This window comes from Apodemus sylvaticus, chromosome 21 (assembly GCF_947179515.1).
Source record: "Apodemus sylvaticus chromosome 21, mApoSyl1.1, whole genome shotgun sequence".
Taxonomy (NCBI): domain Eukaryota; kingdom Metazoa; phylum Chordata; class Mammalia; order Rodentia; family Muridae; genus Apodemus; species Apodemus sylvaticus.
In genome coordinates this window covers 54,240,810-54,312,898 of record NC_067492.1, presented here as the reverse complement: position 1 = coordinate 54,312,898, position 72,089 = coordinate 54,240,810, and positions in this window count along the sequence as shown.

Here is a 72,089-nt window from a genome sequence, read left to right as displayed (position 1 = left end):
TCTATAATCTAGCAGATATAAATTCAAATTATAAATCTGAGACACAAGCTGGCTATGCCCCAAACATTTTAATTTGTAAATTAGTAACCATTCTATCTCTTTCTTGGCAATCTGTTAAGACAAGCTATACTTCCATACCTAAGATCCTAAGAGATTTCATAATACATAATCATCTGTCCTTTATAATTGCATGCTCTTAGTCACACTTCTTAAATTTATACTAAGCATGCAAAGTTGTACTCTTAGTAACTTAAAAACTATGTTGTATGACACAGCACAGAAATGCAGAGGGAAACCTGTACAACCCTTAATACAGTATAAATGCTGCTTTACTGAGGACAACAAGGACTATGGAATAGAAGCATCAACGTGATCATCAGATATCAACAAGGAGCAAAGGACTTCAAATATGAAGAGAATAGTAAGGGTCAACAACATTTCACAGCTCTGAACTCAAGCAAGACCTGGTAGGACCCTCTGTTTTAGAATATCAGACTACTTTTCTTTATCTATTCTCTAAAACTTACAAACCTCACATTTCTAGTGGCCTTTCACCAGTGCTTACCTCCAAAGTTTTATTCATGTACATTGACCAGGATGAAAATTTCCCCTTGACTCTTATTAAAAACTAAATCATATTGTGTACATAGAGATGCTGTAGTTTTTATGTAAATATATAGGCAGAATGAAGAGTCAAACCTCTACTTCATTTGAATAAGAGAATATCATCCTAAGTGAGGTAACCCAATCACAAAAGAACACACATGGAATTCAGTCACTGATAAGTGGATATTAGCTCAGAAGCTCTGACTACCCAAGACACAATTCACATAAAATCATTCCCAAGAAGGAAGGAGAGGGCCCTGGTACTGGGAAGGCTTGATGCATCATTGTAGGGGATTACCAAGATAGAGAAGTAGGAGGAGGGTGATTGAAGAACAGCAGAGGGAAGGGGCTTATGGGACTTACGGGGAGGGGTGAACCAGGAAAGGGAAAATCATCTGGAATGTAAACAAAGAATATAGAAAATTAAAAAAAGAGAATATATGCTTTTATTTCCCTTATCAAACCATCAGAGAAGATCAAAGATTTCTGATTTAAATGTAAATGGTTTAAAAATAAATGCTGGCCATATGTAACTAACTTTGGTCATATCTTTTGTAAACATCTGGCATCTATCCATATAGGTTCTCAACTAACAAATAGATTTGACAGCTACCTAAAATGTCAACTGCTGTTTGGAAGGGCAATTCATGACATAATCTAGTAAGTGTGGACTATCTAAATATACTTTATGTAATTTTAGCTCTTAATAATTTTTAAACAAACATATTCCAGAGTTTATTCTTCTTATGCATAGAGTTTTTTCTTTAGAAATGTATATGCTATAGCCCTAGCCATAAGTACCTAAGTATGCGACCTTCTATAGATATAGCATTGTTGCAGAGGGAATAGATTACACAGTACAGGTTCTTAATCCAGTATGATCAGTGTCCTTATAAAAAGAAGATTTGAAACAGATATTAAACACAGAAGAATACCATATGAAGAGAGAAGTGGGATCAGATGATACATCAGAAACCAAGGAATATCACATTCTTACAAGGTAACTAAAACTTGGAGAGATGACTGGATCATTTTCCCTCACAGGTATTAGATGGAAGTAGCCAAAAAAATACATGTTGATCTTGGACTTCTCTTCTCCAGAGCTATGAAGCAATGAACTGCTATTGTTGTTGTTAACTATTCAGTTTGTGCTAGTTTGTTACCATAACCCCAAAGAGAGAAGAGGACCTAGGCCAAAATCAATGACTCTCCAACTTCCTGTGAAATCCAGCTCTGACTATGAGACTGCCAGGATCTGGGCTGTCACTGGATGGATTGTACCTTCTGCTGTGAAGGAATGTGGCTCATGGATGACTCTAGCAGGTGCTAGAACATAGATTATGCTTAGAGCTAAGCCAGAGTTTATTGTGAATCTAGAAAGACAACAGCATTGAGAAAGCTGCTACCACTAAGATCTATGTCATCTGATAACATAGTTAAACCAGCACAGGGCGGGCCTTTGTTAGGATCTCCATAGAAACCATAACCATGGCCAATCCATAAGGAAACGGATGACTGAATCTCATTCATCTCTTCCAGAGGTGTAGACATTGCCGTCAGCACAGGTCAGACTTGACCAGGTCTAGTAGTAGTAAATTTGTTCTCGGTCCATTCTCACTCCACACCCTCTTTCCTTATCTTTTCACTTCGGAGAAAGTTTCTGAACAGAACACCAGTAGCGTATGCTCTAAGAGCAAGAATTGACAAATGGGACCTCATAAGGTTACAGAGTTTCTGTAAGGCAAAGGACACCATCAAGAGGACAGATCGGCAACCAACAAATTGGGAAAAGATCTTCACCAATCCTACATCAGATAGAGGGCTAATATCCAATATATATAAAGAACTCAAGAAGTTAGACTCCAGAAAACCGAACAACCCTATTAAAAAATGGGGTATAGAGTTAAACAAAGAATTCTCACCTGAAGAACTTCAGATGGCGGAGAAGCATCTTAAAAAATGCTCAACTTCATTAGTCATTAGGGAAATGCAAATCAAAACAACCCTGAGATTTCATCTTACACCAGTCAGAATGGCTAAGATTAAAAATTCAGGAGACAGCAGGTGTTGGAGAGGGTGTGGAGAAAGACGAACACTCCTCCACTGCTGGTGGGGTTGCAAATTGGTACAACCACTCTGGAAAGCAGTCTGGCGGTTCCTCCGAAAACTGGGCACCTCACTTCCAGAAGATCCTGCTATACCACTCCTGGGCATATACCCAGAGGATTCCCCACCATGTAATAAGGATACATGCTCTACTATGTTCATAGCAGCCCTATTTATAATTGCCAGATGCTGGAAAGAACCCAGGTATCCCTCGACAAAAGAGTGGATGCAAAAAATGTGGTATATCTACACAATGGAGTACTATTCAGCCATTAGAAACAATGAATTCATGAAATTCTTAGGCAAATGGATGGAGCTAGAGAACATCATACTAAGTGAGGTAACCCAGACTCAAAAGGTGAATCATGGTATGCACTCACTAATAAGTGGTTATTAACCTAGAAAACTGGAATACCCAAAACATAATCCACACATCAAATGAGATAAAAGAAGAAAGGAGGAGTGGTCCCTGGTTCTGGAAAGACTCAGTGAAACAGTATTCGGCAAAACCAGAACGGGGAACTGGGAAGGGGTGGGAGGGAGGACAGGGGAAGAGAAGGGGGCTTACGGGACTTTCGGGGAGTCGGGGGGGGCTAGAAAAGGGGAAATCATTTGAAATGTAAATAAATTATATCGAATAAAAAAAAATTAAAAAAAAAGAAAGAAAATATCCAAGATCTCTGAAGAGAACAGTGACTTCTCTAACTCAATGAAAAATAGCAATAAACAGTCCAAAGAGGAAATATATATTGGCTTAATTATGGAGTCATGTGACTAAAATCAATCCTAGCAGATTCTCAGATCCATTCCTCTAATTCTAGGCCTTTTCTAAAAGAATTTAGAGAAAAGGGTATGCATTTTTTTCCCTTTCTTGACTTCTTGCTACTTGGAATTATAAAGGAAAAATGGAAGAGGGAAAGAATATAGAAATGCATCAGTACTATTAAAATGCACATCTATATTTGCCCCAAATGTTATATAGTGGCTTTTTGTATCTATATGCTATATATACCATACTAGTGGTCTTTGCAGAAACCCTTGAATTCAGATCTTCCATTCACAAATTAATAACATTAAGTCACTCTCCCCCCCTTAATTCTGACACTCAGAAGGAACTGGATGAAATTCATGCCTTTAGTAATTAACTGATGAAGCTTATATTCAAATAATGTATAATTTGCACCAGGATGTGCCGAAGAGAGACACTAGAAAATAAGGGGAAGGAATAAAAATGAGAGAAATAGAAGAAGGTGGGTATTGAGCACTCTGTCCTAATGGAATACCTTAGGAAAGCAACTTAGAAAAAGGGAGCTTGATTTGGCTCCTGGTCTAAGAGGTTTAGTCCATGTCCAGTGGCCAAGTTGCTATGTAGCCTGTCCTAACTGCTCTTGGCCTCACCAGGCCATCTGGACATAAAAATGGCCAGGCTAGTCACTGGCCTTCAGGTCTTCTTATTTTATTTTATTTTTTCTGGGACAGGTTCTCACTATGCAGCCAAGTTGACCAAAAGCAAGCTGTTCTCTCCTGCCTTTGCCTCCTGCATAGCAAGATTTTTTTTTTTTTTTTTGTATTATCTTGCCTTCCACCTCACCTCTCCAGGACTCTTACATAGTTTCCATCCAGGTTTCCTTCCACGTTGCTTCACAGTGGCACTCCCAAGCGTCTCTCCTGCCTCATCTCTCCTTAGCGGAGATTCCTGGATTCTCCAATGCCCTGTCTTTACTTGCCCTCTGAAGCCAGAACTAGATGAAGTGTTCTAGTTCAATTTCAACTTTCTCTTTATCCAGTGTATCTATGGTGATGTACTTGGTAACAAATGAGTCTATCAAAAATTACAACATCATTTAATTCACTTCATCAGTTTTAAAGCAAACTATCTTTGCATGACAAGATGTACTCCTTAGGGCCAGTGTTTGATTGAACTGGTTCTTCGTTTGGCTGCTTTTCCCTTCACTAAAACCACCTGATAATTAGATAGTGGAAGACAAATATAAATGCCATTGATTCTAAGCAATACTATATGTGTGCACATTTTCAGGGTGGCTTCTCTTGCAGGCTTACCATTTTTTAGTTCAGGAAACACTGACTCCTGGGAAACGTTCAGTCAACACTTTCCATCAGTTGTTGATGGAAAGAAATACCTATTTACTTCTGATTACTAACACCCATCTATATTCAACAAGATGATGGATCATTCAACTGCATCTCTTGTGTTTAGACATTCTGTCCACTTACCCCATTGATTTCCATAATCTTAGAGTTTAGATGTTGTATCTTTAGTAGTGGGCAAGAGTGATGTGAATGAAAAATCAAATGGTGTGGCTTATATAACATCTGTGTAACCTGAAGCTCTTAGCTACTACCTTATGGTGCTAGAATAGTACCTATGACTTCCAACACCAATAGAAATAAGTGTCATAAAGAAAGGTGAAGAATACACTATATAGACATTTTTAAAATAAATAAATTTAACTTTACAAGTGACAGTTGGTTAGAAAAAAGAAATTCCTTCTTTATTAACAGAAATTTGAGAAGAAATTTTCTGTTTTGTTATTGTTTTCAGCTTGTTTTTCCCTTTCTTAAAAAATTTGTATTATTTTTGTGCTTTGTGAACTATGTAGTTATGTGTTCCAGTCCGGCCCAGAACATCCTGCCTCTACCTCCTGAAAGCTAGCATTAAAAGCAGATGTCGCCATGCCCAGTTAATAGGGATCTCTGGATATCTGACCACTGTACCAAATTAGCAGACTTCTGATCATGCTTCTGCCATGACTTTCACAAGCAGCAGAGCTGAGACTCATGTCTCAGCTGTTACCCTGGCTATGCTATCTACAGTTCCTAAAGGATAAATCAATCCAGGCCCATAATTAACAGACAAGCGTGACAGCAAACTGATTGGACCATGGCTAATCTCATTCTTTCCTGAGAATAGTAACTGACTTGGTCTGCCATGTAGCTAAACTTCTTGCTTCTTAGGGTACCTAGAATATAGCATGTGGTACTCTAGTTATTTCTATAACATAACCATGACCTTCAAATTCCTCTTTCTCAAAAAGAAATCCTTGAATAAAACCAAATACAACATATTTATTTAATTGTTTTCATTAATACATTTTACAGAACTTGGATTTTTCTAACCAGAATATATACATATTTTACCTTTTAGTTACAACTTTGAAGAATGTTCAACAATAAAAAAGCTAACTACAAAGGTAACTTCTTTGCATACTAGAATGCTTTGAATTAATGAATAACTAATACTATTGGCTGCCATCGTTAACTAAAAGTTAATAGGGCCTTAATGTTAATTTAGAAAAATACATATCCAAAATTTATTTTTATTAAGATATTTATAGCCTCTATTGCAATTATCCAGCCATCACAGTTTCTGCTGAAATAACACTATTTTATCAAAAAACAACTAAAAAAAAATAAGTGGTCCTGTGACTAACAAAATGACTGAGTTTTGAGAAAAAAACCACTAGTTTACTTTTGGGAAAGCTGGATTATAATAATCCTTCAGTTCATCTGACATTCACTTATCTCACAGAATTCTAAGTCATGGGGAAATGAAGTTCTTTATTCTAAACTAAAGAGAACAGAAAGCATAGTGTTCATTGTCATAGGTTTGGATTCCTCTTCTGATACTGCAATTTGGATCGGGCATATCCTCTAAGATCCATATGTTAAAAGTCTTGGTCCCAAGAGTGGACATATTAAGATGCTATAGAACCATTAAGAGGTGGGGCCCAAAGAGGTGTGGGGGTTCACAAGCAGCAGCAGGTGGGTATCTGAATTCTAGGCCAACTTGGTCTACATAGAGAGTTTCAGAACAGCTCCTTGAAAAATCCACCTCCTCTATGACCTCTGCAACCCAGAAAACTGACAATACAGCTCCCCCAGTAATAATATCCCATGTTATATCATCTAATAACTCTGTCTGATAGTATGTTCTAAATTTTCTTACAGACTTATTGAAGCACACTTTAAGTGGTCACACCCTCCTAGAGACTAGAAACCGTCTTTTATCTTCCTTCCACATCCCCCACAGAATCTAGTTCTGTTGCCAAGCATCTACACAGGACTTCAAGAATGCAAACTATCAAATGAATAAACTATAGGAAAAGTAGAAATGTTCTTATTACTATTTCTCAAAACAAAACTGCCCCAGTATTTCCATCTGGATTCTCTGAGTGCTTATTATATAAAGAGATTTACGTTTCAACAATAGAGAGTTTTAGCTGGCTTGGCAACTTCCCAAACTTCTGCCCAGATTCAAGCAGGAAGAAGAAACATAATAAGAAACCACAACACAATATTATTTCTCAATGATTTTTCTAATTCTACTCATAACACAGATATTTTTACAATAATGGTTGTATTTCAAGATCAGATCTCTTTAGTGTTTCTGGTCTTCCCTACAGCTTTCAGTTTTCTCATCTCCAGCACTAATTACTCTCCTGGCTTTCAAATTTAATTTTATATTAGCCATGACATTTGAGAGGCTGGTTTTTAAGGCCTCCCAAGTAGAAAACCCTATAACCTTCTACAGTAATCGATCCTTCTCAGCCAATATGCCTCTATTTTTTTTTTTAATCTAAATCCTGCACACTGTAGTTGGCCACAGTTCCTCTCATATTAACCCCTATTGTAAATAAAGAATGGCTGATTTTCATCCATTACAACTAAGTAATTTTTTTAACATAAGCATATTAAATAAATTGTGCCTTTCTGCCTGAGTTGAAATTATCAGTTATTTTAACCCTTGCTCATGGATCTCAAGTTTTTATTTCTTAGTCTCTCTAAATACTTTTATATTGAATCACACCTTTATTTCTTTAATATTTTTGCTTTTGTTCTTTTTTCTTTACTTTCTCTTTTACCTCATACCCCTGTCTTTCTTTTTTTGTTTTGTTTTGTTTTGCTTGTTGTTTGTTTGTTTTTGCTTTTTGTTTTTGAGGGTTTTTTTTTTTCTGAGACAGGGTCTAATGTAGCCCAGGTTGGATCCCCCTCACTGGGCAGTAAAGGATAGCTTTGACCTCTTGACCTGATACCATTTCCCCTGCCTCCACCTTTGGGAAGTTAGGGCCATAAGTGGAAATGACTTCACAGTCTTGAGTCCTATTCCTGTTCTCACTATGCAGCTTTCCATCTCCCCCTACAGAGCCACATTGCCAAGACAACACATATCAGCCCTAAAATATTCGTTAGTCTCAGGTTGAGAAGCAATCAATAGTTCTTACCCTACCTAACATTACAGCCCTTTAATATAGCTCCTTGTGTTGCCGTGACCTCAACCACAAAATTATTTTTGATGCTACTTCATAACTATAATTTGCTACTGCTATGAAATGTGATACAAATATCTGTGTTTTTCAACTGTCTTACAACCCAACAAAATGGTCCTTTGACCTACAGAGGGCTTGGGATGCATAGGTTGAGGGTTCCTGAAGAGTAGATTACAGAGCAAGGACTGCTGCTTCCTGTCCTAAGTGTCTGACACATGTTATGAAAATTCTGCTAATCTCTTTCAATTTGCAATTTCATGAGAAATCTATCTCCTTTAATACCCTGGTGGACTGTCTACACCATGATAAAACAAATCTTATGGGCACACCCTTCTCCTGAGCTGTTACTCCTTTATCCAGTAGACACTTCCTTCAAGTTGGCATGCATTTCATAACAATTATGGGTTTGATCCTTGGTCCAACACTCTCCTGTAGAGTGGTTATACACTGAATTTTTAATAGATTGATGAGTGTCTCTTGTAGAATTTAATTTAAAATATGTTAAAGCCAAGATAAAAATCCACCAAATCGTCTAAAATTTCCATACTTATCAAAGTCACAGTAGATGAGTCTGACAAGGTTATTTTCTTCAAGAATACTCAGTACATTGTCCAAGTTTAAAACAAACCCAAATTGTAAATCAGGACACTCTCCTGTGGCTTCTGAAGTGCACACTTGTCCTTCACGGTCTCCATCTTCTATTAGGTATAATATTTTGTACAAATGCCTCTCTCTTTCCTACCTCTTCCTGTTAAATTACCTCCCAATCCCTGGTCTTTGATTTTGTTGTTAACTGTAAAAATTTGGCCATTTCTCTATGTTTCTTTATAAATTCTATCTTTTTGGTGTATTTTGACAATTATAAAGCAGCATCTACCACATCAAGGTGGAAAAATCAGTAGCGTGTTTCATAGACTTCATTGGGCTATACATTCAAAATCACTGAGACTAGTGGCCTTTAGTGTAGCCTTTAAGGATCACATTACTTTTATTATAAATATGATTCCGCACTCAGTAACTTTATTCTCCCTTTATTTTTGTTTGTTTCCTTTCATTTTGGGGGTATATTTTTGCCCCCATTCATGCACTCATGGCACTTTTGCAGAGATTGCAGGTGCAAACTTCCCAGAGAGCTTGTTCCCTATTGCTCTTTGTTCTGACAGGACGCTTAATTATCGCTTTGCCTTGACTCACTACCTCTAAGCTTTCTTAACAGATTTTTTTAAAAGATCAGCTTCCTAAGATTAGTAATATCTGATCTTAAAATATATTAACTTCACTTGCCTGATAGAAAGATGCTGCAAAGGAGCTCTAGTTGGCAAAGACATTAGTAAAGGAGTTCAGGCAGTCATGAGGTTAAAGGTTAGAAAGGAAGCTTTCTTCAATGTGTCCTTTAATCTTCTTTCAAGCAGTTCCCCTCATTAATGCTGTTCCTACCATTCATGGTTCCCCACCTGTATCATTTCAAATTCATTTTATATGCCCATGCTTTATCTACTAGTAGACTGGGATTTCCAATAACCAGCTTATACAGAAGAAAATGCAGACAGCAAAGAACCACTGTCTTAAGAAAAAGAAATGTTAGATATAATTTTACTATAGTCCCTTCAAAATATAATTCATTACATTCTAAATACTTACCCATGTAAAAATATTCAATGTTTCTCCTATTCTGGTTCTAATGCCTCATAATTCTCCTCCAGTTTTGTTGAACAGTTTAATGAACATTTCATTGTACTTCAACTTTGCTGAATACTTCATACCTCCTGGGCAATGTATAAGCATTTATGGAATTTTCTGTATTCTACAAGCCAACCATGTTCTAGATACTACACATCATTTGAAGCAAATGTCTTCTGTGAAGTTTCCTCTAACATAGTCATATATGAGGCATTTAATGTCAACCCATCTGATAACCTGATTGTCTTCAGGCTAACATTCATGTAGTCCAGGCAATATCAAATGGTCTACTAAGTATGAGAAGAGTATATTTTAACATCTATTTGTAATCACTAAAAAAAAAAATTAACAAATAAATTGAGTTACTGATATTTACCATACTAATTAGCATGCAAATCTCCCTAAGCATGTGTGTCAGACATTGATATTATAGAAAAGAGCCTTTCTTTTTTTAAAAAAATATTTTTATTTTCTATATTCTTTGTTTACATTCCAAATGATTTCCCCTTTCCCAGATCCCCCCTCCCCATATGTCCCATAAAACTTCTTCATTCCATCCATTCTCCAATCACCTCCCTCGTTTTTTTCTCTGTCCTTATCTTCCCCTCCAACGCTAGATCAATCCTTTCCAGGATCAGGACCCTCTCCATATTTCTTCATGGGCATCATTTGTTATGCAATTTGTGCCTTGGGTATTCAGGGCTTCTGGGCTAATTAATATCCACTTATCAGAGATTACATTTCATGTGTATTCTTTTGTGATTGTGTTACCTAACTTAGGATGATATTTTCCAGATCAAACCATTTGCCTAAATATTTTGTGAATTCATTGTTTCTAATTGCTGAGTAGTATTCCATTGTGTAAATATACCACATTTTCTGTATCCATTCCTCCTTTGAGGAACATCTGGGTTCTTTCCAGCTTCTGGCTATTATAAATAAGGCTGCTATGAACATAATGGAGCATGTGTCTTTGTTGCATGCTGGGGAATCCTTTGGGTATATGCCCAGGAGAGGTATAGCAGGGTCCTCTGGAAGGGTCATGTCCAGTTTTCTGAGGAACCACCAGACTGATTTCCAAAGTGGTTGTACCATCTTACAGCCCCCACCAACAGTAGAGGAGTATTCCTGTTCATCCACATCCTCGCTGTCTCCTGAGTATTTTGACCTTAGCCATTCTGACTGATGTAAGATGAAATCTCAGGGTTGTTTTGATTTGCATTTCCCTAATGACAAATGATGTTGAGCACTTCTTAAGGTTCATCTTGGCCATCCGAATTTCTTCAGGTGAAAATTCTTTGTTTAGATATGTACCCCATTTTTAATAGGGTTATTTGGTTCCCTGGGGTCTAACTTCTTGAGTTCTTTGTATATATTGGATATTAGCCCTCTATCAGATGTAGGGTTGGTGAATATCCTTTCCAAATTTGATGGTTGCCGTTTTGTCCTTTTAACAGTGTCCTTTGCCTTACAGAAACTTTGTAATTTTATGAGGTCACATTGTCAATTCTTGATCTTAGAGCATAAGCTATTGGTGTTCTGTTCAGGAAATTTTCCCCTGTGCCCATGTTGTCAAAGGTCTTCCCCAGTTCCTTTTCTATTAATTTCAGTGTGTCTGGTTTTACATGGAGGTCCTTGATCCACTTGGAGTGAAGTTTAGTACATGGATATAAGATGGATCAATTCGCCTTCTTCTGCATGCTGACCTCCAATTGAACCAGCACCATTTGTTGAAAAGACTATCTTTTTTCCACTAGATGTTTTCAGTTCCTTTGTCGAAGATCAAGTGACCATAGGTGTGTGGATTCATTTCTGGATCTTCAATTCTATTCCATTGGTCCACTTGTCTGTCACTGTGCCAATACCATGCAGTTTTTAATACTATTGCCCTGTAGTATTGCTTGAAGTCAGGGATAGTGATTCCCCCAGAATTTCTTTTGTTGTTGAGAATAGTTTTAGCTATCCTGGGCTTTTTGTTATTCCAGATGAATTTGAGAATTGCTTTTTCTAACTCTGTGAAGAACTGAGTTGGGATTTTGATGGGAGTTGCATTGAATTTGTAGATCACTTTTGGCAAGATGGCCATTTTAACTATATTAATCCTGCCAATCCACAAGCATGGCAGATTTTCCATTTTCTGAGGTCTTCTTCGATTTCCTTCTTCAGAGACCTGAAGTTCTTGTCATATAGATCTTTCACTTGTTTGGTTAGAGTCACACCAAGATACTTTATATTGTTTGTGGCTATTGTGAAGGGTGTCATTTCCCTAACTTCTTTCTCAGCCTGTTTATCCTTTGAGTATAGGAAGGCAACTGATTTGCTTGAGTTGATTTTATAACCAGCCACTTTGCTGAAGTTGTTTATCAGCTGTAGGAGTTCTCTGGTGGAGGTTTTTGGGTCACTTAAGTAGACTATCATATCATCTGCAAATAGTGATAATTTGACTTCTTCCTTTCCAACTTGTATCCCCTTGACCTCCTTATGTTGTCTAATTGCTCTAGCTAGAACTTCAAGTACTATATTGAAAAGATATGGAGAGAGAGGACAGCCTTGTCTAGTCCTGATTTTAGTGGGATTGCTTCAAGTTTCTCTCCATTTAGTTTGATGTTGGCTACCGGTTTGCTGTATATTGCTTTAACGATGTTTAGGTATGGGCCTTGAATTCCTGTTCTTTCCAAGACTTTTAGCATGAAAGGATGCTGAATTTTGTCAAATGCTTTTTCTGCATCTAATGAGATGATCATATGTTTTTTTTCTTTGAGTATTTTTATGTAGTGGGATGCATTGATGGATTTCGTTATATTGAACCATCCCTGCATCCCTGGGATGAAGCCTACTTGATCATGGTAGATGATTGTTTTGATGTGTTCTTGAATTCAGTTGTCAAGAATTGTATTAAGTATTTTTGCATCAATATTCATAAGAGAAATTGGCTTGAAGTTCTCTTTCTTTTTTGGATCTTTGTGTGGTTTTGGTATCAGCATAATTGTGGCTTCATAGAACGAGTTGCGTAGAGTTCCTTCTGTTTCTATTTTGTGGAATAGTTTGAAGAGTATTGGTGTTAGGTCTTCTATGAAGTCTGATAGAATTCTGCATTGAAGCCATCTGGTCCCGTGCTTTTATTGGTTGGGAGACTTTCTATGACCCTTTTTATTTCTTCGGGTGTTATGGGACTGTTTAGATGATCTATGTGATCCTGATTTGGTTTTGGTGTTGGATATCTGTCTAGGAAACTGCCCATTTCCTCCAGATTCTCCAGTTGTGTTGAGTATAGGCTTTTGTAGTAGGATCTAATGATTTTTTGAATTTCCTCAGTTTCTGTTGTTATATCTCCCTTTTCATTTCTAAGTTTGTTAATCTGGATACTGTCTTTGTGCCCTTTGGTTAGTCTGGCTAAGGGTTTATCTATCTTGTTGATTTTCTCAAAGAACCAGCTCCTAGTTTTGTTGATTCTTTGTATAGTTCTCTTTGTTTCTACTTGATTGATTTCGGCCCTGAGTTTGATGATTTCCTGCCTTCTACTCCTCCTGGGTGAAATAGCTTCTTTTTGTTCCAGGGCTTTCAGGTGTGTCATTAAGCTGTTAGTGTATGCTCTCTCCATTTTCTTTTTGGAGGCACTCAGGGCTATGAGTTTTCCTCTTAGCACTGCTTTCATTGTGTCCCATAGATTTGGGTATGTTGTGTCTTCATTTTCATTAAGTTCTAAAAAGTCTTAATTCCTTTCTTTATTTCTTCCCTGACCAAGATATCATTGAGTAGAATATTGTTCAGTTTCCACATGTATGTGGGTTTTCTGTTGTTTTTGTTGCTATTGAAGACCACTTTTACTCTATAGTGATCTGATAGGAGGCATGGGATTATTTCAATCTTCTTATATTTGTTGAGGTCTGTCTTGTGACCAATTATATAGTTGATTTTGGACAAGGTACCATGAGGTACCATGAGAAAAAGGTATATTCTTTTGCTTTAGGATAAAATGTTCTATAAATGTCTGTTAAAGCTAATTGGTAAAAGCTTCAATTAGTTTTACTGTGTCCCTGTTCAGTTTCTGTTTTCCTGACCAGTCCATTGAGGAAAGTGCAGTGTTGAAGTCACCCATGATTATTGTGTTACATGCAATGTGTGCTTTGAGCTTTTGTAAAGTTTCTTTTATGAATGAGGGTACCCTTGCATTTAGAGCATAGATGTTCAGGATTGCGAATTCTTCTTGTTGTATTTTTCCTTTGACCAGCAAGAAGTGTCCCTCAGTCTCTTTTGATGACTTTGGGTTGAAAATCAATTTTATCTGATATTAGAATGGTTACTCCAGCTTGTTTCCTGAGACCATTTGCTTGTAAAATTGTCTTCCAGTCTTTTACTCTAAGGTAGTGTTTGTCTTTCACACTGAGGTGTCTTTCCGGTATGCAGCAAAATGTAGGGTCCTGTTTACATATCCAGTCGGTTAGTCTATGTCTTTTTAGTGGGGCATTGAGCCCATTGATGTTAAGAAATATTAAGGAATAGTAATTATTACTTCCTGTCATTTTTGATGTTATTTTTATATTTGAGTGGTTATCTTCTTTTGGGTTTTATGAAGGAAGGTAACTATCTTGCTTTTTCCAGGGTGTAGTTTCCCTCCTTGTATTGGAGTTTTCCTCCTATTATTCTTTGCAGAGCTGGGTTTGTGGAAAGATATTGTGTAAATTTGGTTTTGTCATGGAATATCTTAGTTTCTCCATCTATGGTGATTGAGAATTTTGCTGGATATAGTAGTTTTGGCTGACATTTGTGTTCTCTTAGAGTCTGCATGAGATCTGCCCAGGATCTTCTAGCTTTCATAGTCTCAGGTGAGAAGTCTGGTGTGATTTTGATAGGTCTTCCTTTATATGTTACTTGTCCTTTTTCTCTTACTGACTTTAATATTCTTTCTTTGTTTAGTACATTTGGGGTTTTGATTTTTATGTGACGAGAGGTATTTCTGTTCTGGTCCAGTCTGTTTGGAGTTCTGTAGGCTTCTTATATATTCATGGGCATCTCTCTCTTTAGGTTAGGGAAGTTTTCTTCCATAATTTTATTGAAGACATTTGCTGGCCCTTTAAGTTGTAAATCTTCACTCTCATCTGTGCCTATAATCCTTAGGTTTGGTCTTCTCATTGTGTCCTGGATTTCCTGGATGTTTTGGGTTACAAGCTTTTTGCATTTTGCATTTTCTTTAACTGTTGAGTCCATGGTTTCTAGAGTATCATCAGCATCTGAGATTCTTTCTTCTATCTCTTGTATTCTGTTGTTGATATCTGCATCTATGTCCCCTGATTTCTTCCCAAGGCTTTCTATCTCCAAAGTTGTCTCCCTTTGAGTTTTCTTAGTTGTTTCTACTTCTGATTTTAGATCCTGGATGTTTTTTCTTAGCTCTTTCACTTACTTGTTTGTGTTTCCCTGTAATTCTTTAAGAGATTTTTGTGTTTCCTCTTTCATGACCTCAGCCTGTTGACCAAAGTTCTCCTGTATTTCTTTAAGTGATTTTTGCATTTCCTCCTTATTGGTTTTTGTATTCTCCTGAATTTCTTTCAATGATTTTTGTGTTTCCCTTGTAAGGGCTTCTAACTTTTGATCCATTTTCTCCTGAATTTCTTTAAGTATATACTTCATGTGTTCCTGTACCAGCATCACGACCAGTGATTTTAAATCCAAATCTTGTTTTACTGGTGTGATGGGGTATCCAGGATGTGCTGTTAAAGGAGAATTGGGTTCAAATGCTGCCATATTGCCTTGATTTCTGTTAGTGGCATTCCTGTGTTTGCCTTCTGCCATCTAGTTCTCACTGGTGTTAGTTGGTCTTGTTGTCAATGCTGGACTCACCAGTGCAAGCTGCCTCTTTCCAGCTGGCCTCTGGTGCACAGCTGACCTCCTGCTCTGCCTGGAGACAGGGTGCTGTGGCCCAGGCTGTTCAGATCCCAAAGCAGACACCTGAAGGTTCCTACCCGGGGCCTGCTGGACTCACCAGAGCACACTGACTCCTCCTAGCCGGCCTCCCAGGTGTCCCTCTGGCCTCTTGCAGGGCCTGGAGATGCAGTGTTATAGCCCAGGCTGTTCTGGATCCGAGCGGAGATCTGAAGGCTCCTGCCAGAGGCCTCAGGACTGGAACCTAGGCTCTGTGAGCAAGAGCCTGTCTTATTGAAGTCCTACAGGGAACTGCTTTTTCTGCCTCCCATTCATTTCAGCTTAGTGTGATCCATAATATGGGATAGGTATCCCGATAGTCTTTATTTAGCCTTTTAAATTAAAAAAAAAAAGAAACCTCTCCTGATATGCTCTCCTGCAAAATGTATACTAATTTAAAATAAGAACAATAATATAAGCATTTGCAAGGAAAAGTGAATCACACATGCATTTTTTCTTCATAATATAAAAATTAAAACAATACTCGATACAAAGCCTTATCATTCAGTCTGATCTGATATAGAAATCACATTACTATGACTGAAAATGACATTGATAGTGTACTTCAAGGGCAAGAAATGGTTTCTGTAGTCATCCAGTAAAATCAAATCACTTCATATATACATATACGTCCTATCTTCTCTACCCTTATCCTTTATATTTCAATTTTAATACAGTTATCTTAGTACAATGCACAAATATATGATTTATATAATATATCATATCTTGTAAGCCAGTATACAAAATGTAAGAAAGCCTAATCATGAATTGCGAGGCTCATTCCTCTCCCCTAGTTCGGCTTTGTTAGTGTTTCTTCTATGGAAGTCAGTCTTTCTCTTTTTAATTACAGTCAGCTGTACTCTGCATTATTTGCACCTCCCTCTCACTTCAACAATAATCTCCTGGAGTGACGGGTTATATCTTATCTTATCCATATACAGTTTTCCACTGTGCTAATTATATTTACCAAGTGCACAAGTGACTTCAATAAATGTTTGTTAGAAGGCTGAGTGAAGCCTACGTGGGTAAACTGGGAGGAATGTGCTGTGGGTTAAAGGTTGTCTCACCCCACTCCTACTTAAGATGCCACACCCAATGGAGGAAGGGTGAAAGAACAGTTTGGGTGAGGTGAGGAAAAATCAAAAGAAGACCTCAGATTTTTCTGAGAAGAGAGAGAGAGACAAGACAGCATTTGACTTAGTAGTGGTGGTTTCTGTGTTAACAGAATCAGAGCCCAAAAATATTCCCATTTGCACAAAGACAAGCACCTAGCAACTGAACAGTAGCACCAGGTTTTTTTTTTCCTGCCTGACTTTGCACTATAGCCAAGGGCTTGGTCTGTTACCTGAAATGACCCGACACATCAGGAAGTACATTTGTACTGCTTTCTCTAAATGAGCAGTCCAACCCTGTTCACAGTATAATAGCTCTCTGAAGCAGCCACATTAAGAAGAGAATCATGCAGGCCCACTATTTATGATGAAACGTTTTAATCGTGGAAGTCTTTCAGGAGGCTAGCTTTGTAATCACCGAGGGATTCGTGTCTCCTGCACTTAAAGAGACACAATCAGATAATAGACAACCACGGTTAATGGCATCAATAAACCTCAAACAAACAAAATGGAGGGACTTGCTAAGGGTAAAAGTATCTGAATCTGATAAGAAGACTGACACACACACACACACACACACACACACACACCTTGCATTCAAAGATAGATAAGGGATTGAGAGAATAAACTATTGAGAGAAAAAAACTCCCACATTGTCCAAAGCAAGAAGGAAAGAGCAGGAGATGTCACCCCTAGCATTGTACAAGAGCTATTTTGGGATCAGATGCTTCACTGGATCCCAGAACACTGCAGTGTTTCAAATACTTTAGTCACTTTGCTTGTGACAAGTCTTAGCTAAACACGGAGCTCATGAAGTCCAGACACCACAAGGACGAGAGCCAGATTTGGCCATGAAGGCTGCTCCAACTGCTCTGCTAGGAGAAGACTGTACAGTCAAAGGGCTTGGAGCCACCAGTGGAGGAGCCTCATTCACTCTCCACTTGTCAGCACCCCGGTGCCTCAATACTTCGAGAGTAAGAGTCTCCCAAATCATCAATAACAGAAAGTCCTCAAAAAGGAAACCATTTCCCCCAACCAACTAATCTACCTGAAATGTAAGCAAGACAACATAGCAAAGTGTTAAGAATCTGAATGTCTTGGGTATTCTGAGCTTCTAGGCTAATATCCATTTATCAGTGAGTGCATACCATAGGTATTCTTTTATGATTGTGTTATCTCACTCGGGATGATATTTTCTAGTTCTGTCCATTTGCCTAAGAATTTCATGAATTCATTGTTTTTAATAGCTGAGTAGTATTCCACTGTGTAAATGAATCACACTTTCTGTATCCATTCCTCTGTTGAGGGACATCTGGGTTCTTTCCAGATTCTGGCTATGATACATAAGACTGCTATGAACATAGTAGAGCATGTGTCTTTATTACATGTTGGAGAATCTTCCAGGTATATGCCCAGGAGTGGTATAACTGCATATGTAGCAGAGGATGGCCTTGTTGGACATCAAAGGGAGGAGAGGCCCTCGGTTCTGAGAAGGCTCGATATCCCCAGTATAGGGGAATGCTAGGACAGGGAAGTGGGAGTGAGCAGGTTGGTAAACAGGGGAAGGGAGGATGGGATAGGGGTTTTCAGAGGAAATAACACTTGAAATGTAAATAAAGAAAATATCTAATTAAAAAAAAGAATCTGAATGTCTGCAAGAGTGTGGAGCGGAAAGGAAATGAAGGAACATCACATATTTACAGAGTAAGAATGCAGGCGTGTTTATTCATCATTCAGACCCACACAGAAGCCTCAGTACCCTATGCTAGTGAGGCTACAGGCCCGTGGGTGCCTTGAAAACTATAAACGCTAGACTCCTTCCTATGAAGAGTAGTTGGGCAAGGGAATTGGGAAGGCACATAAAATCCCATAATTGCGACAAAAGAAATCCATTAAAATGAACTGCAATGAAAATAAATTTTATTTATTCTTTGAGAGTTGATTTTGTAGTCTTACAATTATATATTCACAACAGCAACTTCCTTTTAATGATAAAAGAGAAATGAAAATATTACCACATAATCTCCTATAAAAGAATCACTATGTAAACTTTATTCATGCTAGTGAACCTTGGAAACATCTCTCATATTCATCAACAGAAGAACAAATAAGTACAGTTAGAGTGAGATATTTTTCAGAAAACAGAATCTGTTGACACACAGAATGTCATAGACAAAATGCCAAGCAAAAGTGGCCAACACATGTGAGTATCTGTGATATTATTCTATCATATGAAGTTTAAGAATGTACAACCTGAATCTATAGAAAAATTCAAATTGCAGCTGTACAGGTAAGTAGGGAAGTGTTGGCAAGAAGAATTATCTGGGCTAATGTGAATGGTATCTTGAAAGAGGCAAGCATACATATATAGTGTGCATATTTTCCAAAAACTCAAAAGTTAAAAACCCAATATTCCTTTATTTTCTATATGTAAAATATACCTTAAATGCATCATGGTGGTTAGAACAGGAATGTCCCCCATATATTTATGTTTGAATGCTTGGCCCATCAGAATTGGCACTACTAGTAGATGAGACCTTGTTACAGGATGTTTGTCACTGAAAGTGGGCCTTGAAGTCTCGAAAGTTGACGTTTGCCTAGTGGCTCAGAGTATTCTGCTCCCTGAAGATCAATATTTAGAGCTCTCAGCTGCCTGTCCAGAATCACATCTGCCCGCACACCATCATGCCTATCACCAGGATGAGATGAAATAGAAAGACTAAGACACAAGAAAAATATGAAATCCAATAAGCACAATTTTTTTTGGTCATCGTGAAATTCTGAATCTAATTCCCTTGTTCTCTAATATTAAGCAAATGAATATATGAAGAACAATGAAATACATATTTCTTATCATTATAGATACAGACAGGGGATATTTGGATGTGTATTGTATTGTCAGATTATAAATTAAGGCAATATACAACATATACACAACACCCAGCAAGATGGCGACCTCTCAGGTCAGAAGGGTCAGCAGAAAAAGGACAATGGGACATCCTCAGCATCATAAAGAGCTAATAGCCTTTCCCAAGACGAATGGGCTTTCCCCTTTGCTCAGGATTCTCAGGGTTGTTTGTACAGACAGGTCTTTCCCTGTTCAAGATAAAGCACTGACTCATTCTTGAATCATTGAGTTAGTGGTGAATAAAAGCTGGTTAATCCAACAGGGAAAACTACATACGGCTCAACTGCTTAAATGGGTTTTTGATAGGGAAGAAAAGACTATGCATTTTTATACACAGAATCAATAATCACAAAACCCTTAATAAATACATTTTTAGAAAGAATTAATAAGATTCAGACTAACTCCAGAGATGAACATTAGAAAGCAATGGCTCTGCATGGTTTACTGAAGATACCAAAGAATCTAGACAGAAATATGTGGAGCACACAGCCAGATGGGTAAATTGGATACAGAAATGTAAAGTTTTAAAAAAGAGATAAGTAAAATTTCTAAAAAAAAAAAAAATTGACACTGAGGTGTGTTTCCTGTATCAATTTATTGTGGATGCCCACAGGTGCTGGCTGACTAGAGCCGAATATAGCTATCACCTCTCCTAGTGCATGACAAAGACAGAGGGGCACACTCTCAGCCAGCCATTGAAGTGAGCACAGGCTCCCCAATGGGGGAACTAGAGAAATGACCCAAGGAACTGAAGGGGTTTGCAGTGCCAAAGGAGGAACAACATTATGAGTCACCCAGTATTCCCAGAGCTCCCAGGGACAATCAAAGAATACACATGGAGTTACCCATGGCTCCAGACACATCGGCAGCAGAAGATGGCCTTGTTGGACACCAAAGGGAGGAGAGGCTCTTGGTCCTGGAAAGACTTGATACCATAGTGTATAGAAATACCAGGACAGGGAAGCAGGGGAGGGTTAATTGGGGAAAGGATAATGGCTTATAGGGTTTTGGGGGGACAGGGAACCAAGAAAGGGGACAACATTTGAAATGTAAATAAAGAATATACATAATAAAAAAATTGTGACAATTGAACTAATTCAATCACCTTATCGGCAGGTAGAGGATTGGCAAGATGGCTCAGTAGGTAAAGTTTCTTGCCAAACAAAGTGATGACCTGCATCCCAACCTCAGGACACTCTCATGAGAAGGAGAGTGCCAGCTCCCTCAAGTTGTCCTCTGATTGCCACAGGCACACTGTGTTATGTGCACATAAATGCACACATGCATACACATATGCACATATATCAGATACACATGTACATGCATACATGCTCACACCAACAAGAAAGCAAATAAATCAAGTAAACTTCAAACAGACTGGAAGCATCACTGAGAACTGTCAGTGAATCTAACATTAGAGTAGTACAACCCCAAGGCTAGCCTCAAACTCACAAAGATCTGCCTTCCTCTACCTCTGAAGGGCTGGCATTAAAGGCATGTGCCACCACTGCCCAGCTTATCTTTATAATAATACTCAGATTATGTATTTGGGATAATAATTAAATGGTACATTAAATATAGCACATAAAATGCAACATATTCTTGTATTAATGACTTGACTATGATGATATAGGATAATATTTGTGTTCATATAAAATAAATTATTTAAGTGTATATAATGCATGTATGTATAAACATATACATAAATATATACACAGAGAGACTAAGCAATGAGAGAAAATGTAAATAATTGATAAATGTGAAAAAAGAATTATTGAAACTACTTATGCAATCCATAGATCACTAAGCTGCTTTGTTATAAGTTTGAAATTGTATAAAGTTAAAAATTATTCTTAGAGATCATCCTGAAAAAGGAGATATACTATTAGAAGGACACGGTGTTTGGTAGATGGTTACAGAGTGAACAGAGAAATAAAGAGGTCAGGAAAGCAGGGTGATCTGTGGTGGCCAAGGACACTTATTAATTCTGTACAGATTGCAGAATGACATTAGCCTAGAATCAAAGACCTTAACACAAAAAGAATGTTGGCATTACCATAGTCCTCCCCTTTCTTTTAAGGATATTGAAATTGTAGTAAGATGTGAAAGTCAAACTTCTTTGAGGAAGATCGGAACCTTCTGATGTTCTTTTGAGACCACTTACAATTTTCTTTCGTTCATTCATTCATTTATTCATTCATTCATTCATTCATCTTGCTTGCTCAAGAGCTTCAAGGTTTTCTTAGAAGCCATGCCAAAATTCCCTCTTCCCCTCTGAGCCATTCCAAACTTCTGATCCTGTCTGGGCACCCATCCCAACCGATCCTCCCAAAGCTGAGGGTCTGCTCGGTGTACTGGTTTTTCTCCTTCAGGACAGGCCTGAGCTCCAGGAAAGGCAGCACTAGCTGCTGAGGGCAGCATAGCTCTGTGGTAACTCCCTCTCAGCTTAGCCTCTTCCAAGTAGAGATTCATCTTAATTACCATCCCTCCTATGTTTTATTGACCAACTGTTGAGATTTATTGAATATTTAAGTGTACTTATCACTTCCCTATCATATTGATAATATGACTCATTACTTCCAATGTAGTTATTTCGTGAGCAAGCAGTCTTGAACTAAATATGGGTGCAGTCTGTACATGATGAGGGGTGAGAAATATAGCTCTTCCACTTGCAGCAACACAGACACTCAGTACCATGTAACTGGTGATTTCCAGTGGCTGGGACACCCTATCTAGAGGAAATCTTGAGTTCTAGCTCCATGTTGCCCACGAGTCTCATTATTCTCCTCTCATATACATACATACATACATACATACATACATACATACATACATACATATATATGTATATGTATATATATATATATGTATATATACATATATATATATATATATATATATATATATATATATATATATATATATATATATATATCAAGGTCTTCCTTCTCTACACAACATTTTAATAGCAGTGATTCTGCTGAAGTAGAATCTACTGAGAGTCTCTCCCTCCTCTTTGAGAATGAGCATTTGGCCATAGCTGCAATTGCCATTTCCTCATTCCAGAACCAGCAATCCTCTGTTTGTGTGCTACATAATAGTTCTTTTCATCTGGTTCCTAAAGTAGAATTAACTTTTCAGTGACCCTGTGCCCAAAAATTCCTGAAAAGAATTTGTGTCTGGCTGTGAACAAGACTCCAGGAGGGAGCCTGTGTCTGTAGATACTATGGATGGAGCGCTGAGAACTCCAGTACGATGGGAAGACTAGAATTTTGAAGATTCCAGGACAAATTGCTTTAACTTGCGCTAGTATGAGCCTTCTGGAACAGCTCCTCCTTACCCTACTCTGTATCTGAACTAACACCTTATATTGCTAAGTTAAAATCTCTTAAAAGCTACTAATTTCGTAGAACCCTAATTGCTACTAATCCAAAAGCTAAGGATGTCATCAAAGTCTATAAAAATCTTCTCCCAGCCAGGTGGTGGTGGCACACGCCTGTAATCCTAGCACTCTGGGAAGCAGAGGCAGGCGGATATCTGAGCTCGAGGCCAGCCTGGTCTACAGAATGAATTCCAGGACAGCCAGGGCTACACAGAGAAACCCTGTCTCGAAAAAAACAAATCCAAAAAAAAAAAATCTTCTCCCATCTTCATGTATCTAGCTCTATTGTGAATCCACCAATGTATTTTAAACTTGCCTTGAATTTATGACTTACATATATATGTACATATATATGCGTGATATATATGTGTATATATATATATATATGTACAGATATATGTGTGGTATACACGTACATACACATACATATATGTACACTTATACCTTTAAAACTGCTTCCATGTTGGAACGTGGAATTTAGAGTAGTAATAAATTAAATCTGTGTTTTGAGGCAAATCTGTATTTGTAAGTCCAAATGGCGCCAGAATAAACTCTCATTCTCTTTAAGATGGGAACTGTGACCAAGACACTGTGAGAATGAACATCGGGGAAAATTCTCTATTGAAAAACCATTGTTCCCCGTCCAGTTCCTCTGTACCCTGCCCTCCCACATCACCAGCAGCACACTTCTCTGCTTATTTTCCATGTTTCTTCCGTCAGTCGGTTCCTATTGAAGGCACTAATGAAGCCAGCAACACTTAAACCTGGAAGAAAAAGAATGAGAATGAACTGCTTAGAAGAACACGAGCAGACAGCAAGAAGGAAGAGCTGAACGTGAGATGAACGGGAGTGTGGTTGTGTGAAGATGTGAAAGGAGACACCCCTAACCACAGGGGACACACTGGAGAGCGAAGCGAGCATCCTGGCCTCTAAGCCATTTTCTGTCTGTATTGTGGTTCTAGCTCTGTATTTAATAAAGTGGCTGCCAGTAACGTTTGCTAACAGACCATTGGCACACATGTGCAGAAGGATGCTACTTACGTTCTTCCGAAACTCCGAGCACAAACCACCTAGTTTTGCATTCTCCTGAGCACAGCTCTCTTTATCCTATTACCCAACGCACTATGATATATGGAGGATTTTGTTATCAGACAAACTTGATTTTGAATCCTATCCTTTCCATACTATTTTAGCAACTTGGGAAATGGTACTTAATCTCTTCAAGGTCTAGTTTCTTTGTCATAAAATAAGATTAGTGAGATAATACAAAATTCAGTTGCAATTACTGTAGTGACAGATATATTAAGCACAATCACACCTCTTCTTACTTCCTTTTTAAAGTCAGAGCATCCACTCTTTTTATCATATCTCACCAGGAATCTTTGGTGAAATTCCTGGAAAAGTCATACTCAGCCTGCAAGTCTGGCTCAACACAGACCTATAGTAAAGGCTAGTTGCTTTGTAGCTCAAATATATTGGAATATCAGTAAGACTGTATATACCTACATCTTTACTGTACAGTATTGTTACGCCTGTTTGATCTCTTTATATAATATCAACATATCTTTAGAAAACAAAACTCAGTGGATGTGGCATGATTATCAGTGGTAGCAAAGATTCATACAGAATAATTCATGCCCTGAATGAACACCCCCAATAAGAATACAAATATAAGTGAAGCCAGCCTCTGGGGACTGACTCGGTCACCTTCCTGAGAAGTGCATTTAGATCAAACTGTAGGTTAGCAGCTGTGTGGAGCCTATGTGTAGCATGTCTACAGGTAGTGTTTAGTGACTGGCAGTGGCTCTTCCCCACTACAGTTCTCCTGGTCCATATGACAGAGAATTACCAACTTCTCTCTTAGCTTGTTGCTCTGTCCTGTCAATTGCTTCTACGTTAGTACTTGCAAACTCTGGAGGATTATCTCGGGACAACCCTTCTGCCTCTGACAGAGCTTCTCTATAGTGGTTCAGAAAGCAACATATGCAAAGACATTGGGAGGGATATCCTTGAAAGACATGTGAGAGGCAAAGTCAAGTTCTCAGAAAGGTTAGCTTTGAATTTTCAGTGCTATACTTTCCAAAAAATAAGATTTTCTTTCTTTCAGAGGTAAATTACAATGTATTAATCTTTAAAATGTTTTAGTTTGGAAGGACTTATATAGCCAGGGCATGTGTTTATACATATGTGAATATAAATGCAATATGTATGTATACATTCCCCATATTTATATTTACACATGCAAATATATATATACATATATTTACATAGAAATGGGTTTCTTTATGCTATAGTCCATTTACAATACACTAGAGAATTTTTAAAGAACAGAAATATATTTTTCATGATTATAGGAGAGTAGGAAATTCAATATTGAGGTTCTAACACCTGGTAATTGCCTTCCCGGTGCATCACCACTTAACAGGTGACATGGAGTTGGGAAAGGATTTCTCTTCTTTCATAGCCAATAATTCCAACATGAGGTACTCCATAAGATTGTTTTATCTAACAAATAATCTTCCCAAGGACTCACCTCCAAATAGCATCATCGTATCAATTTGAGTATCACATTTCTAACACATAAATTTTAGGGGACACATTCATACTGTAGCATAGTCATACTTTATCTGAATATACATATATGTATGTATAAATATACATGTATATTGTTATATATTGTACTATATCTTAAAAGGTACTGTAGCAACCCATTTCTATGTAAATATATGTGTATATATGTATATATTTGTATGTGTAAACATAAATATAGGAAAATATGTGTGTACCTACTGCATATATTTACATATTTATAAATACATAAAATGAATAAATAGATACCCCTAAGGCATTGTAAAGCATTTTAAACATACTATAGTCAGTATGTTTGCATATATTGTGCATATTTCAACAATGCCTCATGTATTCTACCTCGGAGTGGAAGAGCTGGACAGTTGTCTGGGTTTCAGTTGATCTTTGATCTGTTGGGCTTGTCTGAGAGTTTGTTTCATAGACATAAACTGGCATAAGTGAAGATGAAGATGAAAACACAGAAAATTAAACAAAAGCAGGGCAAACAGAACCAAGACAAGCAGATGGAGTCCATATTTCAGATCCATCACACAGAGTAGTAGTAACTGTGAGGCTGAGGTCATAGCCCTTCCTCCTCAGCTCCTTCACAGTGGTTCATCTATCATTGCTAATTTTTGAAATGGAATAAAGAACAAAACAGCTTACAACCTAGTTATGCTGGAAATAAAATTGACCCAAATATCTGGTAAGAAAAAATAGAGTACATTAGAAGAAACACGTAAAAAGGGAAATTCCAAGTCACTCCGTAATAAGCACAATTCACGAGCCTCAACAAACATGGCTGAATATAGGAAATAAGGACCAGAAGGTCTAAGAGATGACACAATTCTAGAAAAAAATGAAATCTTTTGTTATGAAAAGAGGTAGGAGGGCATGGAATCAAAAGTTCCTTCAGCTTTTATTTTATTTCTAGGAACACACACATATACACACACACATGCACACACACACATACACACACACATGCACACACACACATATATACACACACGTACACATACACACATACACACACATACATACACACACACACACACATACACACACATACACACACACATACACACGCACACACATACACACACATGCACACATACACACACATACACACACATACATACACACACATGCACACACACATACACACACACATACACACACATACACACACACATACACACACACACACACACACTCCTTGTTTATATGTATCAACTAAAATAAAGGAAAGGTAAATGACAAAAATAGCCCCTAGAGAGATGACATTACCTACCTTTGACTGAGGACAACTTCTAGTTCATTTGGTTCATATCGCACTAAAAGAAAATACTATAAAAGCTTTAATGAAGCAATCAAACTGATCTTGAGGCCTTCTGCATATGTTTTGTTCTGCTCACAGACTTGCTCACAACTAATGCCTATAAAGTAGAAGCAACTCCCATCACTGATCTGCAGTGGCTTATTAAGCATTTACCTCAGCAGCCACATATAAAACAGCCCAATATAAAAGGAACTTTCTATTTCACAATGCCTAGAGTCCATATACAGTAATTCCAAAGTTCTCAGTTGCCTGGGAACCCAAGGAAATGTGGTGCCTGGGTCTTTAAAAGTAAACTGTCTTCCTCTGAAAATGCTTGGACAGAATAAATCATCTGCAGGCATTCTTGTTACCATGTCCTCTGAATGTACCAATGCTGCCTTTGGACACTGTTTTTGCTCTCAAGTCTCCAATTCTATAAGCCAAACTCCCCTCTGACACAGTGTTTCTCAGATAGCTCCTCGCTTCAAAATCACCTTACCCCATAGCCTTTACAGTCCTCCTTGTTTAATCAAACTGCAATGACACAGATCTGTCTTTTAAAATATATTTTATTATTATCTCAGACTATCAAACATGTATTCCATGTATTTGGGGCATATACACTCTACTCTTCCCTGTAAATCTCCCAGAACAACCTCCGCAACTCCTCTCAGAACTTCATAACCTTTAAAAACATCCTAGTGATTCCAGTGTATGCTGCCCATCTACACACACACAGTGTTGGGTCAGATACTAGAACATTGTCCAGACACCAAGGGATATAGAGTGAAAGAAAACTGATTTATCTTTCCCTAGCAGTCATCATCTGCCAATAGCTACTCAGCTAAGGGTAATGGTTCATGAACCCCTTCCCCATCTATGTTGGAATGTTGCTGACTTCAGCTCTTCAAGTTTATGTAAACTCTTGAGTGCATCCTGTCATGTCCAGAAGGCACTGCTTTGCCCCAGTCCTTCCAGACTTTATCTCGGTGGTGTAGATGTTCTACCTGTGGCTGTCTATAGACATGTATTCTCTGTATTTTGACCAGTTGTGAGTTTCTGCAAATCCTTATAGTGTCCACTTAATATAATGATAGTGATAGGTTCTCCCAAGGGCCTGAAAGTTCCCTAGCCATGAGTTCTTGGCTAGATCTATAATGCCAGGCACTCATTTTTTTCCAGTGTGGCAAGCCTAAAAACTAGTGAGTAGCAGTTGGTCACCTCCATAAACTTTGTGACACTGTTGTACTCCTGAGTTTATCTTGACAGGTTCATCATTGTTACAGCTCTTAGGAAAGGACTGTTAGTAATTCTTTTTCCCTAGCAGACTTCATAGTACAGTTCAGTATTAGCCATCAGGGAGGAGCTTTCTCATTATGAACAGCTTGATTTCTTCATGTCGTAGGCCCAAACTGCATGGTATCTTCAGCAATAGAGTCTTACAAACAAGCTCTGCCATCCACGCACAATGGCAATAACACGTATTGCTTTCTTATTCTCCATGACACTCCTAACCAACTGCCAACCATCAACATAAAGAGAAATATTACAGACCAGGCCCTGGGCCACATGCACAAGGGTGGTGAAGAAATTGGCTATTTGACTCAAAAAAGGTATGAGAAACAAGCAAATAGGATCACTAGCTGAGGAAATAGAAGGATATAGATAAGTGGTTAGATGATAGAAAATAGATAGATAGATGATAGATAGATAGATAGATAGATAGATAGATAGATAGATAGATAGATGTAGAGGGATGGATGGACAGGTGAATGGATAGATAGAAGGAAGATAGATAGATAGATAGATAGATAGATAGATAGATAGATAGATAGATAGATAGAAAGATAGATAGATAGATGTAGAGGGATAGGTGGACAGATGGACGGACAGATAGATAGAAGATAGATAGATAGATAGATAGATAGATAGATAGATAGATAGATAGATAGATGTAGAGGGATATATAGATGGACAGATAGAAGATAGATTGATAGATAGAAAGATAGATAGATAGATAGATAGATAGATAGATAGATAGATAGATAGATGTAGAGGGATGGGTAGATGGACAGATGGACAGATAGATAGATGATAGATAGATAGATAGATAGATTAGATTAGATTAGATTAGATTAGACTAGATTAGATTAGATTAGATTAGATAGATAATAGGCAAACAGATAGATGATGGTAGATGCCTTAGCATTCCAAGAGCACACATTCATATATATATATATATATATATACATGTGTATATGTGTAGCATATAGTATATAACTCATTTTATTTTCATACAAGAAAATTATATTATTGAATGTTTTTCATATAAATGTTGCTCAAAATTTTTCTGTTGCTACCACTTGTCTTGAACATCACATTTCAAGGACATTTCTCTTCACATAGCTCTCCTGTCTGTGTGTTCCTGTTGAGTTAAAGTCATGGAAGCATCTCACTCTTATTTCTTTTATTTCCTAGAATTTTTCCTGTTCTAGATTTGTCCCTATTTTATTTTCATTTATGAAAGTAAGGTGTCATTATGTGGATACTCCAAATGGAAACTGAAATTTAGATTGGGCAATATGGTTGTGCTAGGATTCATGATTTTTTTTTCCCATTAAGGTTAAAGTTCTCCAGATAAAGCACAAAAGGAAACTTCTTCTATAAGGAGATTTTTCCAATTTATCCTGAGTATATAGTTTATGTTTACCTTAAACACTTTGTGATTGTATTGTCATGTCCTATGATGTAATTGACATTTATTTCTACTGGATACTTAAAACGCTGTTTGGAAATGCAATAGCATTTTAGGTGTCCAATGTCAGCTAATGTTTTAGGGGAACCTTCTGTTGAACTATTTGCACTTTTATCATGGGAATTAATGACAGTCTTTTCTATTTGAAAAAGTGTTTCCTCCTGCTTCTTGGCAATTGTAGTTGCTACTGTCTTCAATGAAAGACTTTTAAAGTAAGAAAATAAATGTATACCCATAAATTAACTTTTAAAATGCTTTGATGGAGAAAGTAAGAAATACAATAAAAATAGGAAATACACCATTCTCTTTCTGATGTTTTCTCCTAAAGTATTTCTCACCCTTTTTCATACTCCCTGGAGTCACAGAACTCTCATTCTCTGTGGTCTTGTTGTCAGAAATGTTTCCTTCCTTTCTGACTCCACACTTTATTTCAGTTAAAAGAGCTGTGGGCAAACTTACTGGCCTTGACTTTCTAAATGGGCTGTGTCTCAGAATTGTAGTCAAGTTCAGCATGAAACCAATGATCTGATAATGGCAAGCATTTTGATTCAAGATTAACCTGAATTTCCTCCTATGAGACTGATGATGCTATGGTCTTGATCTTAAGTGTATCCAGAGGTCCTGATGTTAAGGGCTTTCTCTCTAGTTTAGCATCATTGGGTGACAGGAGAACATTTAGGAAGTCTAATCAAGTGAGAGGACCCTATGCCATGGGAGACATGATAAGAAATGGGACAATGTAGCCCTGGCCCTTTCTTTTTCTGCTTTTTTGCGTTGTGGCCATGAGCCAAGCAGCTCCTGTCTGTCAAGATGTGTTGCAATAGACCCAGACAATGGAGCTAACCAGCCATGGACTTGTCACTGCAAGCCAAAGTAAGGTTTTTCTTTTTAGTCTGAGTGATGAATTTTCCATAATCAGAAAATAAGAAAATATAAAGGATTCCCTGGAATCTGGAGCATTTGGATGTTCTGTAAGTGAATGTCTTATTTCACTAACATATTTGCTTTATTCTATAATCTTTTGGCTGATCACCAACAATGGCCAGTGTTTGGTTTTCCAAATTTCTCTCTTTTTTCCTAGTAATATTTGTGCCTCATAAAGAAAGAAAGCATATGGAAATAAATCTCAATAGCCTGCTCTACATGGTCTTTCATTACACATTACATTTAGGAGAATAAAATCTCAGATTTGTTTTGTTAGCAAGAACTGACTTAGCTTCTTTATAGTAAAAGAAAGTAAAGAATCCGACTTCAGAATGGAATAAATCCTTGATAGTCATTCTTTTGACAGAAGATTAAACACCAAATGAACTAGCAGTCCAAAAAATAAATGAGCAACTAAACTGCAGTTTTCAGAAGAAGTAGTATGAATCTCCAATAATACATGAAATACATGAACAAGAATACATGCTCAAACTCAGTCATCAGGAAAACAAATCAAAACACATGATTGGGTCAGTGAGAAGGTCAGCAAGTAAAGATATCTGCTGGCAAGCTTGATGCTTGGAGTTAGATTTGTGGAACTGACCCGATGAGTAGGAAGAACAGAAATCCTACAAACTGTCCTGTGAATTCCAAATGCAAATTGTGTTATGTGTGCACTCCTCACAATCAATCAGTCAGTTAACCAATCAATCAGTCAGTCAGCCAATCAATCAATCAATCAATCAATCAATCAATCAAGGAACACCTTGAGCTGTTCATGGTAGCACATGCTACACATCCTGCCACTCAGGAGATGAGATCGGAGAATTACTATGAATTGTAAGCAAGCTTGTCCTGACTTTGGTCTTTCAGGGTGACTGGCTACAGAGTATGACAATTTCTAACAAACACACACAAAAAATGTGAGATACCATGTTTCAAATTCTCTTAGGCAGGTCTTTCTTCTACAGCAGTGATCTACTATGCCTACCTACCTCATTCTGGTCAGTTTTTAGAAAAAGAAGGAAAAAAGGAAGGAGGGAAGGAAGGAAGGAAGGAAGGAAGGAAGGAAGGAAGGAAGGAAGGAAGGAAGGAAGGAAGGAAGGAAGGAAGGAAACTTGATATCACATCACATTCTAGTCAGAATGGCTCTCCAACATGAAAGACAAAATTACAGCTTCTAAGGATCTGCAAAGCAGGTTCAGTGTCCTTATAAACTGTTGAAGAGAATATATAGACATTCTGGTACAATTATTTTGGAAGTTCCTCAAAACCTAAAAATAAAACCCTAGGCATTATAAGTAGAGGAATCAAAACAAAAGGTATTGTGGGAAATAAAAAATGAGCCCACCAACTCTCCATGGGCCAGACTATGCTACTGTGCTACTGCTGCCCAAGCCATAAAACCATGTATTCTGCAGTCCCACATTCCAGTAACTAAATGGAGCTGATAACCTCGTGATTGCATATCTCAATACTAGGTAACTCAGTAAAATCAAGATACTTAAAGCTTAATTAACCAATCAGATTTATGTATCAATAAAATCACAATTTACAAGATGCCAATACAATTATTTCAAAGCCAATTGATAATGGTAAAAGCTTTAAGCTTTATCCCAAAAAACCTTCTAACCTTCAGGTTCACATCTGCAGCCATCTTCCTTCTCTCCCTACCCTGAAACACTCTCTGTCTCTGCAACTCTTAGCTCTGCCTCCCCTTTCCCTGCCCAATCACAGGCCTTCTCTGCACTAAAGTAATTGGATAGGGAAAATCCTGCAGCAAGGTATACCTGCATAGTCATATTTATTTGTAGTATAATCATAATACATTATATAATTGTGTCTGTCAATAGATGAACAGATGAAGAAAATGTTGTATTTATACACAAATGACTTACTCTTCATCCATAAATAATTAAATCATGTTATGTGTGCGGGACAATGGTGGAACTGGAGAGCACCACTTCACAAGAGACAAGTCCAGCACAGAAAACTAAGTATCACATATTTTATTTCATATGTGGACTCAAAAAAGACTAAATGACAATGAGTAGAAGACATGAAAAGTACAGAGAAGAGTATTAGGGAAGAGAGAGGAATGGAACAGAGAAGGAGTAAGATAAGCTAATAGGAAACACATCATCAAAGGATATTTAGAATAGGTGTGAAAATGTCACAATGAAGACATTAATTTTTCCAATGAATATGTGCCAATATAATGTAGAATACTCTACAGAGTTTTAGTGGAGAAAGCCAGAGATGTTTCAGTAGAAACACTCTACTAGAGTCCTATGGAGCTGCTCCGTCGCTGTAGGTAATACTCCCTACATATCAATTACGATTGACGTTTTAAATATTCCATGATGGCTTTCCATTTGGAATTTTCTAAACTTATTCACAACCTTATCTTTAGCTTAAAAGTAATATTTCTTCAACCTCAATTATTATGGAATCAGATTCAAATCAATGTTTCCATTAAATTACAAAATCATCTTTACATTATTTATTATCTACCCCTTGGTAGAGAAAGTTTAGCACTTAAACAAATCAACTAGGCAAGATCAAAGGTGGGACTTTAAAACAAATAAGTATAAAAGCTCCCAGTTACTTTGAGAGATATCAAAACATGAGAAGACCTATAAAAAAAAAACAAAAACCAGACATAACAAGAAACAGAGCCATAGATGAGGACAGCAAAGGTGCATAGGCTCTGACCAGGAAGACTACAGGTAGGCATAGTGTATCTCTCTCTGCTGCAGAAGGCATAGTGTATCTCTGCTGTAGAAGGCATAGTGTATCTCTCTCTGCTGCAGAAGGCGTAGTGTATCTCTGCTGAAGAAGGCATAGTGCATCTCTGCTGCAGAAGGCATAGTGTATCTCTCTCTGCTCCAGAAGGCATAGTGTATCTCTGCTGAAGAAGGCATAGTGCATCTCTGCTGCAGAAGGCATAGTGTAACTCTCTCTGCTGCAGAAGGCGTAGTGTATCTCTGTTGCAGAAGGCATACTGTATCTCTGCTGCAGAAGGCATAGTGCATCTCTGCCTGCTGAAATGGAAGAATTTGGAGCATATCATGCCATGTGTGTGACTTTACATTTAAGAATAAAGGCCTGCAAGGCCAAAAAGGTCCTTTCTCTTCCATTTCCCTCTTCCAATGTAGGGACCAGGAACCTTTTAATTTCCCTGTTTTATTTTAACTCTATTCAGAAAGTCTTAAATTCACTTTGATTATATCTGTGGTTTCCTGTACCAGGGTGAAATGTATTTTCCATCTTCCTATAATTAATCTATATTTAAATGCTTTATGAAGAAACCGCAAAAGAATATATTCACCAAGATTCATAGTGTTTCGCTAACAAATCTCAGATATTTTTCCTCACTTATTTTTTTAAAGAAATTATATTATTTAATATATGAGGAAAAATTGTACCACTCCTAGTTTAAAAGCCTAGAATTAAGATCCAGAAAGATGAACAAAAGGCTACTGTTCTTCCTCAGAATATGCATCTCACCAACTACATATGGCAGAGTGTTAGTATGGCCCCTTGACATGCCATGGTCATTGTTATGTGTTTATGGTGAATTCCAAAGGTATTATAATACCTGATCCTTACCTGACCTTCTCAGAGTCCTTCTGTGATATACACACAGACACACAGACACATACACAAAGAGACATACAGACACATGCAGAGAGAGAGAAAGAGAGAGAGAGAGAGAGAGAGAGAGAGAGAGAGAGAGAGGCACGCGCACACACACAAAGGGAGAGACAGAGATACAGAGACAGAGAGACAGAGAGACAGAGACAGAGATGGACTTTCAGTTCCTTGCTCATCATAACCTCTTCTATAAAGGTTCTCATTTTGATCATTACAAATCCACATAACACTCACACAATTAAATACCACTCTGTGATATTAAGGCAAAGCACAATCACTGGTTCACATTGAGATCAAGGGAATAAATTTGCTGTCATTAATGTCCTTATTAATAAATGGAACCAGTTTCTCCATGACAACCTTTCCCCCCAAGACAAAACCAAACATATAACCCATGCATTTAATTTTCAAAGAATAGCCCTCAACTTTACCAAAGGGTGACACATGACATATATTAAGATTTATAACTAATAATTATTGTCTTATGAATCATTAATTCCAAGACCTCAATCTTTAAATAAAATTAGTATGTATTTTGTTATAAATCTGCTTATAATTATTCTCAATGATCCCTTCTAACCTGCATTCCCCCATACAAAGAATTTTGTTTCAATGGACATTTTGAGGACAGTATCTTGAAAAGGCAATGTACTTCCTCAAAGTCACATTTTAATAAAGTGATAAGCTCTTTTAGAATCCATTCCAATTTGTCTTAATTTAAAGTTGTTGAGTTTAGCCAGAACATAACACACTTAACAAAGAATTAGTTAACGTTAATGAGTGGTTACTGTGCATTACTCATGAGCTTAGTACTTAATAATTTCATTATCTTATTTGAGCTTCCACAACCTCCTGAGGAAGTCATAAAGAGATTTTCCTCATTTTATAGATGAAATAAAAAAGTAACTTGGCACTGAAGATAAAATCTTGCCTATAGTTATAAGTAAAACGTACCCTACTCATTTGCCTTCTAGGAGGTCAAGAGCACTGTTTAAAAGCCCTTGCTGAAAGTATTTGCATTCTCTCCTATTGTCAATGTGAGTCCTTGAACTGAGACTCCATGTCTTCAGTAAAGGCAGCCAAAGCATGAATAATTCTAGGTAAAGCAACTGTCTTCCTTAGGTCAGACACTGAAAAAAACAGCAAAGGAGTAGTGAGGTGGCATTCTTACACAGAGAGGAAACATGAGAATTGAAGGAAAAGGAGCTAGATTCTACAGAGCCCTGAAAAGCCAGGTTTCCCTGGCAGTCATTCCACAGACTAGAACAAGGCTTTCCCAGTTCTACACTCCCAAATATCCATGAAGGATCACTCCAGAAATGTTGAAGTTGCCAGGTTCAAGGGGGCAACAGAGAGACTGCTAAGTCCAGTTTTAACTGACCAGCAGCCTGAACATCTGTAAGACCTTCCATACTCAGAGTTATCTTATAAGCAGTCTTAAATTCTTGCAGTGAAGAAAAACAAAATTGCTAACCCAGTTCTTTTCACTTCCAACAGAATTGTCTGTTTTTTCTTTTTTCTTGACAAATGCATCTGTGATGGTTGTGCCTTGTAGAAGTCAACACTTAAAGCCGGGGCTCACATTTTCTCATTTAAGACCCCCAAATTATGGGACTGTTATATAGTTTATATAATAGTGGGAAAACATACTTGTATATGCTTTGAACAATGCTGTTCCATGTGCACATCAGTCACGCTTGGGTAATTTATTTCTGTATTTGTGTTGACCAAGTGAACGGAAATCTGCCTTCTATTTCATCTCTCTGAACAAATGGGTTGGGTCTGTGCTAGCTTATAGAAAGTCTCTCCTACTGCCTTGTTCCCTAATCTCACCCACTTCCAGATGCATTCTGCCCCACACCCTTCCAGCAACAGCCTTACCAAATTTCTCTTTATATAGATCTGTTCTGTTTTGTTTTCCAACTCCTTCAGAGTCCTCAAGGTCGTGTCAGAGCAGCATCTCACATTGACTGTGCAGCTCAGGACCCAGCCATTACCCATTTTTGTCACTCAATGTTCAGTGCTATCCTCAGTCATTTTATGAAGATGGTATGTGCTATGGCCACTACACGTCCTATTAGCAAGGGCATGTTCAGGTTCAAGAGTAATCTATCTTTGGCCACTGTCACATAAATGTTCCTTTGGGTTATCTAATAGAGTTGCAATCCTTTAATCTACAAAGCAAAGATTTTTCTATCCTATTGCTTCTCAATCTTTTGAGTTCAGAATGTTTCCTCCTCTCCTTAGGCCCCAAATGCCATCTCAAGTATAGCAAAATGCTCTAGGACACATAGATTTGATTTTGCATTTCACATTCACTACCCTTGCCTCCCTGAGAGTAGATTCCACCTTTAGTACAGACTAAAAATTCTTAAAAGCAAATAAGATATCTCAACAAGAATACTAAATGGTATTACCTGGATTTACTCCAACATTGAAGGAGCAAGAACACTAAATGATACTACCCAGATTTACTCCAACATCCATGATGCGGGAATACTAAAAGGATGCTATCTGGATTTGCTGCAAGCATCCATATAGCAGGAATAATCAACAATGCTAGATTTACTCCAATATCCAAGGAGCAGGAATACTGAAGGATGCTGCCCAGATTTACTTGACATTCATAGAGCAGGATTAGTAAAGAACACTGGTTTTACTCCAACATGCAAGGAGCGGGAATACTAAATGATGCTACCAAATTTATGCCAACATCCATGTCAACAGGAATACTAAATGATGCTGGATTCACTCCAACATCCATGGAGTGCTTCTGAGATAGAAATTTAGGGAGTTTTCTCCCACTTTCAATGTCCAAACATCCACCACCTTCTGTTACTTCTGCCCACAAGCAAGTTATTGAAGAAAATTTCCATCTCTCTATGTGTTTTTCTACAATGTTTTGTTTTTATAACAAATGTTTGCCTAAACCTGTTGAGTACCATTTATTTGCATCCAGTATCTGGGTGCTTTTCTCATTTACATAAATAATAAAAGTGTACCTAGCTTTAACTCTGTTAGAAGAAGGTTATACAATTCAAAAGTCATTGGCCAAATACTGACTTTAAATAGTTCTGAAAGAATAGAAAATACAGCCTAACTCCAGCCTTCTAAGGAGCTTCAAACACTTCATAGTCCAGAGCCTGCTCTTTGTGCTCTTTGTTAGAAACTAGGTAAAAGGTCACATTCCAGAGCCCACCCTTTGTTTAGACCTAGCAGAAAGACCTTGAATAGGTGATCCTTGCCCCACAAGGTTACTAGAAATGAGCAAAGCTTATCTTGCTTCTGTAAACTGATTATGCCATTACCCCTATGCAGGAGTTCACACAGCTATAGACATTCAAGAAAATAGGAAACTAATTGGTCCACTGAGCGGCTCCGATAATTTAAACTGATTGGCCTAAAAACTTTGGAGTGGTACAAATCAATTGGCTCGCATTTTGTGGGCTCTCCATGCTAAGAAATGATTGGTTTGTGATTGGTGGGCTTTGACATAAACTTATAAAAGCTGTCACATTTCGGCACTTGTGTTATTGCATCAAGACCGTTTCTCGCAAGTGACTTGGATGTCACCTTCCAGGGCATGGGGTGCTGGGGCACCCTCGGATTTGGGGGGTCTGACAGAGGGATGACGTTCCAACAGTGTTTTGAAAAGTACTTCTGTTTATGCTCTGTGTCACTTAGCAAATAACTATAGACAAGACATTTTGCTTGGAAGTTTTGCAAAGACCTAGTTATACAGAATGGGAGGGGGTCTGGATTTCAGCACAAGATTTTGGACATTGCAGTCAGTCTCAGGCTAAATTTTTGACACTTCTGGGACTCTGGGGATCTGGGACTCTGGGACTAAGGGACTCTGAATCCAAAACAAGTTATTAGCTCACTGGTACCTCAGTTTCTTTCATCTGCTAAATTAGAACAATACCATACCCACTTCACTTAGTTTCCTAAGTATGGAATCAGATGTTGAATGTAAACCATGTTCTATCAGGCTTAGAGAAATGAATGATTAATTAATGTAATCATGACTAGTAAGCTAATAAATTATTGTTGTAGCTATTCTTTTCAATGCCATGTAATATTAAAATCTCAGTGAAGCTTTAAGTGACATGAGAGAATCCTGAAAACTGAGGGAAAAAAAAGAAAATTCTATTTGGAGAAATAAGTTGTTTCTTATTAAAGAAAACGGTTGCTTTCCCTTTGTCTGATGACTAAGAATGTTAAACATATTTCCTTGCATCTAGTGGCCATTTGTATTTTTATTTTGAAAATTGTTTGCTCATCTCGTTAGCTTGTTTGCTGACCTAGATGTTTATGCACTGATGAGGAATAAGGAGGAGGAGGAGAAGGAAGGAAGGAAGGAAGGAAAGAAGGAAGAAAGGAAGGAAGGAAGGAAGGAAGGAAGGAAGGAAGGAAGGAAGGAAGGAAGGAAGGAAGGGAGGGAGGAAGGAAGGGAGGGAGGGAGGAAGGAAAGAAGGAAGACAAAGGTTTGATGCATGCTGAGTGGACACACCCAGACTCTCCTTACAGGGATGGAAAAACACTTAACATCTGAATAGCTGTCCTTTGGAGTGTGAAGAAGAAATGCTATTAGTAACTATTCTTGCACAAAATCACAAACAAGGTCATCTTCAACTGAACTAGGACTTAGGGTCACCATTTATAGCATGCCCTAATTTCTGTTATTCTAAATAATATTTGTGGAAAGTTATAAAGCATTAGTTACTACTCTGGGATTTTCTATTCATGCTTTCCTTGAAATACCAACTACTATAGAAAAAGAAGCTGAAGATCTAAAAATTTGCCAGATAGATTTAGGAATCTATAATCAAGAATGAAATTTGAATTTTTCATCAGTGCTCTGTGGATAAATCTGTTTCTGCATTTAAATCCTCACAATTGGACGAGCCATTCAGAACTTCCACTTCTCCGTTTACACTTGCAAATGGTAAAGATGATACTCAAAGAGTTAACTCAGGAACTTTAAAAATGTCAGAGGCTGAGTTACATTCCTCAGACCACAAAGGGGAGTGGGGGGGACACTGACCTAAGGGTAGAGACACATTCTGAAGGACTGATCATTGGCCACCTACCTCATCACCTAACAACCAGTTAGTTTGAATGTAACACTGTTCTGCCAATCACACTGTGCTTAAAGGCAGTGCCCAAGGAGGGTATAAAGGCCCTCTCAGCATGAGGCGCAAAACCGGTCTCTCTTCATGTGCAGAGCGGCCCCAGCATGTAGGTCATAAATAAAAATTCCTCTTGCATTTTACATCAATTTCCATCTCTGCATGGTCCACTCAGGGGGTCTGGTAAGTTAAGACTGGTCAAGTCTTACAATACAATAGTACCTGTACTATCGTGATACTAGAAAAGCCACATTACACATTGTGAAGACAATAGCAAGAGCTACTTGGATTAATTACTCTGGGGGAAATTTTTAAAGATTTTATTTGTAACTGATGTCCTTTAAGAAATGTAGAAGTTGGGACTGGAGAGATGGCTCAGTGGTTAAGAGCACCAACTGCTCTTCCCGAGGTTCTGAGTTCAAATCCCAGCAACTACATGGTGGCTAAGAAACATCTGTAATTAGGATCTAATGCTCTCTTCTGGTGTGTCCAAAGAAGTGACAGTGTACTCACATAAAATAAAAAAAAAAAATAATTCTTTTTAAAAACATATACTTTGAATTTGCTTACATGATAAAGAACTGTGAGGCAGGCTGGACACGGGCTCACAAAGATGAGTTCATGGAGAAGACTGAGGCGAAACATAAAAGCCATGAAGATCCTTGGCGAAGGTAGCCTTGCCGGGTCAAGTTGCTCCCCAAGTCATCCAGTTATTATGCAAATGCTTTATTTAAATAAATGTTGTAGCTAAGCCAATAAATACTGTACCTCACATGTTAAAAATCAGGTCTTAGAAGTAGCTCGCTTTAAAAAGGTCCTAAGCATTACTTTTAAAATCTCACTAAAGAATAGTTTAATTCACAACCTTTAGTGTAGGAAAAACTTGATAAAAATGTTTCCTATACCACAATTCTCTAAATTCTGATTTTTTTCAGTGTGCATATGTGTGTGTCTGTGTCTGTGTGCTTGTGTATATGCCTGTGTTTGTATATGTGTGTACCTGTGTATATACACATGTGTGTATGGTCTATGTGTATACATGTATGTGTTTATGTATGTGTCTATGTGCATATATGTGTGTATCTGCATATGTATATATGTTAATATATGTACTGTAAGACCCCACAAAACCAAAGGAGCCCCAGCACCCTACGCCTCAGAAGGTGACCCCTAAATCACTCACAAGAAACGGTCTCGATGCAATAACATGAGGATTTTTTTATTCCAGAATTCTGGGTTCCACAGCCGTACACCGCGCAGGGTTAAAGGACTGTGGACCATGAGTCCCGAATTGCAACAGCTTTTATAAGTTTACAACAAAGCCCGTGAATAACAAACCAATCATTTCTTACCATGGACAGCCCGTGAAATGCAAGCCAATTGATTTGTACCACTCCATGGTTTTTAGGACAATCAGTTTAAATTATCAGAGCCCGCGCTCAGTGGACCAATTAGTTTCCCATTTTCTTGGAGTCTATAGCTGCATGAACTCCTGTATAGGGGTAATGGCATAAGCAGCTTACAGAAGCAAGTTAAGCTTAGCTCATTTCCAGTTTCCTTGTGGGGCCAGGATCACCTATTCAAGGCCTTTTTGTCTAGCTCTGAACAAAGGGTGGGCTCTGGAATGTGACCTTTTACCTAGTTTCTAACAATGAGCACAAAGAGGGGGCTCTGGAATATGAAGTGTTTGGGGCTCCTCAGAAGGCTGGAGTTATGTATATATACCACATTTTTTGCATACACTCTTCTGTTGAGGGATACCTGGGTTCTTTCCAGCTTCTGGCAATTATAAATAGGGCTGCTATGAACATAGTGGAACAAGTATCCTTATTACATGCTGGGGAATCTTCTGGGTATTTGCCCAGGAGTGGTATAGCAGGATCTTCTGGAAGTGAGGTGCCCAGTTTTCGGAGGAACCGCCAGACTGATTTCCAGAGTGGTTGTACCAATTTGTAACCCCACCAGCAGTGGAGGAGTGTTCCTCTTTCTCCACATCCTTGCCAACATCTGCTGTCTCCTGAATTTTTAATCTTAGCCATTCTGACTGCTGTAAGGTGAAATCTCAGGGTTGTGGAGTACTATTCAGCCATTAGAAACAATGAATTCATGAAATTCTTAGGCAAATGGATGGAGCTAGAGAACATCATACTAAATGAGGTAACCCAAACTCAAAAGATGAATCATGGTATGCACTCACTAATAAATGGATATTAACCTAGAAAACTGGAATACCAAAAACATAATCCACACATCAAATGAGGTACAAGAAGAACGGAGGAGTGTCCCCTTGTTCTGGAAAGACTCAGCGAAGCAGTATAGGGCAAAACCAGAACAGGGAAGTGGGAAGAGTTGGGTGGGAAAACAGGGGGAAGGAAGGGGGCTGATGGGACTTTCAGGGAGTGGGGGTCTAGAAAAGGGGAAATCATTTGAAATGTAAATAAAAATATATCAAATAAAAATATATTAAAAAAAAGAAAGCTGGAGTTAGGCTGTATTTTCTATTCTTTCAGTACATGTATGTGTGAGCTCTGGGGATGAAGCCAAGGTCCCCAGGTTTGTGGGACAAGTATCTTTATCCACTAAGCCATATCACTATCTGTTTTTGACTTTGACAATACATTTCAACAACCTACAGGACTATTACACATTGAAGATGGCCTCCCTCAAAGATCAAATCCTGATCTCTGAAGCATCAGGCAAAGTCCTAGGTGTACATATTTTCTGAAAGTTTCTAAGCTGGTTCTGATGGGTGATCAGGGCTGAGACCACTGACAGCTGCTGTGAGGATAACAGCTGGAGGAGCCTTCCACATTCTTTCCCCCAAAGTCCTACTTCATCTTCTTGTCTCTGTGTGTTTGGTCCTCACCAACCCTGTATTCTCCAGAATCCCACAACTTATATATGCCTCTCTTTATTGTTTCCAACCAAATCCCAGTAACAGGAGGATTTCTGTTGATTAACAAGACTCAAAATTATTCGTCCTAATAACTTTTATATTTATTAGCAAACATTAAGGCAATGATGGAACATGCTGAACTTGAAACAAAAGACTTCAGTCTGAAAACAGTAGTTTTATGAGAATCTTCCAGGTGTTTCCAGGTTTTTGGCAATCAAACCTAGAAAGTCTGCATGTACCTACATATGGAAAGTTAGCTCAGATAGCATCAGTTTCATGAGTAACACAAAAATGTAACTCAGATACTACTAAAATCCTTGATTTATACCTTCTGTTTCCCACACTGGTAGATGGTTTTATGTGTTATCTTCAAATGCATAATATGACTGAAAGAATTGCTATCCCTAATTTATTTGTGAGAAATTGTAGCCTTGAAAGCTCAAGCTCTAACCCTATTCCTAGGATTGGAGTCATTACCTCAAGCTCTGGGACTTTAGACTCCAGCTCTTTCCACACACACTACTAACTTCTTCCTCAAAGGTAATCATTACATTGGGAATATGATAGTGACTGTGATAAAGTAAACTCAGCACAAAAGAATCAAAGCCTACCAGAAGGGCTTATAAATCTTTCAGAAATTTTTAGATGCTTTTTCTTTCTACATATTATGTTTCAAATACAGTGATTGTGTAGAGATGCAGACAATAGAGAATTGTTTGCAGCAACATTTCTACTCCTCCTTCAGAGCTAGAGAAAGATCAGAGAGGTCCCACAAACTGCTTGTCAGCAAACCTTTGTGGTGACAGAAGAAGTGTCATATTTCTGTTTAATCTAGCAAGAGCAGAAAAATCTATATTACCTCGGGAATGGAATAGTAAGCCACCAGTCCGTACATTGTGTATCTAAGCCAGTCTGTTGACAAGCATTCAATTGTACTTGATAATGTATTCGTTTGATAGTTTAGAGAAACTATCCTCCATCCACACAGGTAATTGTTTATGCCAAACAAATCAGCTAGAGTCCTGGCAAATTGATCACTTTAAAGAATAACTCGCCGGGCGATGGTGCCGCACGCCTGTAATCCCAGCACTCTGGGAGGCAGAGGCAGGCAGATTTCTGAGTTCGAGGCCAGCCTGGTCTACAGAGTGAGTTCCAGGACAGCCAGGGCTATACAGAGAAACCCTGTCTCAAAAAAAAAAAAAAGTATAATTCAATGAGAGGAAATTCCTTAAGATACAATTCATGTTGTTTTTCAGGCGGATTTGAAGTTTGTACATAGGTGTTTAATGTTGAATTTCATATTGTTTAGAATTGGGCATTGAAATTGCATATGAAATAAGATGAGCTAGATTTTGTTGTTTATGTACTAAGGGTAATACACACAGCCAGGGACATCAATTGCTAGACAGAATCGATTTGGAAGAATAAAAAAATGTTAAGGAAAAGAGAAAATAAATCAAAGCCTACCTGTGGAACAAAGAATAAGACTTTTAGCCACACTTACTCCTACCATAGGGTTAGAGTTAGATAAAAGGGGCAAAACTAGATTTGAGATAGTTCTCAGGAAAAACCGGGAAATTGGACTGGGACTACTTAGACGAAGAGCCGGGTGGGGCACAGTTTGCCTTCACTAGACAGGACAGAGGGGCAGTGGCAAAGGGGGAATGACGTTAAGCAATTAATACAAGAGGAAAGAAATGAAGGTTAAGGCAGATAATCAGAAGTTTGAAATAAGCAGAGAAAACCCAGCACTCAGGAGGCAGAGGCAGGCAGGTTTCTGAGTTCAAGACCAGCCTGGTCTACAGAATGAGTTCCAGGACAGCCAGGGAAACTGTCTCAAAAAAACCAAAAAGAAAAAAAGAAAAAAAAAAGAAAGAAAAAATTATCTCCAAACAATCAATCAAACAAACAACAAAAACCCAGAAAACTAGCAAAGTTGATAGAATGCTAACTTATTATAAGATATTCACTGAGTCTGTCCCTGTTAGACTAGGAAACTGTGGAGAATGTGCAGACAGAATTCTTAGTGTTGTGTCAGAAAGCTGACAGCCTTAGGAACGCCCCAATAAGAATCAGACATCAGAGAGGACTTTGGAAGGAACAGTGGCCAGAGGCCAGCTGTCGCTGTGCACAGCTTTGGTGGCACATGAACCTCCAGTGGCTATGCAGTCTTCATATGAGAACAAAGCTTAGGACTGATACTCTAAGTACTGATATGCCTGTCATCCAAGCCCCAAAAGGAAAGTAGATATCACCCAATGGGCACACAATCCTGGGTTACGGCTCCATAACAACCTGGCTAAACTCTGCACTCCAGATGCCTTCATTGCACTCACCAGAGCCTCAAAGCAGGAAGCAGTTCATTAGCACAGAAACTGAAGGGGGAAGCTGAAGAGAAAAACAGCTGTGGGTTTATCAACTCAGGAAAGCCACGCACAAATATGATGAGCAGGCTAAAGAGATCGGCTGCTGGGATTGTCTGGATGCTGAGCTCTGCTAACCAGCAAAAGATAGCAGGTCCAGTCTGGAAGGCAAAAGCTCACAGAGGCTTAAGAAGTCACAACGGAGTGGACGAGACCCTCAGATCCCTTCGGAAGGAGTAGGCAAGTGGGAAAGGAGGCCTATGGGACAATCCAGAGAGAGGAGCTAGGAGAGGACTGGAGCAGAGGAGAAAGGAAAGCAGCTAATGCACCCAAAGGAGAAGGAGTTGCTACTTCAGCGTCAGTGTTCTTTCTTTCTCAGACGATGTAGAGTTTCCCCTGGGACAATTTGAAAGAATCCCAAGTCAGGAACTATGACACTCTGAACATCTGCTTGTCCAGGGAGCCTTTGGATTTATGCAAATACCTTCTGATGATTTTCTCTAGCTAGGAGCTCAAATGCCCTGACCGCCATGCCTTTTCTCCCCTTTCTATCCCTTTTCCTCCCCTCCACCCAGTCCTACTGCTTTCCTCTGAAATAAAAATATCATCTGTTTTTTTTCCCTCTCGACAGCCATGAAAAGCATGGAAGCAGGCTTTTATTTTTGATAGCAAACTGTTTCAAGGTATGTTTGAGGGCTGTGCAAACCCTCAAAGGGATTACAGAATGAACAAATTTGAGAAGCATGCTCTAAATAAAGAATTGGAGGTGAAAATCTGTCATAATGAAACATTAAACTAAACTGTCTCAAATAAAGCAACAGAGAAACTGACATCTTGGAAAGCAAAGAGAAGAATTCAGAATTTATACAGCATGGGACTGTAATGAAGCCACTTTCTTGCCAATGCCGAAGCTTCCTACCTGGGATGTGCTTGGAAAACACAGGCCTGAAGCCAGCCTTGAACTCAGGACACAGAAGTCAGGAGCATGGGTTTAGTCCTAAATTCAAAACTGACTCTCAACAATTTCTACCTGTCTGAATAACCTGCGTGAGTGAATGGGTGTGATTAGGGCAATGGACAGCATGACCAGACTACATCCTTATTATGACCTCCGTGGACGTCTCAGTCTTCACATAAGCACCACAGCATGGCAGTAAGGAGCCCAATTTAAAACACTATCATTCATTCTTTGTGCATTTTAGGTTAGTCATACTTGGTAAGCATTAATTAGTAAAGTGCACATCATGTCAGAGATGCGGTAATGATTAAGATGCTTTAAAAATCAATATTAGCTCTGAATGCTTTCTGTCTTAAGTAGGCTACTAAGTACTTCATGGAACCCAGCTCATGCATCTCCACAACTGTCGAATAGGGTAGCAGGCTGGCTGAGTGGTTGGGTAAGTGAGTGAGTAGGTGAAATGGATGATCATCAGTTCACACACTAGAAATGAGGGACTAGGAATAATTTGCACAAGGTCTTATGTTATTGGAGTAATAATCTTTTACTGCTTTGCACTATTTTTATTTGACAAGCCAGTCTCAATTATATGTCTCTCCAATCTCCAATCCCTCATCCTTCCCTCACTCAGTCAAGATGTTTGGCGTCTCCTCTCTTTTCTTTATCCAAAACATGCCCTGAGAGCAGACCTGAAAAGTGAACTCAGTAAAGAATAAAATTCTGAAAGCAATGTCTACAAGGTTAAGTGTGGGAGGAACAGGACAGAACGTGCTGCCTCCACTCCGTTGACTCACAGTGGCAATACTGGTTTCAAAATCTTGAGTTCTACCCTTATCTCCATTCAATTCTACAGCTCCTCATCTCCTCTGTTTTGCCCAGTGAGTCCCTCATGTTTTGCCACCCACTCCTCTAAAACATTCCAAAGGACAAGGGAAGAAATTCAGTCGGGTGGTATTTCTGCTTTGGGTGGGCAAGTCCAGAGAGTGCTACTTTCCTGCTTTTAAAACCATGATGCTTCCTTGGGCTGCTGCTCAGCACAGTCAGGATGAGCACAGATTTCAGGGCTTGGAGCCTTACCATAAAGAAATGCTACTGCATATTTGGAGGTATAGAAGTTCCACGGTGAGAGGCAGGTAGGTACTAGAAATCGAGGCCTTCAGTGGCTATGCAGCTGCCTCAGGCATAGAAAGTCTTTGGTTCAGAAAGCTGGGTTTACCCGTGCCCAAATGAACTGCCCACTGGCAGAGGGGTTGTGGGGAAATTGACCTGTATCTGAGCATCATTTCCCTGTGTTTTGCAAAATGAGCACTATACTGCCTTTTCATGACTTCAGAATGAAATAATGGTGTAAAGTACTTAGACACATAACTGGACACAAATATGTTAGTGTTCCCACTGCTGTTTTCTGAAGGCAACTGAGCTATTACATTTCTAAAGAGTATGCCCAGAGAACGCTTACTCCCATGCCTCTTGAGTTCTAAGGTCTACTACACACAAGCTCACTCTGAATATTTATAAGACGGGCTTTTTTTAGACACATGATGGACAACTAACTTCTGTGCTTGGACACTGCCAGAATGCCTTTCTGCTTAGTGGACTGTAATTATTACTGAATTACATTAGGATGCTCGTGGAGTTGCTTATTATAGCTGCAGAGTGCCAAAATGAGTCACCAAGATTGAATCTGCAGACATGACTACCAAGGGATTTATGTTTGAGTCTCCAGCCTGTAAAATATCTGGTCACATGAAACCAACATTCAAGGAGTCCTGTCCTAGTGACTCTGATCTTAAAGCATCATAGGCAATGAGTAAGCAGTTTCAAAGGACAGAAAGCTAAGTGACAATATTGGTCTATGCACTACAGAACACTTCCTTTTTCAGTAACTTGATTAAACTTATATACATACATACATATACATACACATACACATACACATACACATACACACACACACATACACATACACATATACATATATACATATGTATATGTATACATATATACATACACATATATACAAATATACATATATATACATATATATTTATGTATCATGGCATAGAATAAGAACATAAAAAACTAAATCATACATAATTATGTAATATATATGAATGCCTCAAAATTGCTTTTGTATAAAATGCTACTTTATAATCTATATAGCAAATGCAGAGAAGCAAATCTGTCATATACTCCGATTTTTTTCTTAAAAAAGCACTACATAATGAACAAGTAAGGATTCCTTTTCCTATAATTGAATTATTTCCTAAGAAATTATTTTAAACCCTATAAATAAACTTTTCTAAAGTCTGTTTTAAAGTCAACGCAAAGTTAATATCATGTTGATAGACTCACATTAATATTTGAAATAAAGTAATAAGACATTACTCATAAAGTAATGAGACTATATCTTACAAGGGTCAATAAAAACTTAAGAAGTATACCCAATGCTACAGTAATGCTACAGTAACAAGATGATCTCATGGTGTGTTGACATAAGATTTCCAAAGTCTTGCTCCCCTGTGGCCTTTGCCACAAGATGGTAAGACAGTGAGAGCAAAGGGATAATGAGCATCAGAGGTATCAGAAGCACGTCCTGGAAAAGGAAGGCTTCAGGAGGATGCTGGCGGAACCATTTTGTGGTTCATTCAGTCTAGGCAATATAACCCTCATGGACTTTATTGAGAAGAAAGTTTTTGTCTCGTGGGTCAACATCAGGCAAATGACTGCCAGATTTGGTTCAGATCATTTTCCCTCCACCCAGAATGTAAAGAACTCTATACACAAACAAGGAAATCATATTACATGTGCTTCTGATTTCAGCTGGCCCTGTTCAGACTGGACTCTATTTTCAGAGGCATATATTGACATATGTAAGACAATGACTTCATTTTGTGAAACTAGAGAAACATTCTTTCTCGAGATCTCATTAGCACAGCTTGTGAAGTTGAGCTTCATTTGTGTCTCTCACAGGCAAGAGGAGCAATGTTTTCCTTGCTGCAAATGGAACAGAAGTTGATGCTAAGACTCACCATGAGTAGGAGTGTCAGGGGCAACTACTCCAATCTTCCCTCTCTCATCCACATTTTTCTTTTAATGGTGGAGGCTGAGACAGACATCCCTTATTTTCTGCATTCTCCTTCTCGTTCCTGATAAATTAAAGATATTTCTAGACCTCTCTGCTGTTCCATTTCTAGCAAATTTCAAAGTGGAACAGAAGAGAGAAGAACATTCAGAGTTGGGAGCAGGTGGGCCTGTGGGATAACTTTTCAAGGCTGGGCACATGGGACAACAGGCATTTCCTGTAATTTTATTCCATTCGCTTTGCTTAAACCAATGACCTTGAGTGAAGCCTCAAATCTCAAAAAGAAAAAAAAATGAATATCAGGTTCCATGCCTGAAACACTTGCTTCAGGATCTCAGGCTAACCATTTCCTTCCTTCCTTCCTTCGTTCCTTCGTTCCTTCGTTCCTTCCTTCCTTCCTTCCTTCCTTCCTTCCTTCCTTCCTTCCTTCATTTATTTTTATTTTATTTTATTTTTATTTTTATTTTATTTTATTTTATTTTATTTTATTTTATTTTATTTTATTTTATTTTCCTCCAGGGTTTCAAACTCAGGACCATGCTCAAACTAGACAAGCCTTTAACCACTTACCCATGTCATACACATTTTTAAGGAAGAATGGTGTGCTCATATCACAGGACTCTTACAGGGATTATGTGCTGTCACTATTGGTCCAGAAAAAGTTCTCCCAAGAGCAAATACCAATAAGCAGTAACACTGTTAAGCTATCTAGCCCTTTTCCACTCCTCCCTCAACCCCAGGGGAGTCCACATCCTTTCCACAGCCAAGTTTCTCTAGCACATCATGAAAACAGTGTTACTATGTACAAGACATCATGTACTGAACCGGGGAGATGCCTCTATGCATGAACCCTTTCTTAATAGACAAAAGAGTGAGTTCCACTTCTTGTTTCACTAGCAAAAGGCTGACAAGGCTCCAGGCAGCATGGACTGTGTGAATCTGTCAGGTCAACTAATCTTCCAATCACATTGCTTGCAAAATTACAAATACTGGTTACAAATACTGACACTAATGCTTTTCTCTTTGTCTCTTTCTATCACTCTGTCTCTCTGTCTGTCTCTCTGTCTCTCTGTCTCTCTTTGTATCTCTGTCTGTCTCTCTGTCTCTCTGTCTCTCTTTGTATCTCTGTCTGTGTCTGTCTGTCTGTCTGTCTGTCTGTCTGTCTGTCTCTCTCTCTCTCTCTCTCTCTCTCTCTCTCTCTCTCTCTGTGTGTGTGTGTGTGTGTGTGTGTGTGTGTGTGTGTCTACATGTGGAAACCCAAGCTCCACAATGATATTCTCCTCCATCACTTTCCACCTCACTTTTGAGGAAAGGTTTTTCACTGAACCCAGAACTTACCAATGAGCTAGGTTGGCTGGTAATCCCTGGGTCCCTCTCTCTTTGCCACAATGCCATTTTAATATTAGAGGCATATCACCATGCTCTCTATCATACATCTGCTGAGTATCCAAAGTCCAGTCCTCAGGCTTTCAGAGCAGTATGTCACTGATGGAGCCATTTCTCCATTCCCAAAACCTTTGTTGTCTTCTTTTGTGCTCTTACTACATAATTTTAGAAGAGTCAGTTATATAAATGATTGGAATGACTTTCATAACTGGGAGAGAAATCTACAAAGTGTTTGATATCAACATAAAATTTCTATCATACTCATGATAAGTTCAGGAGACTTCCTCTCACTTCTGTAATAAATTGCTTTGGTTTCAATCTCAACTTCTAGTCCAATGCTGCTTCTTACCAAGGCAGGACATTTAGAGAACTTGACCAATCCTTTCCTACTACTAGCATCGTATGAAGACCTAATGAGGAGATGGAGAAACAGAGTCACAAATTAATCTTTAAATCTATTCCATACATAGCTTTGAAAACATTCTTTCAATAATGAATGTAAAGGCACATTTGTGATGTAAAGACTTTGTAAGCAACTTGGAAGCTAAATTTAGGGTGAAGCTTGAATTTATTCTTGCTGTGCCGTTTATGTTTCCTCCTACTTCACCTGAGTACTCTGGCAGAGGGATCCAGTTTGCATTGGAGCCAAATGTTCTACCCTGGCCTGGTAGACTGGTTAGACTAGAGAAACTGAAGTCCCATCTAGACAAAGTTGCCTGAGGGACAGAAAAGGGACCTCCAGAGAAGCTGGGTTAACTGTGAATGGAGTCTTCTGAGCCAAAAGGAATTAACTACAAAAGGTCCCAGGTGGCTTTTCCTATCTTCCAAGAATTAACAACGCTTTATTGTTATTGAATCAACTGTAGGATTATTTTTAAATGACAGGATGAATGTTACATATCAAATATATAACTCATTCTGGCCTGGGAGGAAATGGCCTGCAGTTTTCTCTGGGGGAACTGTGCAAACATCTGGATAATCTTGAAATCTTTTAATGTGAAAAAAAGCAGCAATTACCATCAAACTTACTAACATCCGCATCTTTTTCCTCTTTTTAAGGATTAGGAAATTACTTCTCTGCCTCTGAGAATAAAAGGATAATTTACCAAAGAATTAACCTGGCAATATATCCACAAAGGGTGTAGTGATCAACCTGACCATGTAGAACTCCAAAGAACATTTATTGGCACCAGGTATATTTCATAGATTTTTTTTCTGTTAGTAGAGTTTTCTTTGGCATTAGATGTGGAACTCAATGAATTTATATCTTATCATTCAATATTATCCAAGTGTTTATATGAACCTCTGCATTTTCATTCATCACCTTGTGGAGGGTGTGACTGCAAAGCGTATCTCAGAGGTCTGGCATCTCTAAGCATATCCTGCTCCTGGTAAACGTGGAGCAGAATTTTCAGGAACCTGATGGGCTGTGAGTCCAATCTCAGCACTCAACTCCAGACATTGACTACTGTCAAAAACAATGAACCCTTTTCACTCTTGTGTTTTTATTAGTATTCCTTCCTCTTTATGTTACGAAGTATCCATTCTTTATTCTTATACAAAATTTTGTCTGTTTCTTACTGTTGAGTTTGCAAGTTGTTTCTTTTTTCTCTCTCTCCCTTTTCCTTTTTTATCAGATATTTTCTTTATTTACATTTTAAATGTTTCCCCCTTTCCTGGTTACCCCTCCAAAATCACCCTGTAACATCCCCCTGACCCTACTCAACAACCCACACACTCCATCTACCCTGTCCTGGCATTCCCCTATACTGGGGCATCTAGACTTCTCAGGACCAAGGGCCTCTCCTCCCTTTGATGACCAACAGGGGCATTCTCTGCTTGAGCTTCATTGGGTATTCCAAGCTTCTGGGCTAATATCCACTTATCAATGAGTACATACCATGTGTGTTCTTTTGTGATGGGCTTATCTCACTCAGGGTGATAGTTTCTACTTCCATTCATTTGCCTAGGAATTTCATGAATTTGTTGTTTTTAATAGCTGAGTAGTATTCCATTGTGTAAATATACCACATTTTCTGCACCCATTCCTCTGTTGATGGACATCTGGGTTCTTTCCAGCTTCTGATTATTATAAATAAGGTTGCTATGAACATAGTGGAACATGTGACTTTATTAAATGTTGGAGAATCCTCTGGGTATATAAGCCCAGGAGTGGTATAACTGGGTCCTCCAATAGTACCATGTCCAATTTTTTGAGGAACCACCAAACTGATTTCCAGAGTGGTTGTACCAGTTAGCAATCCCACCAGAACGAGGGGCCACTCCTCTGTTCTTCTTGTACCTCATTTGATGTGTGGATTATGTTTTGGGTATTCCAGTTTTCTAGGTTAATATCCACTTATTAGTGAGTGCATACCATGATTCACCTTTTGAGTCTGGGTTACCTCACTTAGTATGATGTTCTCTAGCTCCATCCATTTGCCTAAGAATTTCAGGAATTCGTTGTTTCTAATGGCTGAATAGTACTCCATTGTGTAGATATACCACATTTTTTGCATCCACTCTTAACCCTATTAAAAAATGGGGTACAGAGTTAAACAAAGAATTCTCACCTGAAGAACTTCAGATGGTAGAGAAGCATCTTAAAAAATGCTCAACTTTGATTTGCATTTCCCTAATGACTAATGAAGTTGAGCATTTTTTAAGATGCTTCTCCGCCATCCGAAGTTCTTCAGGTGAGAATTCTTTGTTTAACTCTGTACCCCATTTTTTAATAGGGTTGTTTGGTTTTCTGGAGTCTAACTTCTTGAGTTCTTTATATATATTGGATATTAGCCCTCTATCTGATGTAGGATTGGTGAAGATCTTTTCCCAATTTGTTGGTTGCCGATTTGTCCTCTTGATGGTGTCCTTTGCCTTACAGAAACTTTGTAATTTTATGAGGTCCCATTTGTCAATTCTTGCTCTTAGAGCATACGCTATTGGTGTTCTGTTCAGAAACTTTCTCCCTGTACCGATGTCCTCAATGGTCTTCCCCAGTTTTTTTTCTATTAGCTTCAGAGTGTCTGGCTTTATGTGGAGGTCCTTGATCCATTTGGATTTGAGCTTAGTACAAGGAGACAAGGATGGATCAATTCGCATTCTTCTGCATGCTGACCTCCAGTTGAACCAGCACCATTTGTTGAAAAGGCTATCTTTTTTCCATTGGATGTTTTCAGCCTCTTTGTCGAGGATCAAGTGGCCATAGGTGTGTGGGTTCATTTCTGGATCTTCAATCCTGTTCCATTGATCCTCCTGCCTGTCACTGTACCAATACCATGCAGTTTTTAACACTATTGCTCTGTAGTATTGCTTGAGGTCAGGGATACTGATTCCCCCAGATTTCCTTTTGTTGCTGAGAATAGTTTTAGCTATCCTGGGTTTTTTGTTGTTCCAGATGAATTTGATAATTGCTCTTTCTAACTCTGTGAAGAATTGAGTTGGGATTTTGATGGGTATTGCATTGAATCTGTATAGTGCTTTAGGCAAAATGGCCATTTTAACTATATTGATTCTGCCGATCCATGAGCATGGGAGGTTTTCCCATTTTTTGAGGTCTTCTTCCATTTCCTTCTTCAGAGTCTTGAAGTTCTTGTCATACAGATCTTTCACATGTTTGGTAAGAGTCACCCCAAGATACTTTATACTGTTTGTGGCTATTGTGAAGGGGGTCATTTCCCTAATTTCTTTCTCAGCCTGCTTATCCTTTGAGTATAGGAAGGCCACTGATTTCATCTTACACCAGTCAGAATGGCTAAGATTAAAAATTCAGGAGACAGCAGGTGTTGGAGAGGGTGTGGAGAAAGAGGAACACTCCTCCACTGCTGGTGGGGTTGCAAATTGGTACAACCACTCTGGAAATCAGTCTGGCGGTTCCTCCGAAAACTGGGCACCTTACTTCCAGAAGATCCTGCTATACCACTCCTGGGCATATACCCAGAAGACTCCCCACCATGTAATAAGGATACATGTTCTACTATGTTCATAGCAGCCCTATTTGTAATTGCCAGATGCTGGAAAGAACCCAGGTATCCCTCAACAGAAGAGTGGATGCAAAAAATGTGGTGTATCTACACAATGGAGTACTATTCAGCCATTAGAAACAATGAATTCATGAAATTCTTAGGCAAATGGATGGAGCTAGAGAATATCATACTAAGTGAGGTAACCCAGACTCAAAAGGTGAATCATGGTATGCACTCACTAATAAGTGGATATTAACCTAGAAAACTGGAATACCCAAAACATAATCCACACATCAAATGAGGTACAAGAAGAAAGGAGGAGTGGCCCCTGGTTCTGGAAAGACTCAGTGAAACAGTATTCAGCAAAACCAGAACGGGGAAGTGGGAAGGGGTGGGTGGGAGGACAGGGGAAGAGAAGGGGGTTTGCGGGACTTTCGGGGAGTGGGGGGGCTAGAAAAGGGGAAATCATTTGAAATGTAAATAAATTATATCGAATAATAAAAAAAAATTAAAAAAAAATGCTCAACTTCATTAGTCATTAGGGAAATGCAAATCAAAACAACACTAAGATTTCATCTTACACCAGTCAGAATGGCTAAGATTAAAAATTCAGGAGACAGCAGGTGTTGGAGAGGGTGTGGAGAAAGAGAAACACTCCTCCACTGCTGGTGGGGTTGCAAATTGGTACAACCACTCTGGAAATCAGTCTGGCGGTTCCTCCGAAAACTGGGCACCTCACTTCCAGAAGATCCTGCTATACCACTCCTGGGCATATACCCAGAGGATTCCCCACCATGTAATAAGGATACATGCTCTACTATGTTCATAGCAGCCCTATTTATAATTGCCAGATGCTGAGTTTTTGATCTTAGCTATTCAGACTGGTTTGAGGTAGAATCTCAGGGTTGTTTCAGTTTGCATTTCCCTGGATCTTCATTTCTATTCCATTGATCTACCTGCCTGACGCTGTACCAATACCATGTAGTTTTTTTTTTTTTCACTATTGCTCTGTAATACATCTTAAGTTCCAGAATGGTGATTTCCCCCAGACGTTCTTTGTTGTTGAGAATAGTTTTAGCTAGCCTGTGTTTTTTGTTATTCCAGATGAATTTAAGAACTGCTATTTCTAACTCTATGAAGAAGTCAGTTGGAATTTTGATGGGAATTGCATTGAATCTGTAGATTGCTTTTGACAAGATGGCCACTTTTACTGTATTAATCCTGCCAATCTACAGGAACCTGAAGTTCTTGTCATACAGATCTTTCAGTTGTTTGGTTAGAGTCACACCAAGATACATTATATTGTTTGTGACTATTGTGAAGGGTGTCATTTCCCTAATTTCCTTCTCAGCCTCTGTAACCTTTGAGTATAAGAAGGCTACTGATTTGTTTGAGTTAATTTTATATCCAGCCACTCTGCTGAAGTTGATTATCAGCTGTAAGAGTTCTCTGGTGGAGTTTTTGGGGTCACTTAAATACATGATCATATCATCTGCAAATAGTGTTAGTTTAACTTCTTCTTTTCTAATTTGTATCCCTTTGACCTCCTTTTGTTGCCTGGTTGCTCTGGCTAGGACTTCAAGTACTATATTGAATAGATATGAAGAGAGAGGACAGTCCTGTCTAGTTCCTGATTTTAGTAGAATTGCTGCAAGTTTCTTTCCATTTATTTTGATATTGGCTACTGGTTTGCTATATATTGCTTTTACTAGGTTTAGGTATGGGACTTGATTTCCTGATCTTTGCAAGACTTTTAGAATGAAGGGATGCTGAATTCTGTCAAATGCTTTTTCAGCATCTAATGAAATGACCATGTGGAGTTTTTTCTTTGAGTTAGTTTATGTACTAGATTACTTTGATGGATTTCCGTATATTGAACCATCCCTGCATCCCTGGAATGTAGCATACTTGATCCTGGTGAATGATTGTTTTGATGTATTCTTGGACTCAATTGGCAAGAATTTTATTGAGTATTTTTGCATCAATATTCATAAAAGAAATTGGCCTAAAGTTCTCTTTCTTTGTTGGATCTTTTTGTGGTTTTGGAATCAGCATAATTGTGGCTTTATAGAACAAATTGGATAGTGTTCCTTCCATTTCTATTTTGTGGAATAATTTGAAGATATTTGGTATTAGGTCTTCTTTGAATGTCTGATAGAATTCTGCACAAAAACCATCTAGTCTCATGCTTTTTTTTGCTTGGGAGACTTCCAATGACTTCTATTTCTTTAAGGGTTATGGGATTGGTTAAACCGTTTATCTGATAATGACTTGACTTTGTTATTTGGTATCTGTCTAGAAAATTGTCCATTTTATCCAGATTTTCCAGTTGTGCTGAGTATAGGCTTTTGTATTAGGATCAGATAATTTTTTTTTTAAATTTCCTCAGTTTCTGTTTTTATATCTGTCTTTTTGTTTCTGATTTTGTTAATTTGGATACTATCTCTATGCCCTCTGGTTAGCCTGGCTAAGGGTGTATCTATTTTATTGATTTTTCTCAAAGAACCAGCTCCAGGCTTTGTTGATTCTTTGTATAGTTATTTTTGTTTCTGTTTGGTTGATTTCAGCCCTTAGTTTGATTATTTCCTGCAGTCTACTCCTCTTGTGTGTATTAGCTTCTTTTTGTTTTAGAGCTTTCAGGTGTGCTATTAAGCTGCTAGTATATGCTCTCTCCAGTTTCTTTTTGGAGGCACTCTGAACTATGAGTTTTCCTCTTAGCACTGTTTTCATTGTGTCCCATAATTTTGGGTATATTGTGGCTTTATTTTCTAATTAAATAAATTAAATTCTAAAAAGTCTTTAATTTCTTTTGTTATTTCTTCCTTGACCAAGTCATCATTGAGTAGAGCATTGTTCAGCTTCCATGTGTATGTGGGCTTTCTGATGTTTTTGTTGCTATTGAAAACTAGCCTTAATCCATAGTGATCTGATAGGAGGCATGAGATTATTTCAATCTTCTTATATCTGTTGAGGTCTGTTTTGTGACTGAATATATGGTCAATTTTGGAGAAGGTACTATGAGGTGCTGAGAATAAGGTATATTCTTTTGATTTAGGATGGAATGTTCTATAGCTATCTGTTAAATCCATTTGGTCCATAACTTCTGTTAGTTTCACTATGTCTGTCATATCACTGTGTGATGTGTTTTGCTTATGGGTCTGCTTGATAAGAGTGGGGTTTTGAAGTCTCCCACAATTATTGTTTGAGATGCAATGTGTGCTTTGAACTTTAATAAAGTTTCTCTTATGAATGTGAGTGCCCTTGCATTTGGAGCATAGATGTTCAGAATTAAGAGTTCTTCTTGGTAGATTTTTTCTTTGATGAGTACTGTGCCTTTTTTGATGACTCTTGGTTGAAAGTCAATTTTATCCGATATTAGAATGGCTACTCCAGCTTGTTTCCTAGGACCATTTGCTTGGAATTTTTTTTTCAGCCCTTTGTTATGAGGTAGTGTTTGTCTTTGACACTGAGGTGCATTTCCTGAATACAGAAAAATGCTGGGTCCTGTTTATATATCCACTCTGTTAGTCTATGTCTTTTTACTGGGGAATTGAGGCCATTGATGTTAAGAGATATTAAGAAATAATGATTGTTGCTTCCTACTATTGTTTATGTTATTTTTATATTTGTATGTTTATCTTCTTTTTCTAGGATGTAGAAAAAGAAGAGGGAGTGTAGTTTCCCTCTTTTTGGTGGTGGTTTCCATCCATTATCCTTTGTAGGACTGGATTTGTGGAAAGCTATTGGGTAAATTTGGTTTTGTTATAGAATATCTTTGTTTCTCCATCTATAGAAATTGAGAACTTTGCTGGGTATAACAGTCTGGGCTGGCGTTTGTGTTCTCTTAGGGTCTGTATGAGATCTGCCCAGGATCTTCTAGCTTTCATAGTTTCTGGTGAAAATTCTGCTGTAATTCGGATAGGTCTGCCTTTATATGTTCCTTGACCTTTTTCCCTTACTGCTTTTAATATTAATTCTTAGTTTAATGCATTTGCTGTTTTGATTATTATGTGACAGGAGAATTTCTTTTTCTGGTTCAATATATTTGGAGTTCTGTAGGTTTCTTGTATGTTCATGAGCATCTTTTTCTTTAGGTTAGGGAAGTTTTCTTCTATAATTTTGTTGAAAATGTTTACTGGTACTTCAAGCTGGAAATCTTTGCTCTCTTCTATACCTATAATCCTTAGGTTTGGTCTTCTTATTGTGTCCTGGATTTCCTGGATGTTTTGGGTTACAATCTTTTTGCGTTTTGCATTTTCTTTTACTGTTGTGTCAATGTTTTCTATGGTATATTCTGCACCTGAGATTCTCTATTCTATCTATTGTAGTCTGTTGACGATGATTCCCGATTTCTTTCCTAGGTTTTCTATGTTCAGAATTGTCTCCCTTTGTGATTTCTTTATTGTTTCTACTTCCAATTTTAGATCCTGGATGGTTTTTGTTCAGTTCCTTCACTTGTTTGTTTATATTTTCCTGTAATTCTTGAAGATATTTTTGTGTTTCCTCTTTCAGGTTTTCTACATAATTACCCATGTTCTCCTGTATTTCTGTAAGGAAATTAATTATGTCCTTCTTGAAGTCTTCTATCAGCATCATGAGATGTGAATTTAAATCCAAATCTTGCTTTTCCCTTGTATTGGGGTATCCATGACTTGCTGTTGTGGGAGAACTGGATTTGGATGCTGCCTTGGTTTCTGTTGGTAATATTCTTACATTTGCCTTTTGTCATCTGGTTATCTCTGGTGTTGGCTGGTTTTGCTGTCTCTGACTGTGGCTTGTTCATCCTGCAAACCTATATATCAGTACTCCTGGGAGACAGTTCTCGCTGTGTAGGCAGGTATGTAGGCACTCCTGGGAGACCAGCTCCCTCATGGTGATATTTCTGTATGTAGCTCTGTGGGCCTGGATCTGCTCTGGGTGCAGGAGGAAATCCTGTCCTCGGAAGCCCCTGGGTTCTTGTGTCCTGAGGGTTTCGGGCCTGGTTCCTCTGAGCAGCAGGGGTGGTCCTACCTGCACTTTCATGGCTGTCCACACTCTAGAAAAGCTAGCTATCTCCCTGTGCCACCTGGGTCTGCAGCCCTGTGGCTGAGGATGGTCTGCACATTGTTTCTTAATGTCATATTCTTTTCTTCTCTTCCTCCTTCCTTATAGCATGATCAGTGAACACATGTATATCTGTGTATATAAATACATACCTTTATATTTCCTTATTTGGGAAAGTTGGAACTGCTTCATTTTCTTGGTTTCATTTTGGTGTTCAATTCTGAATGAGTCCCCTAAAGGAAGAGGGATCGGTGGCTCTGTCACAAAGCTTCGTTTTGTTACAAATATGATTTTGAATGTAAGCAAGTTGGAAGACAAGGATTTCTTTTGATTCCTGGCTCCGGATCAGAAGTAATAATTTATATGCTCTGACATTGGGTTTCAGTACAGGGAAACTTCTAACGTCTTTGGAGTTATCAGTGGTATGGACAAAGAAAGTTCAGGTCATGAATATTTGATAGCACCTGCTGTATTGCTGGCACCTATACTGGGCTCCATGAAGGTGAGCTCTTTTCTCAAATATCTTATTGAGTGAGAGGCCAATGGAGACGTGGAGTTTCATAAGGCCTTGATGAAAGCTTCGTCAATACATGCGATCATATTTCTAACATTCAGTATTGAAATAGGAGCAAATTAAAGAGGAGAAATAAATTCTCAACATTATCTTGTCTTTTTTGATCCAAACAGAACTATGAAAATAACTTTGAATAAAGTGTGTCCACTTAGTAATAGTTATCAGTTCTACCTTTAATTTTTTTTCTTATGTCTAAGAAGTACATTTTTCTTTCATCATTGAAGACATATTTTCATCCTCTTTTAACTTGAGGGAAAGTAAAAATCAATAAGTGTGTGTTACCTAGCATAAACACAGTATGACAGTTTCTACAGTCTTTGAATAAACTCACACTTTTCTCCACAGTATATATATTGCTGTCTCTAATTTGATTTGCCCAATGTCAACAAGAAAATGGTAGCCAGTATTCACCAGTTTATTTGCTTCAGAACTCACAATGACTCTGTCACATCCATGTCAAGAGGCACCTTAGAGTTATAGTTCAATTACACAAAGATGCATAGAGCTAACCACAGAGAAATAGTTCTGTGACTACAGCATTTGCTATAGAATGAGGATGTGAGTTCAGAATCCCAACTCCCATGTGAACGTCAGGCATGGCATACATCTGTAACTTCAACACTTGTTTGCCACCTAGTCCAGATGAAATAGAGAGTTCAGACTCAAGGAGAGACCTTGTGTCAAAGCATAAGGTGGATACTGATAAAGAAAGGCATCAGATGTCAACCCCTAGCTTCCATGTGTGCACGCGCACACACACACACACACACACACACACACACACACACACACACACAGTGTCCTGAGCCATTCCATGCTCAGCATAATTGAAATCGACAAAGCATGGGGAAGATGGTGCAGGTATGCTGGGTGATGGACCATCCCAGTCTTTATTCAAATATTCAGTTATTTTGTATCCATGCTCTTTTTGGCTATTTTGTTTTTTTCTTGGCTATTTCTTTTCATGCAAAAATCTGTGTAAGGCTTTGAAGGCAGAAATTGCATAATATAAGTGCCTTCCCTTATTCTTAAGCTGAGTTTAATATAATGTAAATTGATAACATTTGGTTTTAAACTATGAAGTTTATGTGTTAATCATGTGAAATTGAACCTATAATACCAACATCATTAGCTCATTTTTATTATTAGATTCCAGAATTATGAATGGGAACATGACTTAAGCCTAAGTCAATAATTATTGAAATAACTTTTAAATCAATCAATAAATTAGTGGCAAGTAATGCAAATAAAGAGGAAAATCAGTTTTTATTTGATAGCTTTTACTGTTAATTATCATAAGGCTTCTTGCTATTAAACATACAAAACATACAAATCTCATACAAGACTGTTAAGGTGAACATCTCGGTTCTCCTTTCACCTTGATTCATATGTTCATTGGTTTGTTCTGTCAGTAGTTTAGTTTCTAGACATGAAGACCTACCTTTGTTGTTTTCACATGTGCCTGTTTGTGTATACAAACAGAGGATCAGGCTTTATTAATACTCTCCAGTTTTCTTTTCTCAACTTAGCAATTGGTTGTGGAAACATTTTTGTTGCTACACAGATTTACTTATTCATGTTAGTGAGTATATAGTATTTTATCTCCTGGATATAACAATATATTTATTATATCTGGCTTTCAATATTTACAATGACAAAGTATACTGAAGCATCTTTGTCCATGTATGATTATGACAAAAATATTTCACCAGTTATCCAAAAAGTCATACAAATCGGTCATCTCAGACTAGAAAAACACCATGCTATCTACTCTCAATGTTACGCTGTTTCACTCCCAGTTGGACATATCTGGCAAGGGACAAATTACACAGCACGGCCTTTAGTACAGTAGTCTACAGTTGACCTCAGACCAGAGAAATCAATGGATCTTAATATATCCTCAACTAGGAGAGAGCCCATTTAGCTACAAGCTCAGATTTACAATTCATGTTTACAAAGGGAGGGGATAAATGGGAGAGGAAATAAATGCTCAGAGGGTAGTGCTAGAAACAGCAATCAGAACAAAGGGCATTTGAGGTAAGACTCAGGAGAGAAGACACACACACATACACACACACACACACACACACAGAGACAGAGACAGAGAGAGGAGAGAAAGAGATTGAAGGAAGGAAATAAGAAAAAAGAAAGGAAGAGAAAGAGGGGTCTTAGAAGTTTGCCCTCTGTTGCTGTGATAAAATGTTGTAACCACAAGCTATGTGGTACAGAAAGGGGTCATTTGGCTTACAGCTTTAAGGAAGTTAGGGCTGGAACTCAAGACAGATATCTGGAGGGAGGAACTGAAACAAAGTCATGAAGGACCAGGTACACAGTTTACTGCCTTGCTCCCCACAACTTGTTCAGCATGCTTTCTTACAGAACTTAGGTTCTCAAACCTGCTGATGGCACCAAGTATGGAGGGCTGGGCTTTCCCACATCAATCATAAATCAAAAAGTAACCCCATGAGCTTGCCTTCATCCCAGTCCTATAGATTCTCAATTGGGGTTCCCTCTTGCCAGATGACTCTACCTTGAGTCAAGTATACAAAAATCTAGTGAACACAAACACACACACACATACACACATACACACACACACACAGAGGGGAGGGGGAAGAGAGAGACTTCCAATATTTTCTAAACACTTACATAACTAAAGATCATAGCTGGAAACTTTAAGATGGTTTTCTGTTTTTTTATGACTATGCTCCTCCAAGTTGCACTAGTATCTCATGAGTATTAAACCACTGTAGGAGGTCTAAAAGCAAGTGCCACTCAAATAGAGTTTATGCACAGGGTCTTGTGTAGGTGATAGCTTAGTCTCCTGAAACTGTATGTCTATATAGGTGAGGAGTGTCCCTTTAATCTTCTGTTCCCTTCAGACCAAACTGTAATTATCTCACTTGTACTAGGGTAGTTTAGCTGAAATTACAGTGTACTCAGCTCTATGCTAAGTACCTTTGGGGCCTTATCCTACAAACCTTCACAACAGAACTATGAAATCAATACCATTATTACCTAATAATGCCTACCAAAAAGTGAGCAAAGGAGTATTCATAACATTGTTTATTTTATTCTAAATGTTCAAGGAAGAGGTATGTTGATTGTGTTAACAATATCATATTAATTTATAAAAATATAGTGGAATAATTCAATTTTCAATTTTCCAGTCAATAGGATTCTCAGTTTTTTAGAAGAAAAATATTGGCAAAAAAAAAAATCTCTGAAGCCCCAAATAAGAGAAAAGCATCTGGCCTTGAAATGTTTTGAGATCTTGAGAGAAGGTTCTAAAGGAATGTTTGGAAGACCACCAAATTGCCTTCAAGTGATTATGGAGAATGAGACAAATGCATGATAAATGATAAAAGAAAGATATAAATATAGATTCAGGTTCAAAGACGATGGGTTGTACAAAATTTACATATAAGAATATATAATTAACATGAGCAAGATTACAGAACTTGGTTATTGAAAAAGAGATTTTATTTAAATGCAAACCCCAAATTGCTCACAGAACTATAGATTTCAAAAGGTGAATCTCTATCTCTATCCCTCTCTCCCCCCCTCTCTTTCTTCCTCCTCTTTCTTTTTCTTTCCCTTTAATTTGATAATCTCCCTTGGCATTGCTAAACTCTCTGTTGTTTTAGAAAGATGCTAAGCAGAGGCTGTCACAGGAAGGTTGACAAAGGAAAGACACAGACTTGCTGATATGTGGTCTAGTGAAGGATTTATTCTTCATTTATTCACATTCTGGATTTACATTTGAATTCACACGGTTTCTTCTCTTTCTTCCTTTTTTCATTTTTTTCTTTCTCTCTCTTTGTTGTTTTTTCTCTGTTTTGTTTTGTTTTGTTTTTCCTTTGAGAGCTATCACAGTATGTAGCCCATTCTGGTCCGGTCTTGAATTTCTGATTCTCCTAATCCAGATTCCACAGTGTTGGGGTACATAACACTAAAACAGGTCTGTAAAGAAGTGTGAACAAATGTACTATAGAGTATAACATAAAAAAAATTGGAGGAATGGAGTGAGTTTCCCAGATTTGAGACCTCAATAATAACAGTAAATAGCAACATGAATATTTTCACTACCTTTGCTCATAATACTTCTAAGAATAAAAAGCAGTGGGGCAACACAACCTCCATGCCTATTATTATTCTAAAACAAAAATGTTTAAATTCAAAGTAAGCAAGGTACTCTTTTAAAGAAGTTTTCATTCTTTTGGGTCTGGGTTGTGACCCCTTTGAGAGTCAAATGACTCCTTCACAGAGATCTTCTAAGACTATCAGAAAAAAACAAGATAGTTACATTATAATCCATAAAGTAGCAAAAGTACAGTTGTAAAGTATAATAAAGACATTTTTTATGGTGGGAGTCATCACAAAATGAGGAACTTTTAAAATTTAAATGTATTTATTTATTTACATACCAAACAGCCCTCCTTCTACTTCTCCCCCATCCCCCCAACCCTAGCCTATCAAGTCTCTGCCAAATTAGGTGCATCCTCTCCCACTGAGGCCAAACATGAGCCCTGCTGGGGAAAGAATACAATAGTCAGACTTCCGCTTTAGGGAGAGCCTCCACTCCAGTTGTTGGGGAACCTACACAGAGACGGAGCTGCCCATCTGCTACCCATGTGCCCAAGACCTTGTTCCAGCCTGTGTATGGCCTTTGGTTGGTGGCTCCATCTCTGAGAGCTCCCAGGGGTCCAGGAGAGTTGACTCTGTTGACCAATCAGAATAGCTAAGATCAAAAACTCAAGTGACAGCACGTGCTGCCATGGATGTGGAGAAAGGGGAACACTCTTTCATTTTGGGGGGATTACAAACTTTCATAACCGCTCTGGAAATCAATCTGGTGATTTCTCAGAAGACTGGAATTAGTTCCACCTGAAGACCCAGTTATACTGCTCCTGGGCATATATCCAAAAGATGTGCAACCATACCACAAGGACACATGTTCGACTAAGTTCATAGCAGCTTTATTCATAAAAACCAGAAACTGGAAAGAACTCATATGTTCCTCAATCAAAAAATGGATACAAAAAAATGTGGTTCATTTACACAATGGAATACTATTCAACTATAAGAAACAAGGACATTATGAATTTTGCAGGCAAATGGATGGGACTAGAAAATATCATCCTGAGTGAAGTAACCCAGACCCAAAATGACATGGATATTATGTACTCAGTGATAAGTGGATATTAGCTATAAAGTACAAAATAGCCATACTAATCCCCACAGAAAGCCTAAGACAATATGCTTCAATCACACTTAGAAAAAAGGAACCAAATAATCATAGGAGGCAAGGAAAGGAGAGAATTTGGTAGGAGAGGAGTAAAAGAGGGGAATGGGAAACAGGATCAGATGTGGAGAGAGAGAGGGGAGAGGCCCATAGGGCCCAGAGAATGAATGGAAATCTGTAGCTGCTAGGGGAGTGGTTCTCTAGGAAGTCCCAGAGACCTGGGGTGTTGGAAGATCCCAAGGAGTCAATGTGGGTGATCTTAGCTGAGATGTCTAATGGTGGGGACATGGAAGCAAAAGAGCCCACCTCCTGTAGCCAGGTAGGAACCTCAGTGGCAGAATATGGACACCAATTCCTCCACGAGATTTTCAACCCAAAATGTATTCTGTTTAAAAGAAATGCATGAACAAAGATGGAGCAGAGACTGAAGGAATAGCCAACCGATGACTGGCCCAACTTGAAACCCATCCTATAGGAAGCACAAATCTCAGACACTATTAATGATACTCTGTTATGCTTGCAGACAGCATAATTGTCTTCTGAGAGGCTCTATCCAGCAACTGACTGAAACAGATGCAGATATCCTCAGCCAAACATTGGAAGGAGGTTGAGGACTATCACAACCTCTTTAATTGTATTAAAGGGTCATAGTGAGGAGGTTAGCTCAGAAACTTTGTAAAATTCCACCAGACCCCCTCTCCTGAAAGAGGAAGGTCATAAAGAACATAGACACCCCTCCCCTCTGGAAGGGAGGGGCTAATTACATTGCTTAGAGCACAGGGAGGAGGTACTGACCACAGGCCACCTGCGTGTAGGGGAGACCCAGAGCTCTTAGATACATTCCACTACCATTGGTCACCTACCTCATTTCCTAAACCAATCACTTTAAAAGTCACACTGTTCTGACAATCACATTGTCCCTAATGGCTGCTGCTTTGAGAACTGTATAAAGGCTGGCTGGCTGGGCTGTGCATGGTTGTTCTCTTTCTCCGCGTGCAGGGCGACTCCAATGTGTTGGAACAATAATTTCCTCTTGCTTTTTGCATTGTTTCCTGACTCCACATTGTTCACTGAGAGGGTCCCCAGTAAGCTAAGGCTTTCTAGACTCTTACAATAGCATTAGGCAGATTGAGAATCTCTTTAATTCATTTGTCATATTTCATTGTTATAAACTATATTTTAAAGGTTTATTTTGATCACAAAATATCTCATTTGATGAATTGATAGTCTCAGAAACCAAAAAAAAAAAAAAAATCAAAACAAAACACCCTTTTAATCATCCAAGTGCATTCATTCACTAGTAGAAAAGTTGGGGAACACTAAATAGAAAAGGAGCATTTTAATGTAGCCGAGCATCCTAATACAATGCTATCCAGATTGAAACTCTCCAGAGTCTCATGGAGAGCTGCTCAGAATTATCAAAGGGCTCACCAAAGCCAAAGCCCTGGAGCTTAACAAACTCCTCCAAGAATTATTCTCTAAATTAGCTTGTGTTCCCTCCATCGTCTGTTAGAATTTTATAGCCAGACTTTGAAATTAAAAGCCATCTATTACACGCTCTGTCAATATTTTATGCAGTATTTTAAGAAGGAAGCACTTCCAAGTTTAAGTTTCTCATTGGCTCTCTGCCTCCAAAAACACCTGTGGGGAAAGTGTGACCCTGACTCTTACCTGACAGCAGAATGCAAAATGTTCTTGATACCCAAGAAGACAGGCCTGGACTGGTCTTAGGAAGACTCCCTGGCTAATTGGTGAAAACATTTTGATAACATTTTAACATTGGTTCTTGTATTACCAAATAACGTCTTTTTCTTATTTAAGTATTTAATGAAAGTAACTATTTGAATGTGTAAAACTGCTTCAATAGCTCCCTTAAAACTAAACTTTGATGCATACGACTTTATAGCCACCAGAGACAATATTCCGAAAGAAAGATACAATGTCAAATTTTCCAATATTGAAAAGAACTCAGAAAGGAGTGTAGTGATTTGTCTGCACCTTCCCTCAAAGTATGTAATTATTAAAGAGTTGTAACATGAGAGTGGGGTCTAAAGATCAGCACAAAGATTAAGAATGAAGCCAGTTGTCAAAGACTGAAAACCCTTCTCACTAGCTTGTTTTCATTCTCAGAGCACTTTCCCTGACTTAACTGTCTCTATTAGTATGTCTAACCCAGTGATCTTGGTGCAGACCCTTGTCCTAGGTTTCAAAACCATGTGTTCTCCAGGTCTCATATCTGCACATATATGCATGCATGAAGGAAAGAAAAGTAAATTCTTCTGTCTTAATCTCCACATCTGTGTCTGTTGTTCTGTTGTTTAGCAGAGTCAGACATATAACACTTGACAAGAATTAGCAACTCATGACGCTTTAATTTACTACAAAGGAATCTGTTGTCAAAGGAGGAGACAGGACGTGCCTGACATTTGTCACTTTGTCCTCCGTATCACTTACAAACGGTCCTCATACACAAGTGTAGGGTGTAGCTCTCTGCTGGTTTCCTCTGGCAATGGTAGGTTTACAGGAGCTTGTTATCCAGATAATCTATCAATATTAGCATCCCCAGTAACAAAAGCTAATCCTGAATATGCCAACTTAAGGATCCATGCGCCATACATGGTAAGGAGTTTATTACGTTGTGGAACAATATGCCAAATGTTTTGTTTGCAGCAGTACTGATACCCTTAAAAAAGATTATGTAAACATCTTGTCTACATTTTCAAATTGTCAAATATACTTTACCTAGTCTTTAAGAATTTCGATTATTTTCATCATCCCCACTCTTGCTTTCCCTTCCTACTATGTGTCCATTTCTCACAGCCTATCTTTAACTTACTGAGTGCAGCGAGCAATGCTAACACATTCCCGGGTGTAGGATTGTCCATTGACCAAGGGTAAGCTACCAGATAGTCTTAAGGCAAACTTAAATACATAGAGCCTAGAAAATAAGGATGAATTTTTAAATGGAAAATAGTCACCCAAGATGTAAATACAAAAGATGTGAACTCATTAATAGAAAAATAAATTTTATTTCATATTGCTTCTCTGTCTTATTTAGCTTATGAGAAGTGGCCTTCAGGCTAAGACTCTACAAAAAGATTTCTCTTTCTGAGACTCTATCAAAGGCTATCCAGTACTACTAACAAATATCTAAGAAAGAAATTTGAACAGCTAGCGTTCTAAATGAATATATGCTGGCTCTCCTAATACAGAACATCAGAGCACCCTCCCATCAGGTATGTGAGAGATGGCACCAAAATGAGAAAACCAAACCAATAGGGACAGCTGTAAATCTAGAAAAAGAAATTACAATTTTCTGGAAGAGAATGAGTTAATAAATAGACAATCCCATCACAAATAGCCATCTGATACTTCATCAAGAGAAAGTGCACCTATATTTTCAATACTTAGCAAATATTTCATGAATCACTTACTTGAACTCTATCATAAAGAGAAAAACATTTTGATAATACCTTTTCCTTCAAACAACTTCCATTTTTCATTCCTCTGTAAGCATTATAATTATGCCCTGTACAAGTTGCCTTTAGCTTGACCAGAAATATCCTTATTGTGAAAGATTTACATCTTTCCCTCGCTCCCTAGGATGCTGTCGGTTGCACATATTCATTATTAAATGAACACTGTGGCCCCATTTCCTTTTTTCTCTTCAAAGGAAGACTAGCCTGGGCTTTATTAGCATTTTAAATCTATTTTTCCAAAGGGATAAAAGATACCCACAATCAACTAAACTTTTCCCTGTGATATTAAAACCACTAGGTGGTCTTCAATTCCCTGCCTTTATAAGCTTCTTTCATGTCAGGAACTTGAGATATATTTTCAAGTTGGCTTTCACCCAAGGAGAATTTTAGTTGGCTCAAACTTACTTGTACCTGACAATTCAAGAAAAAGAAAGGAAATTATAATTCAATTTACTAATCAAAACAGAAAACATGTTAAAGTAGTATATGGCTTTCTTCCTTCTGTACATAGAGAAATGTCAAGACCAAAAAAAAAATGTATCATAAAAGAATAATAGAAGTACCCAAATCCCAAGAGAGATGGAGTTGGATGGCTGAGTCAGTTAGAACATGGAGGTGTGAAATGCAACAAGAAGATCAATTCATATGGTAGACAAGTTGGTTCTATCCAGTTTGCCACAGATAAAATCCACTGGCCAATTTTCACACAGACAAGGTCCTTCAACTGAGAAAAGGAAATCTTAAAGTCCTTGGCCACTAGAAAACCTTGGGAATATATGCCTTACCTTAAGCTTACCAGGTTCAAATCCACATCAAAGATTTTTCTCGATGGAGTTAACAGAAGATTCAAGAATACTGATCCAACTTTCTTTTTAATTCACCCTTATGTTATTCTTTGAGATGCTAATAATAAATGTGTGGATGATATATTGTTAATGCAAATAAATACTTTAATAAAATTTGAAATGTAAATAAATAATTTATAAATAGAAAATGTATGGATACCATATAATAATAAAGATGCTGGGTGTTACATTGTTATTTAGTTGCTAATTAGACTTATTTATATATGTCATACATCAAGGAGCTTTTTAATATCAGGTGACAGAGATCAGCATAGCATACATATAGTTCTATTCTTCCAAAATTACCTGAGCATGAATCAGCTGTAGTTTTAGTACTAAAATGAATTGAATTTTTCATTTCAATATTCTCCTTTAAAAACAAGATAACAAAACATGTACTTTTTCAATCTGGTACTAATAAATGAAAAGCTTTGTTACCAAACATTAAATAGAACCTCACTGCCCCTCTTGAAATCTGCTTTTAAAAACATGTATGAAAGTAGATCGCATAACAGAAAAATCACCTTTCAAAAACAAGTTATATATTCATATGTTAATTTATATTCATGTATTGGTTTTTATATATTCACATGTAAATTTATATATCCATATGTTAATTTTTTCGGATTAAATTTCTACTTAGAGAACATACAATCTAAAATTTATTAAAAGATGGTGCTGGGTAAGAAAAATATATTGGATTCGCCCAAGCCTGGGCTGAAAGGCGAGCTTTCTCCTGTGCGAAGCTTAGGCTTTGAAATAATTTGTTAGTTTTATCATATAAAAATGAAAACAAAAAGTGTTTGTTAAGCTCTTTTGATTACTGTAGCATCAATTTTAAGCTTGGCCATAGAGCATACCAGTTAGAGTACAAGTTAGAGTAACAAAGAGTTAGACACTGTAGATTCAAATCCTAGACCTGATTTTTGTTATAAACTCTAACAATTTCCTCAAATTTCTCTTTGCTTGTTTCCTATCTATAATTTTGCATTATAGAAAATATATATAATATGAGAATTATTGAATAATATATGTAAATTACTCAATAGAATTGTCTACCACCCAAGAGAAATTACAGAACAGACAAATATGACAGAAAATGAGACACAGAGAAGAACAAACACAAGCAGACATACAAGCCAATGACACCACGCCAAGAGAACTAGAATATAAACCCACTTCCCTATGGTGACAGGATTCAGAGCAGCTCCTTCCATTAAAGCTATCCTGCATCAGAACTTGAAGTTTTCCACTAACTCATAATTTTGTACATGCTTTGAAATTGTCCCTTTCATATATACAGTGGTCAAATATAAAAAGCTGAATCTTCTCTTTCTCCTGTAATACAAGGAAGAGACCCATGGTATTAGGCAAGCGCCCAAACATTGAATGACAGCCCCAGCCCTTAAGATCTCTAAGCACCTCATTTAAACCATGCTTGCACTAATAACAATCTTCTCCTGGTTTATTAATTTATATTTCTTACATACATTTTTCTCTCTAATAATATTATCAGATGTTTTAAAATATTTTTAAAAAACTGAAAGCTTTACTAGTTTTCAGGGAGAAATAATATTCTCTAAACATTAATATAAAAAATACTTATAATCTAAAAGCTGCAGAGACAAAGTTCCTGCAGATAAGAATCTTATCAGCTAGTATGATAAACAACACAAAATGAGACTTGGGTGAATCGAAAATATAGACTCCTTTTTCCAATTACATTGTATTTTGGTGACAAAATTTTTTTAAATGATTTTTTTTTCGGTTTTTTGAGACAGGGTTTCTCTGTGTAGCCCTGGCTGTCCTGGAACTCACTCTGTAGACTAGGCTGGCCTCAAACTCAGAAATCGGCCTGCGTCTGCCTCCCAAGTGCTGGGATTAAAGGCGTATTCCACCACTGCCCAGCAACAAAATCTTTTAAATTCCACCATGAAAAGTAAAGATACTTGGGGACACGTTTCTGTAGGGATTCTGGACATACTTTAGCTCTCACATGGGATGCATGACATGTAATGTGCTCTCCAATTTCTCTGCCAGAGGGGACAATGGAAAAGCCTGGAAGGAAGACCCTAACAATAACAATGATCCTATTAAGAACTGAATTCTGGAAGGTGGCATGCCTTTTGTGTTATTTCCCTTAATTTCATTTGAATCAACTCAAGAATGATGTTATTAAAGATAAATTCATTAATCCTAAATGATAACTTTTATTGGAAATATTTCAGATACCTGGATTTTATTCAGTCATATTCATGCTCAAGAAACTCAATGCTCTACCCTAGGACTTTAGTTCCAATTTATGTGAGTGCAACCTAGATGGAAGTCCTTTTATGTTTAAAAGCATCCTAATTATTCCAAAATTATATATAACGTACTCTTGTTGCATATTAAGTAATCCAAAAAATGCATCATGACACGACACTAATGAATTTCATACAGCAATACATGATGGCTACTAGAAAGGACATAGACATGAAAGAGCTGAATGGGTATTTCCTTGGTTCACAAACATTTCTTTGAGTATATCTTGGATATGCATTGCATTGTTACTGTTGCAGCTTTACTCTTTCCTGGAAAAACTTTTGGTTACTGATGTTGGCTCGCTTTCAATCATTTTGGTTGAAATTTTGGCTTGATTGATACACATTTAGGATAACTTCTCCCTATTTACTATGCACTGCTGATCTCCCTTACTGTGTACCAGCCGTGTCTTCACTTGACTCCCATATGCAACTAATTTAGCTTCTTCACATCCTGATGTTTCCTTAAACTGAAGTAAATACTCATTGCTTTCTAAAAAGTCAAGTGCTAGTCTTTTTTTTTTTAATCCATTTTCAGGTGGCCCTTTTTTCTCAAGGGTCTCCCACAACTATTTCTGCAGGTATTAAA